Source organism: Gymnodraco acuticeps, unplaced genomic scaffold (genome assembly GCF_902827175.1).
Source record: "Gymnodraco acuticeps unplaced genomic scaffold, fGymAcu1.1, whole genome shotgun sequence".
NCBI classification, from domain to species: Eukaryota; Metazoa; Chordata; class Actinopteri; order Perciformes; family Bathydraconidae; genus Gymnodraco; species Gymnodraco acuticeps.
The window spans coordinates 20,854-92,942 of record NW_022992030.1 but is presented as its reverse complement, the minus strand read 5'-3'; the positions used below and the strand labels follow the sequence as shown (position 1 = coordinate 92,942).

The following is a 72,089-nucleotide window of genomic DNA, read 5'->3' as shown; positions in this document are numbered from 1 at the left end:
CTCTCACCCCTCAAAGCGCTTTACATACAAGTCACCCATTCACCCCCAGTTCATACAGAGCAATGTGCCCCTTGCTCAATGAAGGGATTAGAGCAGTGTTTCTCAAACTTTTTCATACCAAGGACCACTTAACCAATAAAAAAACACTCGCGGACCACCTAACTCCACAAATATCCCAAAACACATCGTTTTTTGCAAATCGCCTTAAAATGGTACAAACAAGTGGCCACATGTGTGATGAAGGTGTTTATCTGGGCTATATCATGCAATTGAAAGTGAAACTTAAGCTCGCTCCATTGCGGAGATATTCCCGCGAGAGTGCGGAAAACTTGAATTAATTAATTAATTTCAAATGTGAAATTTTACCAATATACTCACGGACCACTAGGGGGCGCTCACGGACCACCAGTGGTCCGCGGACCACACTTTGAGAAGCACTGGGTTAGAGCCATTTCCCTTTCATCGTTATGCTTTGAATGTTTGTCTTATTACTAAAAGGCTTTAGAGGAAACTCTTAACTATCTATTTTAGTGAGTCACACTACGCTTTGAAAGATGTTACTTTAAGCCTCACTTATTTTCGGTCAGATGTGACGTGCATGTCTGCATGTCTGCATGTCTGTATCTCTATATATGGCATGACGTTGGTTCACAGCTGAGGGTGTGATTAGACAGGAAGCGGTAGAGTATTTTGACCGTGTTCTTTTTGTTCTTTTTTGATACGGAGAACTTTGAGTTACTTTGAAGCGAGGAAGTTTGTCTTCATGTTTGAATGTCGCCTGGATCAAAGAATAAACCTGATGTGATTCAACGCTACAACGATCTCTGCAAAGTTAGTTAGGAAGCAAAGAGAGGCGCGTCGTAGCCCACACCCCGATAGAGGAACGTGGATATTAAATGTAGAAACGGATCAAAACGCCACGACAGAAGGTATCTTTCACACACCGTTCCCCATTGGGAGCGACTTGGGGTTCAGCATCTCGCCCAAGGATACATCGATTTCATTGAGAGACGCCCTCACTAGCTTTCATTAACAGTCGTGAACAGTGTGTGTTCTCTGCGTCCTCACCTGGAAAGTGGAGCAGCAGCATCAGGAATGAAGACATCATGATCCTTCTGAATTCAGACATCGTGCTTCTCTCTCGGTCTCTGGCTCTCGACTGTCAGAGTCTCTCCCCGGCTGCTTCTTTAACTAGAACTCAGTACCGATGATAACAGCAGATAAGCCACAGAAGAAGGGAAGTTGAACAGGAAGATGTTTTCTGGTTCCTCATTTCACCTCCAGTGTTTTTCTTCTGAGAACTGAAGGAGAAGTGTTTCGATGAGAAAGAGGTTAACACCAGCAGCTCTGAAGGCATGACACCGTATAGAAAACTACAGGCACGTATTCAGCTGAGCAACAGAGGAATAATTCAGATATGAGACGGATCAGTTTGAGCTGACATCCAGTCACTGTGGAGGACCGAGCCAAACTTACATTGAAACACAATCTGGATGTTTATTTGAACATGACTGCATTCCCAGGCCCTGTGTGGCTCAACACCAACTGTTTCCATCTTTGATGAATCTGTTCATCTTATTGAAAAATACAGCATGCCCTTGTCCCCCTAGAGCAGCGGTGTCAAACTAAAGGCCCGGGGGCCAAATGCGGCCCGTGACTATATTTCATGTGGCCCCGCAAGAGCTTGCAAAGAATATAATATGTTTACTATACAGTTGAATGCCGCTTTACAGAAGCACGTTGCCCATAAACTACATGTCCCACAATGCATCTCATTTTGTGACGTGCGCACTGAAGAGACTTGCTATTATAGACTTCTGCTTTTCAGACGTAGTTAATTATGAAGTTATTACCCTATCCAATAATAATCCAATGAAGAGGCAATAATGTAATATAATACATTATTTTATATATATGATATATTTAAATATGTATTTATATATAGTCTTAACGTTTTGAACTGGCTTTTAATACTAGTTGATCATAACATTTTGATATGTGTATGTGTTTTTTATATGTTTCTAGTTATTGTGCTTTGTTTTATTATTTTACTCCTATTGTGTTATTTTATATTTGTTGCCTGTGCAGCACTTTGGTCAACTGAGGTTGTTTTAAATGTGCAATAAAGATTGAGATTGAAAGTTACGACCGGCCCTTTGAGTGCAACCATAATGATAATGTGGCCCACGATCAGGGACGTGCACAGACATTTGGAGGGGCTATTGCTCTAAACTGGAAGAAGGGCCTCCCCCCCGATAAAAAACACAAGACCTTTTGAAAATTGTAACTTGTTTTTAATGTAAAAGACATCAAACGATTATTACATCAACTCAATTGAACAGTAATTCACATCTCATAACAAAATAAGCGAAGGCAACTACTTGCATTCGGTAACTTGTTTTTAAAAATGAAAACCAGGGACATTTTTGTTTTGCGGTCCATATCTCATCAAAAAGATCTAATGTTAGTAACTATTAAAGACAAAATGGGGACAATTCTGTTCTAATGTAGTTTGACCAGACCATTGTAACTGCTGTGCAGACATACTGATAAAATAGGGCCTCTAACTAATTACCTTAAAAAAACTCACTAATTAATTAAACCAGTTCAATACGCATTATTCTTATTCTTATCATTCTTTATGAGCGCAGTAACGGTAAGGTGTCTAATTACTTATTTATTTAGTATTCCATAACTTAGGCCCCGGCCACACGAGGACGAAAACGGTCGTTTGCGTTACTGTTTAGTGTCATATAGACTGTTCGGCCACACGAGGACGACCGAATACGGCACCAAACGATTGCGGAAACGATAACGGGTCCCAAGGTGGATAGAACGGCATATGCAACGCTCTGGGGGGGGTCAAACAGCTCTGTGTGTGCGCCCTATACGATCATTTTCTGATAATGATGAGCTAATGATATGGACCTAAACGCGAGTGAAGTCTAATCTGACAGGACGGAGACACTACCTAAACTAGTTATAAATATGTTTATTTTTACTGTCGGCCGGGTCACTCATTACTGGATCAGCTGCTGCATGAAACAGACACTGACGCTGTCCGAAGAGAGGGAGGAAAAAGAGAGGCTCCATGTATTTTATTATAATATTATATAGAGTCGTTATTCATTTGTTTTAAAGCTCAATAAATAACAAAGAAGACCTTTGACCGGCACTTTTATAATTTTGTCCGGAAGATTGAAACTTTAATTCACGTTGACTGACGAAAAACTCTGCCCGGTTCCCTCGGCCCCCACCGCGGAGAATAAACAGAAGGGCAACCATGACAACCATGCTTCTTCGCTGCTTTTGTGGAGGAAGTTACAGCGCCACGTACAGGCTTCTGCATATGTACTGCAGCTTCTCCAGCGGTTGGAGCTAAACGGAGCTGTCTAGTGTGGACAGACCATAGACTGTATATATAAATGGACGTAGTGTCCGTGACGTCACCCATAGGATTCTGCAGAGTTGCCGTGAAGCCCTTAGTAGGCGGAGTCAGCCACTAACGGCTCGACTGTGACGTCAGAGTATAATCCCGCCTGCTCCAAATAAAGTCAAAGAGGCGGAGCCGAGGCGGGACCAGCTGCCTCCGAACTGGAAGTAAACAGAGCTAGCTCAGGCTAAGAAGCTGACATGAAATACATGCATACCAAGTTACTGCTAACAGTGTAGTTCCCCTATATAAACGTTACATTCATAATCAAATGAGACAATCTGCAAGAGAATTAGCTATATTTTGTTATTCTTAATGCTTGTCATTCACACGTTGAGAAAAGACGGACTCCATCGCCCGGACCTAACGGAGCCGCAGGGGGCTAGCTCCGGGACGCCGGCTGGAGCTAGCCCCCTGCGGCTCCGTTAGCTCCGGCGGCCACCACTGGGATAATTGGGTCCCCTATTAACATTTGCTCCCGTTTAGCATTATGGGCGTCATAGCCATAGACTATAAAAGTCTTACCCAAGGCTGAATCATAAACTAAAATGTATATGTTGTAGTGCCAGGAAAAGGGAGTCGGAGGCGGTGTATTAAGAACAGAGTTCTAATCTTTATTAGCCATTAATAGCAGAGAGGTTATCACATCAACTGCTCTGCTTGATGAGCTAGCAGGAATGGAAGCTAACGCTACAGGTGTTCCCACTAAAGGGTCCGTGTGGCAACACAATACGAGAGGTGAATTATGTCCAATAACGTGTCACCACACAAGCCCCCCCAGAATTCACGTGTAAACAAAATCCGTATGGCGGGGAGGAACAATCCGCCTGCCCCCACGAGACCTGCGCACCGGAATCGGTACAGCGACCTCCGCCCGTTCGGCCCCTGATAGAAGAGGGACCGGAACAACAGGTCCACACTCCCAGACAGGAATCAAAGTCGGGGGTCGGCCCCGTCTCGGCGGCCGAGCCAGCACCACCGGCCGGTCCACGTCCAAGTGAGCAGCCTTCACCCGGTCAACCGAGACGTGCTCAGCCTTACCGCCCATGTCGACCACCAGGTGTTTTTCACTGTGTTCTAAAACCCGGAAAGGTCCATCGTAAGGGGGCTGCAGGGGGCCTCTGTGTGCGTCGTGACGAATGAAGACGTGCCCAGCCGAGCGTAGCTCCGCGGGAACTCGAGACCCTGGCGCACCGTGCTGAGTAGTCGGGACTGGAGCGAAAGCCTCCGCCGCGTCACGCAGAAAAACTCGCTGGGCCATGGCAGACCAGGGAGCTGATGCATTTGGGAGGAAATCCCCCGGAACTCTCAGCGGCTGACCATAGACCATCTTCGCTGTAGAACACTGCAGATCTTCCTTAGGTGCGGTCCTCAGGCCCAGCATCACCCAGGGCAGCTTGTCGACCCAGTTACCGTCCGTAAGGCCGGCCTTGAGGGCCGCCTTCATGGAGCGATGGAAGCGCTCGCAGAGGCCGTTAGCCTGAGGGTGATAAGCGGTAGTCCTGTGCAGCTTAACCCCCAAACCGCCTGCCACAGCGTTCCAGAGCTCGGACGTGAACTGAGAGCCCCTGTCTGAGGAAATGTCTGACGGGGTGCCAAAACGACACACCCACGTTGCAATGAAGGCCCGGGCAACGTCTGCGGCTGATGTCGAAACGAGCGGAACCGCCTCTGGCCAACGGGTCATTCTGTCCACCATGGTGAGGAGGTAGGAAAACCCCTGAGAGGAAGGCAACGGACCAACCAGGTCAATGTTGAAGTGATCAAACCTCCTCTCAGGCACCAGGAAACGCTCCAACGGGGCCTTCGTGTGGCGGTGCACCTTAGCGCGTTGACAAGCCACGCACTCCCTGGCCCAAGTCCTCACGTCCCTTTTCAGTCCTTGCCAAACGAACTTCGCGGCTACCAAACGTACTGAAGGTTTAACGCCGGGGTGTGACAGGCCGTGCACAGCCTCGAACACAGGACCACTCCAGCTGGCAGGGACGATAGGCCGCACCAGGCCCGTAGAGACATCAGACAGGACAGTAATGCCCGCGTCGCCGAACACCACGTCCTCCAAGCGCAGCCCCGCGCTCTCCACCTTCAGAGCCTGGACGCCGGGATCTGTGACCTGGTCCGCCACCATGCGAGTATAGTCCAGGCCCAACTGGACGGCACCGATGACGACCCTGGAGAGGCAATCAGCAACCAGGTTCGACTTGCCAGCCACGTGCTTAATGTCCGTAGTGAACTCCGATATGTAGGACAGCTGCCGGAAGGCTCCGCCACTTTTGACATGGCGAAGGTGAGCGGCTTGTGGTCGACAAACGCCGTAAATTCACGGCCTTCCAGCATGAAACGGAAGTGCCGCACGGCCAAATAAAGTCCGAGGAGCTCCCGGTCAAAGGCGCTGTATTTGCGTTCTCTAGGCGTCAGCTGGCGGCTGAAAAAGGCGAGCGGCTGCCAAGCGCCCTCCACCCACTGCTCGTGCACTGCGCCGACCGCGTAGTCCGACGCGTCCGTGGTGATGGAGATGGGAGCCGTAGATGATGGGTGTGCCAGCAAAGCTGCCTGAGCCAACGCGGTCTTGACCTCAGCAAAAGCGCCGTCTGCCTCTGCTGTCCAGTCGATCTCCTGGACGGGGTCTTGCCCTTCAATGCTTCATACAGCGGCCGCATGATGTGTGCGGCCCGGGCGATGAAACGGTGGTAGAAAGACACCATCCCCAGAAACTCACGGAGCGACCGGGCTGTGAGCGGGCGAGGAAAAGCCACAACAGCCTCCACCTTCGTTGGCAGAGGTGTCGCACCGCCCTTGGTGACGCGGTGCCCCAGGAAATCGATGTCCGACACCCCGAACTGGCACTTTGCAGGATTGATGATTAATCCGTGGTCGTTGAGCCGCGTGAAAAGGGCTCGGAGGGGGGACAGGTGCTCCTGCACTGAAGCACTGGCGACGAGTATGTGGTCGAGGTAGACAAACACAAACGGCAGGTCCCGCAGCACCGAATCCATCAGGCGCTGGAACGTCTGAGCGGCATTCTTGAGTCCAAAAGGCATCCGCAGGAACTCAAAAAGTCCAAAAGGCGTTATCACTGCTGTCTTGGGAATGTCCAGGGGGTGCATGGGCACCTGGTGGTATCCACGCACCAGGTCCACCTTGGAAAACACCCCCGTACCGGCCAGATGTGCCGAAAAGTCCTGAATGTGCGGCACCGGATAGCGGTCAGGCGTAGTGGCGTCGTTGAGTCGGCGGTAATCCCCGCACGGGCGGAACCCGCCGTTCGGTTTGGGAACGACGTGCAGGGGGGAAGCCCAAGGACTGTCGGAGCGGCGGACAATGCCCAGGCGCTCCATGGTTGCGAACTCCACCCTCGCTACAGCCATCTTAGAAGGGTTCAACCGCCGGGCCCTGGCGTAGACAGGAGGCCCCTCGGTAGTGACGTGGTGTTCCACGCCATGCTTAGTGGTAAGCGCAGAGAAGGTGGGTAGCGACAGGTCTGGAAACTCGGCCAACAGTCTGAGAAACGTGTCTGCCCCTGACAGCGAGCCTGACAGTACGCTGCGCTGCCAAGTGTGCACACGAGGGAAGAAAACGTTAAGGCATCAACCAAACGTCTATTCTTAACGTCCACTAAGAGTCCATGAGCACACAAAAAATCCGCTCCGAGGAGGGGAAAAGAAATGTCCGCTGTCACGAAATCCCAGCTGAAACGCTGTCCTCCGATGCACAGACACATAGGCCTCACGCCGTACGTGCGAATGGGACCGCTGTTAGCGGTCCGTGCCCCCCACGGGCGACGTCTTCACTCGACGCTGGAACTACGCTCCGTTGAGCGCCCGTGTCACACAGAAACAGGCTCCCCGAAACGTTGTCGCTGACGAAGAGGAGCCTCCACGTGCCGCAGACGCTCAGAGCCACTACTGAGCGCCGGACCCTCCGTTTCCCGGGGGTTTGTAGCTGCACGGAGCGATGCATCTCTTCGCCCTTGTCCCGAAACGTGCGTGGTAAACGCACTCTCCGGCGTCTCAACGACGGCTCGCCACAGCCGTGTCCGGCTTCCGCCGCGCTTTCTTGACTGCAGGTGGGCCGCTGAGCGTCGCGGCTAACGTCTCTGCACCGGGCTGTTGTGTAGCCAGGAAAAAACGATCCGCTTCCTCAGCCAAAGCACGGGGCTCCGTGACAGGCGTGTTGGCCAGCGTCGTCTGTACCCGGGGAGGCAAGTGACGCAGGAAAATCTCCGTGAATAAAATCCGGGGATCTTCCCCCCCTAGCAGATTTAGCATTTTCTCCATTAGCTGGGATGGCTTGCTGTCTCCTAGGCCTTGAATGTCAATAATCTGGAGGGCCCTCTCCTTAGCAGAAAGCTAAATGTCTTAAGGAGAAGGGCCTTAATCGCCTCATATTTGCCATGATGTGGGGGGGCTGCGATGAATCCCACCAACCTGGACGACGCAGAGCTGCCCAGCGCTGCTACCACATGGTAGTATTTTAGGTCCCCGTCACGGACCTGTCGGCAGGCGAAGTGGGCCTCCACATGTGGGACGGGTGGCGCAGTGGTCTGTGCATCCGATCATCAGATCAAGGGGGAGTGCTGGGGAACTCCAGTTCGAAACCCGCTCCTGCCGCCACTGCGTCAGGCCGTTGTGTCCTTGGGCAAGACACTTTACCCGGATTTGCTCCTGTGGGTATTGTCCACAGTACATGTATTATACCAATGTGTACTTGTAAAAGCGCCTCGATGACCTCGAGGCGTGAAGATGGACGGTGTGGCGCAGTGCGCTGTGCAATGATCATCAGATCAAGGGGTGAAACCCGCCGCTGCTGCGTCTGTAAAGCCGGTGTGTCCTTGGGCAAGACACTTCACCTGAACTTGCTCCTGTGGGTATTGTCCACAGTATCTGACTATTGCATGTAGGATATATGTGTAATGTGTGTATATGTAAAGCGCTTTGAGTCATTGAAAAAGCGCTATAATAAATGTAAGGAATTATTATTATTATGTGCGAACCATGCCTCCGCGGCGTGCTCCCAGAATTCCGGCAGCTTTACGAACACATCGCGTTCAGCCATGCTCGTTAATTTCCTGGAAACTTTCTCGGAAAAGTCAAGGTCACCAGTGTAGTGCCAGGAAAAGGGAGTCGGAGGCGGTGTATTAAGAACAGAGTTATAATCTTTATTAGCCATTAATAACAGAGAGGTTATCACATCAACTGCTCTGCTTGACGAGCTAGCAGGAATGGAAGCTAACACTACCGGTGTTCCCACTAAAGGGTCCGTGTGGCAACACAATACGAGAGGTGAATTATGTCCAATAACGTGTCACGACAATGTATGCATAAAGGGTTACGTCCTTAGCTGGCTAATAAGTAACAAGCTAAGCTACCAAGCACACAAACACCTGCCAACGGGGTTAACATGTATAATATTATCATTTTAGACTTCTTGGAAGTTCTGTTAGTACATTGAAGCACACAGCACGACATTTTAATTGTCTGGTATTTGTAACAATATTCCCTAAAAGGCACAATCACCACGAACACGGCTAAAGCTAAAGGGTCAAGTACAGTACTATGACTAACTAACTTTGTAGCCTCTATGGTTGTAGCCTAGCAGATTGGACAAGTTGCTGTTAGCTGACAGTGAGGCATGTATGTGTCCATCAACGTGACCACGCCCTAATTTATGCAAACACTTTCAAACCTAATATAAATAAAAGGGTCGTGTTAGAAAACAATTCACTCACAGATTCATAATCATGAAGGTGGAATCTAACTATATCGATAATAATATTTATTGCATCCAGGGGTAGAAACATGTTTTTTCTGCTGTAAAGTTGGGCATTTAAACATGGGGGTCTATGGAAATTGCTCCTTTCTGCAGCCAGTCCCTAGCGGCCCATGTATGCACTGCAGTGTGTGGCACTTCCGTATTGGCGTCCCAGCTGTTCCCCAGAGTTTGCCGCTTGGGACAGACATTAGGCTTGTTTGAGACAAGCGAGACCTGCGCAGTTGCGATCAACGTCTTGCAAGTGCGTTGCATGATGGTTAGTCATTTTGTCCGACTTGCTCTGGAGGCTCGCCTACATGAGACGTTGAAATCTCGCGGGACAAAGACGCCCGCAGCCTTGAGAGCGAGGCGCGGCGAGGCGGCGCAGTTCCTCTCCACGGGCTGCGGAAGCGAAATGCTTGATGGGAAACGACTCGCTGGTATCTCGAGCTGAGCGCTCATTGGTGGGTTTTACCCCGTGCTGCTGATGAAGCTCTCCCATTGGCTCGGCAAAAGTTTGTTGTTGTTTTGTGTCAGTTTTACGTCGCCACATCCATTCCCATTTTTCATCATTGTTCCACAATGTTTATCATCATGAAATTAATATCTATATATTTTATACTATACTGCTTACCGTTTTCATACTTTATATATCTTAGCATATTCATACACACTGTTCATACTGCTCACAGGCTGATATCTAGTGTATTCATACCCCTCACTGTTTATTCATCATTCAATTCATTCTATATTTGATTCTGTAGATTGTGTACATTACTTTTCACTTTACTGCTTGTTGCACCTGGTTAGAAGCTAAACTGTATTTCGTTGTCTCAGTACCTGTAATATGTGCAATAACAATAAAGTTGAATCTAATCTTGAGCAGGAACAAATGTATTCACTTAGTACATATCTGACAAAAACGATTAAACACATGTGTGCATTCTTTATAAATGCAAACCGAGTCAAGCCGACTCACTTAAAGTTGTTTGCAATCCGCCAAAAAACCGAGAGAAGAAGAAGATGAAGAAGAAGCCGACTCGGAGCTGTCCGACTTCAGATGAGCTTTTTGAGACCTCCCCCGGCTGGGATCGGCTATTCTCGTCTATTTCGAGGTGAGCCGCAGCTCGTCTCAAACAAGCCTACTATCCGGTGAATATTGCGTGTGGACGGAAGCTTTTTTGCGATTGCGTTTGCGTTAATCCTATGCGTTTAGCCGTTTTCGTCCTCGTGTGGCCGGGGCCTTAGTAACAGAGATGGTCAAACTAAAGTAGAGACATGGCAGAAATCCTACAATGAAGCGGGACAGTGAGAGAGGGCGATCAAGAGAAGAGAGCGAGCGGTGAGGCAGTTTACAGATGAAAAGACACAGAAAGACAGAAGCCCAACAACAAGTATATTTAGGTGTTTGTTTGTAAATAACCGACGGTATCAAGAGGAAGTAAAGTCCCCTGGTTTGTCCCTTATACCCTAACTGCCATGAGACAACTCAAAGTCAAGTTTCCAAAATCCGACACTGAGGTGGTCTTAACGCACCGGCAGATGACAGCGCTGATAAAGTGTGTTTCCCGCAGCGAGACGCTACCATACTAATTGTGGGCTCATCATGGTGATTCGGCCACAACAGAAAAAAGAAAAACAAACTCTCGCTCTCTCCAGAGGAGAAGGTCAGCCAAGAAGGCCAAACGGGCCGTTGCCCGGGCAACATTAGCCCGTACCTGTGCACGTCCCTGCCCACGATGAGACTGAGTTTGACACCCCCGCCCTAGAGGACTCGATGCAAAGGAAAAACTGGCACAAATCCACGGCTCCACGTCTTCTGCCTTCTTCTGGCCATCGCATTTTTGGCGAGACGTTGGAAGTAAAACGAGGTGAATGTAAAAGGGGCCATTCAATATATATATATATGAATGCTGTGTTGTTTACATTCTTATTGGCTAGTTTCTCTGTGTTATAGCTCAACATGATTTAAGGGGCGAGCAGATAAGAAGCACACACATTTGAGTATAAAGTTTAGACACATTAAAGAGATCCTATTGTGCCTTTTGGGGGTTTCCCTCTCCTGTAGTTTGTTTTATAGGTTTGTTTCCGAGAGTTCACTAAAGTCACCACGTTACAAACACAACTCATCATTCTCAGTTAAAGGAACAGTACGTAGTAAAGCACCGTTAGTGATATTAGAGCTGTTTTATTTAAAGTGTTCTCCTCACCTGGAAAGTGGAGCAGCAGCATCAGGAATGAAGACATCATGATCCCTCTGAATTCAGACATCGTGCTTCTCTCTCGGTCTCGGTCTCTCGACTGTCAGAGTCTCTAACCGGCTGCTTCTTTAACTAGAACTCAGCACCTGCTTCCTGTGTAGGAGCCATGAAACGTGTACAGTAATGCGTTTTGTTTTAATATAAGATATCAGTTTGATCACTATTGATTGGCTGGCTTGGTCACATGGATATGCACGGTGTGTGGAAGAGAGGGTGACACAGGGCCGTTGTACTTTTTGTTGACCGCAAGATTTATGATTGCTTTGATTATTATTATTACAATGTCTACGTCTGATCACGGAGCTTTTTCCATTAAACTACATCACAATTCAACAGAGTTTTGATCTCAGCAAGTACTCTTTCTTAGCGTGTCATAGAATATCAAACAGGCCCGGCCTCAGCCTCTCAGCGACTTTGTTTCCTGCTGTCGCTATATCCTGTGAGAAATGAGAAGTCACTTCCTCATCCACCTCTCCTCTGATGGCTGTGGAGTTCATGTGAGATTAGCTTTTAAATCTCTTTTGTCTTTGGTTGTTATAAAAAAGAGGGGAAAAAGTGTAACGTCTAACTTTTATGTTTGATGCATTTCCTGTGTCTGGTTATTCAGAGTGACGGTAACTGCAGGCCTTCTTCATCAGCAACACAACAGAGGAAGCTGAGCATGTTGTAATGCATGTTAACAACATGCTGGTTCCTCTTTGTATCTCTGCAGATTTATTTTTACTTTTTCTTTAAAATAGAGACACTACATACTGATACACACCTGCACATCAGCAGGAGAGGACTCTTTAAAGTAGAGACACTACATACTGATAGACACCTGAACATCAGCAGGAGAGGACTCTTTAAAGTAGAGACACTACATACTGATATACACCTGAACATCAGCAGGAGAGGACTCTTTAAAGTAGAGACACTACATACTGATAGACACCTGAACATCAGCAGGAGAGGACTCTTTAAAGTAGAGACACTACATACTGATATACACCTGAACATCAGCAGGAGAGGACTCTTTAAAGTAGAGACACTACATACTGATAGACACCTGAACATCAGCAGGAGAGGACTCTTTAAAGTAGAGACACTACATACTGATATACACCTGAACATCAGCAGGAGAGGACTCTTTAAAGTAGAGACACTACATACTGATAGACACCTGAACATCAGCAGGAGAGGACTCTTTAAAGTAGAGACACTACATACTGATAGACACCTGCACATCAGCAGGAGAGGACTCTTTAAAGTAGAGACACTACATACTGATAGACACCTGAACATCAGCAGGAGAGGACTCTTTAAAGTAGAGACACTACATACTGATATACACCTGCACATCAGCAGGAGAGGACTCTTTAAAGTAGAGACACTACATACTGATAGACACCTGCACATCAGCAGGAGAGGACTCTTTAAAGTAGAGACACTACATACTGATAGACACCTGAACATCAGCAGGAGAGGACTCTTTAAAGTAGAGACACTACATACTGATACACACCTGAACATCAGCAGGAGAGGACTCTTAAAGTAGAGACACTACATACTGATAGACACCTGAACATCAGCAGGAGAGGACTCTTTAAAGTAGAGACACTACATACTGATATACACCTGAACATCAGCAGGAGAGGACTCTTTAAAGTAGAGACACTACATACTGATACACACCTGAACATCAGCAGGAGAGGACTCTTTAAAGTAGAGACACTACATACTGATATACACCTGCACATCAGCAGGAGAGGACTCTTTAAAGTAGAGACACTAATACTGATACACACCTGCACATCAGCAGGAGAGGACTCTTTAAAGTAGAGACACTACATACTGATACACACCTGAACATCAGCAGGAGAGGACTGTTTAAAGTAGAGACACTACATACTGATACACACCTGAACATCAGCAGGAGAGGACTCTTTAAAGTAGAGACACTACATACTGATATACACATGAACATCAGCAGGAGAGGACTCTTTAAAGTAGAGACACTACATACTGATACACACCTGAACATCAGCAGGAGAGGACTCTTTAAAGTAGAGACACTACATACTGATATACACCTGAACATCAGCAGGAGAGGACTCTTTAAAGTAGAGACACTACATACTGATATACACCTGAACATCAGCAGGAGATAACTCTTTAAAGTAGAGACACTACATACTGATACACACCTGAACATCAGCAGGAGAGGACTCTTTAAAGTAGAGACACTACATACTGATACACACCTGAACATCAGCAGGAGAGGACTCTTTAAAGTAGAGACACTACATACTGATACACACCTGAACATCAGCAGGAGAGGACTCTTTAAAGTAGAGACACTACATACTGATATAACACCTGCACATCAGCAGGAGAGGACTCTTTAAAGTAGAGACACTAAATACTGATACACACCTGCACATCAGCAGGAGAGGACTCTTTAAAGTAGAGACACTACATACTGATACACACCTGAACATCAGCAGGAGAGGACTCTTTAAAGTAGAGACACTACATACTGATATACACATGAACATCAGCAGGAGAGGACTCTTTAAAGTAGAGACACTACATACTGATACACACCTGAACATCAGCAGGAGAGGACTCTTTAAAGTAGAGACACTACATACTGATATACACCTGAACATCAGCAGGAAGGACTCTTTAAAGTAGAGACACTACATACTGATATACACCTGAACATCAGCAGGAGATAACTCTTTAAAGTAGAGACACTACATACTGATACACACCTGAACATCAGCAGGAGAGGACTCTTTAAAGTAGAGACACTACATACTGATATACACCTGAACATCAGCAGGAGAGGACTCTTTAAAGTAGAGACACTACATACTGATACACACCTGAACATCAGCAGGAGAGGACTCTTTAAAGTAGAGACACTACATACTGATATACACCTGAACATCAGCAGGAGAGGACTCTTTAAAGTAGAGACACTAAATACTGATACACACCTGAACATCAGCAGGAGAGGACTCTTTAAAGTAGAGACACTACATACTGATATACACCTGAACATCAGCAGGAGAGGACTCTTTAAAGTAGAGACACTACATACTGATAGACACCTGAACATCAGCAGGAGAGGACTCTTTAAAGTAGAGACACTACATACTGATAGACACCTGCACATCAGCAGAGAGGACTCTTTAAAGTAGAGACACTACATACTGATAGACACCTGAACATCAGCAGGAGAGGACTCTTTAAAGTAGAGACACTACATACTGATATACACCTGCACATCAGCAGGAGAGGACTCTTTAAAGTAGAGACACTACATACTGATAGACACCTGCACATCAGCAGGAGAGGACTCTTTAAAGTAGAGACACTACATACTGATAGACACCTGAACATCAGCAGGAGAGGACTCTTTAAAGTAGAGACACTACATACTGATATACACCTGAACATCAGCAGGAGAGGACTCTTTAAAGTAGAGACACTACATACTGATAGACACCTGAACATCAGCAGGAGAGGACTCTTTAAAGTAGAGACACTACATACTGATATACACCTGAACATCAGCAGGAGAGGACTCTTTAAAGTAGAGACACTACATACTGATACACACCTGAACATCAGCAGGAGAGGACTCTTTAAAGTAGAGACACTACATACTGATATACACCTGCACATCAGCAGGAGAGGACTCTTTAAAGTAGAGACACTAAATACTGATACACACCTGCACATCAGCAGGAGAGGACTCTTTAAAGTAGAGACACTACATACTGATACACACCTGAACATCAGCAGGAGAGGACTGTTTAAAGTAGAGACACTACATACTGATACACACCTGAACATCAGCAGGAGAGGACTCTTTAAAGTAGAGACACTACATACTGATATACACATGAACATCAGCAGGAGAGGACTCTTTAAAGTAGAGACACTACATACTGATACACACCTGAACATCAGCAGGAGAGGACTCTTTAAAGTAGAGACACTACATACTGATATACACCTGAACATCAGCAGGAGAGGACTCTTTAAAGTAGAGACACTACATACTGATATACACCTGAACATCAGCAGGAGATAACTCTTTAAAGTAGAGACACTACATACTGATATACACCTGAACATCAGCAGGAGAGGACTCTTTAAAGTAGAGACACTACATACTGATACACACCTGAACATCAGCAGGAGAGGACTCTTTAAAGTAGAGACACTACATACTGATACACACCTGAACATCAGCAGGAGAGGACTCTTTAAAGTAGAGACACTACATACTGATATACACCTGCACATCAGCAGGAGAGGACTCTTTAAAGTAGAGACACTAAATACTGATACACACCTGCACATCAGCAGGAGAGGACTCTTTAAAGTAGAGACACTACATACTGATACACACCTGAACATCAGCAGGAGAGGACTCTTTAAAGTAGAGACACTACATACTGATATACACATGAACATCAGCAGGAGAGGACTCTTTAAAGTAGAGACACTACATACTGATACACACCTGAACATCAGCAGGAGAGGACTCTTTAAAGTAGAGACACTACATACTGATATACACCTGAACATCAGCAGGAAAGGACTCTTTAAAGTAGAGACACTACATACTGATATACACCTGAACATCAGCAGGAGATAACTCTTTAAAGTAGAGACACTACATACTGATACACACCTGAACATCAGCAGGAGAGGACTCTTTAAAGTAGAGACACTACATACTGATATACACCTGAACATCAGCAGGAGAGGACTCTTTAAAGTAGAGACACTACATACTGATACACACCTGAACATCAGCAGGAGAGGACTCTTTAAAGTAGAGACACTACATACTGATATACACCTGAACATCAGCAGGAGAGGACTCTTTAAAGTAGAGACACTACATACTGATACACACCTGAACATCAGCAGGAGAGGACTCTTTAAAGTAGAGACACTACATACTGATATACACCTGAACACCATCAGGAGAGGACTCTTTAAAGTAGAGACACTACATACTGATATACACCTGAACATCAGCAGGAGAGGACTCTTTAAAGTAGAGACACTACATACTGATACACACCTGAACATCAGCAGGAGAGGACTCTTTAAAGTAGAGACAATTCATACTGATATACACCTGAATATCAGCAGGGGGACTCTTTAAAGTGGAGACACTACATACTGATACTGTATAGACCTGAATATCAGCAGGGGGGACTCTTTAAAGTGGAGACACTACATACTGATATACACCTGAACATCAGCAGGAGAGGACTCTTTAAAGTAGAGACACTACATACTGGTATACACCTGAACATCAGCAGGAGAGGACTCTTTAAAGTAGAAACACTACAAACTGATATACACCTGGACATCAGCAGGAGAGGACTCTTTAAAGTAGAGACACTACATACTGATACACACCTGAACATCAGCAGGAGAGGACTCTTTAAAGTAGAGACACTACATACTGATATACACCTGCACATCAGCAGGAGAGGACTCTTTAAAGTAGAGACACTAAATACTGATACACACCTGCACATCAGCAGGAGAGGACTCTTTAAAGTAGAGACACTACATACTGATACACACCTGAACATCAGCAGGAGAGGACTGTTTAAAGTAGAGACACTACATACTGATACACACCTGAACATCAGCAGGAGAGGACTCTTTAAAGTAGAGACACTACATACTGATATACACATGAACATCAGCAGGAGAGGACTCTTTAAAGTAGAGACACTACATACTGATACACACCTGAACATCAGCAGGAGAGGACTCTTTAAAGTAGAGACACTACATACTGATATACACCTGAACATCAGCAGGAGAGGACTCTTTAAAGTAGAGACACTACATACTGATATACACCTGAACATCAGCAGGAGATAACTCTTTAAAGTAGAGACACTACATACTGATATACACCTGAACATCAGCAGGAGAGGACTCTTTAAAGTAGAGACACTACATACTGATACACACCTGAACATCAGCAGGAGAGGACTCTTTAAAGTAGAGACACTACATACTGATACACACCTGAACATCAGCAGGAGAGGACTCTTTAAAGTAGAGACACTACATACTGATATACACCTGCACATCAGCAGGAGAGGACTCTTTAAAAGTAGAGACACTACATACTGATACACACCTGCACATCAGCAGGAGAGGACTCTTTAAAGTAGAGACACTACATACTGATACACACCTGAACATCAGCAGGAGAGGACTCTTTAAAGTAGAGACACTACATACTGATATACACATGAACATCAGCAGGAGAGGACTCTTTAAAGTAGAGACACTACATACTGATACACACCTGAACATCAGCAGGAGAGACTCTTTAAAGTAGAGACACTACATACTGATATACACCTGAACATCAGCAGGAGAGGACTCTTTAAAGTAGAGACACTACATACTGATATACACCTGAACATCAGCAGGAGATAACTCTTTAAAGTAGAGACACTACATACTGATACACACCTGAACATCAGCAGGAGAGGACTCTTTAAAGTAGAGACACTACATACTGATATACACCTGAACATCAGCAGGAGAGGACTCTTTAAAGTAGAGACACTACATACTGATACACACCTGAACATCAGCAGGAGAGGACTCTTTAAAGTAGAGACACTACATACTGATATACACCTGAACATCAGCAGGAGAGGACTCTTTAAAGTAGAGACACTACATACTGATACACACCTGAACATCAGCAGGAGAGGACTCTTTAAAGTAGAGACACTACATACTGATATACACCTGAACACCATCAGGAGAGGACTCTTTAAAGTAGAGACACTACATACTGATATACACCTGAACATCAGCAGGAGAGGACTCTTTAAAGTAGAGACACTACATACTGATACACACCTGAACATCAGCAGGAGAGGACTCTTTAAAGTAGAGACAATTCATACTGATATACACCTGAATATCAGCAGGGGGACTCTTTAAAGTGGAGACACTACATACTGATACTGTATACACCTGAATATCAGCAGGGGGGACTCTTTAAAGTGGAGACACTACATACTGATATACACCTGAACATCAGCAGGAGAGGACTCTTTAAAGTAGAGACACTACATACTGGTATACACCTGAACATCAGCAGGAGAGGACTCTTTAAAGTAGAAACACTACAAACTGATATACACCTGGACATCAGCAGGAGAGGACTCTTTAAAGTAGAGACACTACATACTGATATACACCTGAACATCAGCAGGAGAGGACTCTTTAAAGTAGAGACACTACATACTGGTATACACCTGAACATCAGCAGGAGAGGACTCTTTAAAGTAGAGACACTACATACTGATATACACCTGAACATCAGCAGGAGAGGACTCTTTAAAGTAGAGACACTACATACTGGTATACACCTGAACATCAGCAGGAGAGGACTCTTTAAAGTAGAGACACTAGATACTGGTATACACCTGGACATCAGCAGGAGAGGACTCTTTAAAGTAGAAACACTACAAACTGATATACACCTGGACATCAGCAGGAGAGGACTCTTTAAAGTAGAGACACTACATACTGATATACACCTGAACATCAGCAGGAGAGGACTCTTTAAAGTAGAAATACTACATACTGATTATACACCTGAACATCAGCAGGAGAGAACTCTTTAAAGTACAGACACTACAAACTGATATACACCTGAACATCAGCAGGAGATGACTCTTTAAAGTAGAGACACTACATACTGATATACACCTGAACATCAGCAGGAGAGGACTCTTTAAAGTAGAGATACTACATACTGATATACACCTGAACATCAGCAGGAGAGGACTCTTTAAAGTAGAGACACTACGTACTGATATACACCTGAACATCAGCAGGAGAGGACTCTTTAAAGTAGAGATACTACATACTGATATACACCTGAACATCAGCAGGAGAGGACTCTTTAAAGTAGAGACACTACATACTGATATACACCTGAATATCAGCAGGGGGGACTCTTTAAAGTGGAGACACTACATACTGATACTGTATACACCTGAATATCAGCAGGGGGGGACTCTTTAAAGTGGAGAGACTACATACTGTTATACACCTGAACATCAGCAGGAGAGGACTCTTTAAAGTAGAGACACTACATACTGATACACACCTGAACATCAGCAGGAGAGGACTCTTTAAAGTAGAGATACTACATACTGATATACACCTGAACATCAGCAGGAGAGAACTCTTTAAAGTACAGACACTACAAACTGATATACACCTGAACATCAGCAGGAGATGACTCTTTAAAGTAGAGACACTACATACTGATATACACCTGAACATCAGCAGGAAAGGACTCTTTAAAGTAGAGATACTACATACTGATATACACCTGAACATCAGCAGGAGAGGACTCTTTAAAGTAGAGACACTACGTACTGATATACACCTGAACATCAGCAGGAGAGGACTCTTTAAAGTAGAAACACTACAAACTGATATACACCTGAAAATCAGCAGGAGAGGACTCTTTAAAGTAGAGACACTACATACTGATATACACCTGAACATCAGCAGGAGAGGACTCTTTAAAGTAGAGATACTACATACTGATATACACCTGAACATCAGCAGGAGAGGACTCTTTAAAGTAGAGACACTACATACTGATATACACCTGAATATCAGCAGGGGGGACTCTTTAAAGTGGAGACACTACATACTGATACTGTATACACCTGAATATCAGCAGGGGGGACTCTTTAAAGTGGAGACACTACATACTGATATACACCTGAACATCAGCAGGAGAGGACTCTTTAAAGTAGAGACTCTACATACTGATATACACCTGAACATCAGCAGGAGAGGACTCTTTAAAGTAGAGACACTACATACTGATACACACCTGAACATCAGCAGGAGAGGACTCTTTAAAGTAGAAACACTAAAAACTGATATACACCTGAACATCAGCAGGAGAGGACTCTTTAAAGTAGAGACACTATATACTGATATACACCTGAACATCAGCAGGAGAGGACTCTTTAAAGTAGAGATACTACATACTGATATACACCTGAACATCAGCAGGAGAGGACTCTTTAAAGTAGAGACACTACATACTGATATACACCTGAATATCAGCAGGGGGGACTCTTTAAAGTGGAGACACTACATACTGATACTGTATACACCTGAATATCAGCAGGGGGGACTCTTTAAAGTGGAGACACTACATACTGATATACACCTAAACATCAGCAGTAGAGGACTCTTTAAAGTAGAAACACTAAAAACTGATATACACCTGAACATCAGCAGGAGAGGACTCTTTAAAGTAGAGACACTATATACTGATATACACCTGAACATCAGCAGGAGAGGACTCTTTAAAGTAGAGATACTACATACTGATATACACCTGAACATCAGCAGGAGAGGACTCTTTAAAGTAGAGACACTACATACTGATATACACCTGAATATCAGCAGGGGGGGACTCTTTAAAGTGGAGACACTACATACTGATACTGTATACACCTGAATATCAGCAGGGGGGACTCTTTAAAGTGGAGACACTACATACTGATATACACCTAAACATCAGCAGTAGAGGACTCTTTAAAGTAGAGACTCTACATACTGATATACACCTGAACATCAGCAGGAGAGGACTCTTTAAAGTACAGACACTACAAACTGATATACACCTGAACATCAGCAGGAGAGGACTCTTTAAAGTAGAGACACTACATACTGATATACACCTGAACATCAGCAGGAGAGGACTCTTTAAAGTAGAGACTATCCATACTGATATACACCTGAACATCAGCAGGAGAGGACTCTTTAAAGTAGAGACACTACATAGTGATATACACCTGAACATCAGCAGGAGAAGACTCTTTAAAGTCGAGACACTACATATTGATATACACCTGAATATCAGCAGGAGAGGACTCTTTAAAGTAGAGACACTACATACTGATATACACCTGAACATCAGCAGGAGAGGACTCTTTAAAGTAGAGACACTACATACTGATACACACCTGAACATCAGCAGGAGAGGACTCTTTAAAGTAGAGACACTACATACTGATACACACCTGAACATCAGCAGGAGAGGACTCTTTAAAGTAGAGACACTACATACTGATATACACCTGAACACCATCAGGAGAGGACTCTTTAAAGTAGAGACACTACATACTGATATACACCTGAACATCAGCAGGAGAGGACTCTTTAAAGTAGAGACACTACATACTGATACACACCTGAACATCAGCAGGAGAGGATTCTTTAAAGTAGAGACACTACATACTGATATACACCTGAACATCAGCAGGAGAGGACTCTTTAAAGTAGAGACACTACATACTGATATACACCTGAACATCAGCAGGAGAGGACTCTTTAAAGTGGAGACACTACATACTGGTATACACCTGAACATCAGCAGGAGAGGACTCTTTAAAGTAGAAACACTACAAACTGATATACACCTGAACATCAGCAGGAGAGGACTCTTTAAAGTAGAGACAATTCATACTGATATACACCTGAATATCAGCAGGGGGGACTCTTTAAAGTGGATACACTACATACTGATACTGTATACACCTGAATATCAGCAGGGGGGACTCTTTAAAGTGGAGACACTACATACTGATATACACCTGAACATCAGCAGGAGAGGACTCTTTAAAGTAGAGACACTACATACTGATATACACCTGAACATCAGCAGGAGAGGACTCTTTAAAGTGGAGACACTACATACTGGTATACACCTGAACATCAGCAGGAGAGGACTCTTTAAAGTAGAAACACTACAAACTGATATACACCTGGACATCAGCAGGAGAGGACTCTTTAAAGTAGAGACACTACATACTGATATACACCTGAACATCAGCAGGAGAGGACTCTTTAAAGTAGAGATACTACATACTGATATACACCTGAACATCAGCAGGAGAGAACTCTTTAAAGTACAGACACTACAAACTGATATACACCTGAACATCAGCAGGAGATGACTCTTTAAAGTAGAGACACTACATACTGATATACACCTGAACATCAGCAGGAGAGGACTCTTTAAAGTAGAGATACTACATACTGATATACACCTGAACATCAGCAGGAGAGGACTCTTTAAAGTAGAGACACTACGTACTGATATACACCTGAACATCAGCAGGAGAGGACTCTTTAAAGTAGAAACACTACAAACTGATATACACCTGAAAATCAGCAGGAGAGGACTCTTTAAAGTAGAGACACTACATACTGATATACACCTGAACATCAGCAGGAGAGGACTCTTTAAAGTAGAGATACTACATACTGATATACACCTGAACATCAGCAGGAGAGGACTCTTTAAAGTAGAGACACTACATACTGATATACACCTGAATATCAGCAGGGGGGACTCTTTAAAGTGGAGACACTACATACTGATACTGTATACACCTGAATATCAGCAGGGGGGACTCTTTAAAGTGGAGAGACTACATACTGATATACACCTGAACATCAGCAGGAGAGGACTCTTTAAAGTAGAGACACTACATACTGATACACACCTGAACATCAGCAGGAGAGGACTCTTTAAAGTAGAGATACTACATACTGATATACACCTGAACATCAGCAGGAGAGAACTCTTTAAAGTACAGACACTACAAACTGATATACACCTGAACATCAGCAGGAGATGACTCTTTAAAGTAGAGACACTACGTACTGATATACACCTGAACATCAGCAGGAGAGGACTCTTTAAAGTAGAGATACTACATACTGATATACACCTGAACATCAGCAGGAGAGGACTCTTTAAAGTAGAGACACTACGTACTGATATACACCTGAACATCAGCAGGAGAGGACTCTTTAAAGTAGAAACACTACAAACTGATATACACCTGAAAATCAGCAGGAGAGGACTCTTTAAAGTAGAGACACTACATACTGATATACACCTGAACATCAGCAGGAGAGGACTCTTTAAAGTAGAGATACTACATACTGATATACACCTGAACATCAGCAGGAGAGGACTCTTTAAAGTAGAGACACTACATACTGATATACACCTGAATATCAGCAGGGGGGACTCTTTAAAGTGGAGACACTACATACTGATACTGTATACACCTGAATATTAGCAGGGGGGACTCTTTAAAGTGGAGACACTACATACTGATATACACCTGAACATCAGCAGGAGAGGACTCTTTAAAGTAGAGACTCTACATACTGATATACACCTGAACATCAGCAGGAGAGGACTCTTTAAAGTAGAGACACTACATACTGATACACACCTGAACATCAGCAGGAGAGGACTCTTTAAAGTAGAAACACTACAAACTGATATACACCTGAACATCAGCAGGAGAGGACTCTTTAAAGTAGAGACACTATATACTGATATACACCTGAACATCAGCAGGAGAGGACTCTTTAAAGTAGAGATACTACATACTGATATACACCTGAACATCAGCAGGAGAGGACTCTTTAAAGTAGAGACACTACATACTGATATACACCTGAATATCAGCAGGGGGGACTCTTTAAAGTGGAGACACTACATACTGATACTGTATACACCTGAATATCAGCAGGGGGGACTCTTTAAAGTGGAGACACTACATACTGATATACACCTGAACATCAGCAGGAGAGGACTCTTTAAAGTAGAGACTCTACATACTGATATACACCTGAACATCAGCAGGAGAGGACTCTTTAAAGTAGAGACACTACATACTGATACACACCTGAACATCAGCAGGAGAGGACTCTTTAAAGTACAGACACTACAAACTGATATACACCTGAACATCAGCAGGAGAGGACTCTTTAAAGTAGAGACACTACATACTGATACCTGACATCAGCAGGAGGACTCTTAAAGTAGAGGAGACATCCATACTGATATACACCTGAACATCAGCAGGAGAGGACTCTTGTAAAGTAGCAGACAATCATACTAGGATATACACCTGAACATCAGCAGGAGAGGACTCTTTAAAGTAGGAGGACACTAACATAGTGATATACACCTGAACATCAGCAGGCAGAGGGACTCTTTAGTATAGTAGAGGACACTACATACTGATATACACCTGAAACAGCAGGCAGGAGAGGACTCTTAAAGTAGAGACACTACATACTGATCCACACCTGAACATCAGCAGGAGAGGACTCTTTAAAGTAGAAACACTACAACTGATATACACCTGAATCATCAGCAGCGAGGACTCTTTAAAGTAGAGACACTATATACTGATATACACCTGAACATCAGAGGAGAGGACTCTTTAAAGTAGAGATACTACATACTGATATACACCTGAACTTCAGCAGGAGAGGACTCTTTAAAGTAGAGACACTACATACTGATACTGTATACACCTGAATATCAGCAGGGGGGACTCTTTAAAGTGGAGACACTACATACTGATATACACCTGAACATCAGCAGGAGAGGACTCTTTAAAGTAGAGACTCTACATACTGATATACACCTGAACATCAGCAGGAGAGGACTCTTTAAAGTAGAGACACTACATACTGATACACACCTGAACATCAGCAGGAGAGGACTCTTTAAAGTAGAGACACTACATACTGATATACACCTGAACATCAGCAGGAGAGGACTCTTTAAAGTAGAGACAATCCATACTGATATACACCTGGACATCAGCAGGAGAGGACTCTTTAAAGTAGAGACACTACATAGTGATATACACCTGAACATCAGCAGGAGAGGACTCTTTAAAGTAGAGACACTACATATTGATATACACCTGAACATCAGCAGGAGAGGACTCTTTAAAGTAGAGACACTACATACTGATATACACCTGAACATCAGCAGGAGAGGACTCTTTAAAGTAGTGACACTACATACTGATATACACCTGAACATCAGCAGGAGAGGACTCTTTAAAGTAGAGACACTACATACTGATATACACCTGAACATCAGCAGGAGAGGACTCTTTAAAGTAGAGACACTACATACTGATATACACCTGAACATCAGCAGGAGAGCACTCTTTAAAGTAGAGACACTACATACTGATATACACCTGAACATCAGCAGGAGAGTGTCACGATCTGTCTGTGGTGTGTGTTGTCTTGTCTTATTCTGTCTTTGGTTTCCTGTTTTATTTTGAAAAGTGTTCAACCCCCTGTCTTGCCTGTTGCTTCCTGTCTGATTACCCGATTGTGATCACCTTGTGCCCCTTTGTTTTCTCCTCGCTCCTCACCTGTGTCTTGTTTGTGTGATTAGTCTTGTGTGTATTTAATTTCTGGTTTTTCTGTCTGTCATTGTTTGTTCCTTGTTTGTCGTTGACTGTGTTCACTGGGAAGAGCTTTGTATTTTTCTTGTTGCCTTTTAATAAAGGTGTTTTCTGTGAAATCTGCATTTGGGTCCTGCCTGCTTCGCTCAACCCTGAGATAAGGAACTAACCAGAAATGGACCCAGCAGATGATCCATTTGAGGTGGAATTTTTTGACCTTTTCATTGGCTTGCTGCTATGGTAGATGGAAGGGAGCGTTCAGTGTTCAGCAGAAAGATGCTGCTCTGGCAGAGGCGCACCAGATGGCAACATAGGAGCCATGTTTAGTAAAGTTCTTATCTGACTGGATTTTGGACTTCCTCTCGACATGTGATTACCGGCCTGCTAGCCCCAGGCATGCTAGCCCCCTGCCTCCCAATTCCCTACCTGACACCATATGTCACGGTGTGTTCCGTCTGGAGTCAACCCCTGCTTCTTCCCCATTTCCTGCTCCTGTCCATGATCCGTTCTCGGTGCTCGTCTGGCTTTTGGAGGTTCACGGAGCCTCCAAAAGGCTCCTAAGAGAAGGAGTCACAAGTCCAGGCTAGCAGCCCGAGCCCCTGAAGCCATGCTTTGGGCTCCGGTACAGGCCCCAGCAGCCATGGTTCCGTGTTCCGGTTCCGTGCCCAGCAGCCATGGTTCCGGCTCCAGAACCGGCCCACACAGCCATGGTTCCAGCCTCAGTCCTGGCCCCAGCAGCCATGGTTCCGGCTCCAGTTTCGGACCTCTCCACTGGAGGTCCCCACCCCTCTTAGTCAGCGGAGGCTTGTATAACGCTCTCCACTCAGGCCTCTGAGCCTCAGTCAGGTGGGCTCTCCACCGGGTGTCCACTCGCTCCTGCAGTCTGCTCTGATTCAGCACCTTTGTCACCAAATAATAAAATGTTTTGTTGGACATGGTGCTAAACTTAAAATCAGTAATCCTTTCAGGTCCATTAGGAACAGCGACTCAGCCAGACCCAGCCCACCACAGCCCTCCAATAAGGCCCGAGCTACGGGTCTCCAGACCAGGTCAGCAGGTCCAGTCAGGAACCTCTGGACGAACCGGAGCCTGAAGGCCGCCCCTCTGCTTGCCAGGTGAACCAGGCCATGTCCCCCCTCCTCCTTTGCCAGGAACAGGACGCTCTGAGGGACCCAGTGCATGCGGTCCCAGAAGAAGTCCACCATGAGAGCCTGCACCCTGGAAAGCAGGTTTACGGGTGGGTCGGTGCACGCCAGCCGGTGAGCCAGCATGGAGGAAACAAGGTTGTTTAAAATAAGGATTCTCCCTTTAAAAGAAAGTTTGGGAAGGATCCACTTCCACTTCTTTAACCGGCCTTCCACTTTCTCTATAAGCCCGTCCCAGTTCTTCAAACAAAATGTGTCATCACCAAGATAAATACTCAGGTACTTTAACCCTGCCCTTTTCCAACCAAGGCCCCCAGGCAACAACAAGCTGTCAATACTGCCCTCGCCTCCTGCTAAGGCCTCACTTTTCCCCCAGTTGACTCGAGCAGATGAGATTTTGCAAAAATTGCTCACAGTTTCAGTTAAAACATTGATGTCATCTTGTTTTTTAACAAAGACCATTATGTCATCCGCATACGCAGACAATTTAAAAACATCCCTACAGCCAGGAAAAGAAAAACCCTGTAACTTTGACCCGGTGTAAAAAGGGCTCTATGGCCAGGGAGTAGAGCATCCCGGACAAAGAGCAGCCCTGTCGGACTCCTCTCTGAGCTTCAAAAGGAGCACACAAACTACCGTTTATCTTCAGTACACTCTCAATGTCCCTGTACAAGACCTAGATCTTGGCTATGAGACCAGAGCTGAACCCAAAAGCTTCCAGCGTCTGCCACAAGTACTGGTGTTCAACTCGGTCAAAAGCCTTTTCTTGGTCTAGAGAAATCAGACCAAGCTCACAGCCCAATGAACCGGAGAGGTCCAGAACATCTCGAATTAAAGTCACGTTGTCAGTTATCAACCTGCTGGGTACACAGTATGTCTGGTCTACGTGAATGACATGCTCCATCACTTTCCTCAGCCTAGTTGCTAACACTTTGGAAAGCAGCTTGTAGTCGGTACAGTGTAGAGACACAGGACGCCAGTTCTTAATCTCCTGCAGGTCTCCTTTCTTAGGGAGGAGAGTGAGCACAGCTCTCCTGCAACTCAGAGGCAACCTCCCGTTACTTAGACTGTCTCTGAGCACACTCAGCAGGTTGTCACCTATAACTGGCCAGAGAGCCTTATAGAAGTCTGCAGGAAGGCCGTCTATGCCAGGAGCCTTCCCACTCTGCATGCTCTGCAAGGCCTCCTGCAGCTCCTGGGCAGAGAGCTCCGCCTCCAGCTCAGCATGGTCCTCCTCAGGGACGTTAGGAAGGCCCTCGTAGAACGACTGCGCCACCTCTGGCTCTGCCTGGAACTCTGTTCTGTAGAGCTCTTTGTAGAACTCCACAGCACACTGACGAATGTCGGCGGACTCCTGAAGTGGCTGCCCAGCATTGGATCGAGTGCATCAGCCTCCTCTGACCATTCTTACGCTCCAGACCAAAGAACAAGTGAGAGGGAGCATCCATTTTCACGATGTTCTGAAACCGGGATCTGAGCAGAGCACCCTGAGCAGAAAACCCCAGCAGGTCAGACAGAGCTGAGCTTTTACTTTTGAAAACTTCAACATGTTCTCGCTCTCCTGTGGAGTCTGCCAATCCCTGCAGCTCCACCACTTCTCTCTCCAGAGCTCTCAGAGATCTAGCCATGTCCTTTGTGACATTGAAAGTGTACTGTTGGCAAAGCTGCTTGATCTTCACTTTACCTACATCCCACCACTGCTGAAGAGAATTGTACTCACTCTTAGATAAACGGTAGTTTTCCCAAAATAATTGAAAAACATTTTTAAATGGTTGTCGGCCAACAGAGAAGCATTAAAGTGCCAATACGCACTATTACACTTAACATGATTAATAAAAAGTGAGACTTGTACGAGGGAATGGTCAGAGATCCCCACTGGACTGATGGAGCAGCTTCTGCTCACATTAATGTGATGGTTAAAAACATAGACACGATCCAGCCTAGCCAGAGACAACAGGTTATCCCTAGAGTGCACCCACGTGTGCTGCCGCTGGCCCGGGTGGAAGTGCCTCCAAACATCACACAGCTCAAAGCTTTCTGTTAGTCTCATTAAGGCACTCTTCGAGGCAGCATGCGGTTCCTGGTGGTTCCTATCCAGCACAGGGTTCTCTGTTGAAGTCACCCCCCAGGACCAGATACTCCCCACTATCACAGGTGCTAAGAGTGTGTTTCAGTTCCTCAAAAAACAAAAGCCTCTCCGCGCCCACACTGGGAGCAGAAACATTTATAAAACATATTTTAACTTTTTCAAATTCAGCATTTATTTTGAGCAAGTGTCCTGATGACCTCATCGACCGTACAGGAGAAGGGTGTAAAGCCCCTCGCAAAGAGAATGGCAACCCCTCCACTATTGCTGCGCTTATGGCTGAAGAAGCCCTCCCCCCCCATTCCCTCCTCCAGTCACTCTCGTTCTCAGCAGTGCTGTGAGTTTCCTGGAGAAACGTTGCATTTAAACTCTTGTTTCCTAATAAAGTAAATAAAGACGCTCTCATAGCATCCCCTCGAGCACCGTTAATGTTTAAAAAGCCCAGCTTTATGTCACTCATAATGAAATTATAGTTGCATCCTAACAAAATCAAAAACCTGGCTGAAGAAAAATTATAAATAAAACCAAGATGTACTTATTCATCATTCTTTGCAGTTTCCCCTCTAATCCTCTGAAGTATCTTCTTTAGCCTTCTCTGGGCCGCTGAAGAAAGGTTCCCCTGAGGCTTCTTTGCGCCGCATGAGAACCCTGGCAGTATTGTGAAAGATCTGCACATCAGCAAAAAAGTCATCTAATTTCACCCCCCTCCACCCCTTAGTTTCCGCCAGAAAGGATCTGATCCTCTGGAAAGAATACTCCTCTCCCTTTGCTACCTCAACGATGTCAAAGAATGACTCGCTGTCACTGTCCTCTGAGTCCTCTGAGACTCCCTCTGGCTGAGAGGAGGAACACAGCGACTCCTTCTTTGACACCTTCCCTTTCTGAGCCACACTTCCTTTGCTCACTTGTTCGTTTTTCCTTTTAACAGGTAACCTTAACAAATCCTCATCCATTACCACATCCTCCAGAACAGACTCAGCCACTCTGGCTGCAGTGTGCTCACTATCTGCTTTCTGTGTGACCTGAGTGTCTGTGTGTGTGATACTGTGTGTACCGGCTGCCTGTGTGCTTTCTACGCGTGAAACCGTTGGCTCTGCCACGGACCGACTGACCTGCGGTTCCACCACCGGCGTTTCCGCCACGGGCGCGGGCCCGGCCGTGGACAAAACAACCGGCAGCGGCTCCGCAGCTGGCGCGGACCCCAGCATCTGCGGCCCGGCCGTGGACAAAGGGACCTGCAGTGGCTCCACCGCGGGCACTGTCGGGCCGGCTGCTAGTCACCCGCACTCTCCGGGCACGCGCGGATCAGGTGTCCTGCCGCTCCACAACCATAACATTTCAAAATGTCAGACGTAACATGGACAGTATACAGAAAATCATCAATTTTAAATTTAAGAGCCAGATTAAGTTCCCCTTCATCCTTTTTCAGGACCATAAGCACCTGTCTCCTAAAAGACACAACGTGCTTGAGGTGCGGGGATTTACAGCCCAGGGGGATCAACTTAATGGGAGACGCAAGCTGCCCGTGTCGAGCCAGCTCTCTCTCCAACAACTCGTTTCTCAGAAACGGGGGTACATTAGAGATGATGACTTTTTTAGCTGGAGTGACAAGGAGTAGTACGGGTAACAGCGTCCCTTTATTCACTAGCCCGCTCTCCACCAGCTGGTTAGCTTTCTCTGTGCAGTCTAAAAAAATAACCACTGCACTGTTCATGCGGGAGGCAGATTTAACTCTGCCATATCCCACCACAGCCCCCACAGCCAGACCACACTCCTCCACCGACACACCGACAGGTGGAGAGAGCTTGATGGCGTGTTGGCGAGTCAGCTTCTCTAACACAGATCTGCACCCACGTTATTGATGAAAACTCGACAGCAGGAAGTCTGTTTTGATTTCTTTTTAATGTAGAATATAAAACCAAAAGTAAAACGTTTGATCATAAAAAAATTAACACACAAACCTGAGGGTGGTGCTGTTGAGCTACAGTGTATTAACACACACACACACTTTAAGAAACACACACACTAACACACAAATAATCGCACACGTCATTCAACAGCACACAACTGGCAAAATGGGGTTCTGCTCAACAGATGAAGCGCTGACTGAACCGGAGGACCAGTCTGAAAACTGACAGGATGTTGATCAGGGGATTTGAAAGGTCTATAGCCACCTAGCCAGGTTTTCTAGCCTCTTCTCGATGTACCATTCTTAGAGCTTCCTCTGTGACGCTCTGATGCACTCTCCAAGAACGCTGAAGAGTACGTAAGTCAAATCAAACAGTCTCACTCTCTCTCTTGCCTCATACCTGATCCCAGGATATCACCACAGCTCCACTGAATGTGCAACACCTTCCTTGGCTCTGACACAAACTGTATGTTGTTTACAAAGTGAGAGCCAGGGCAGAGAGAGGGGTTAAACCCAACAAAGCGTTGTGTTGTCAGTGTGTTGGAGATAGAGAGAGAAACACAACTCATTATAACATTCATTAAAAGTACTCTTTTTATTTGGATTATATTTCATTAAAGCCGTAGGAAAACAAGGAGACACATATTCCATTAGGACTTAAGCTAATTAAAACATCCTAAGATACTGGAGGCATTTCAGCTTTAGGAATACACACAGAGTAAAAAGTGAGTATAGTAAATATATGGTATAGACTATTGATCAGATATATAGAGCATGTGCAGCAGTTACAGTAGGCAGTACAGGTATATATACTGTAGGTATAAGTACACGCTAAGCTAACTATAAGACATTATAATAATAATAATAATAATGCATTTTATTTATATAGCGCTTTTCACAACTCAAAGACGCTTTACAGTATGAGGGAGGGTAGACAAACAAGGACAGGCAAACAAGTAAGTAAAAAATAAAAAGGCAGTCAAGAGGAAGTTGATTGAGAGGGGGGGGGCTTATGGGTAGACAGAGTTGAAAAGATGTGTTTTGAGGCGGGAATGAAAGACTGTGAGGGACTCAGAGTCACGGAGATCTTGGGGGAGGGAATTCCAGAGCCTAGGAGCTGCCACTGAGAAGGCTCTGTCCCAAAGCTGCAGAGTGTGGATGTGGGAATGGATAGGAGTCCGGCTGCGGTGGATCTGAGGGACCGTGGGGGTTGATAAGGAGTGAGAAGGTTTGTGAGATAAGGGGGGGCCAGATGGTGGAGTGCTTTGTAGGTGAGGACCAGAATTTTGTAGTTGATGCGATGGGAGACAGGAAGCCAGTGGAGGTCTTTGAGGACTGGGGTGATGTGAGGATTTGGTATGTGTGAGGATTATATGAATCATTAATTGAAAAACGAGATAAAAGCATTTATTAAAGTAATTAAATCGACACTAGGGTGAATGATTTTCTCTAGAGATCACAATTAAGAAAAACATTTTATGGACCATTTTACAATTTAGATATTTTCTGAATTCAACCCAACACTCGTATGTTTGAACATGTGCAGCAGTTACAGTGAGAAGTGAAGGTATAAGGTGTGAGTACAAGTACTGCTAATATAGAGATGTTATCCAGAGACTGTAGACTATAGATCAGATCCAGTATAACTATGTATGGGAATGTGAGAGCACACTTAAAGGACGTTCAGTCAGAAAGGAATGAATACAATAAGCTGTGTCTCCTATCACATGGAGGTGAGTTTCTGAAGGGCCTCTCGTGGGGCTCAGGTGTTCTCAGGCATCAGAAATGTTCCAATGATCTCATGGTTCTCCTGTTTTCTCCTGTAACATATGAGGAGGTGATGTTTGACAGCATGGACTCTGAGGGGAGTTGATGTTGTTGATCAGTCACACAGAGGCAGAAGCCTCTCCATCGTTTTCATAGTTCACCTCATCTTCATCTTCATCATTCTGCTCCTGTCAGCATGGAACAGAGACATGGTAAAAACACAGAGCAGAGCTGGAAAGTAACGAAGTACATTTACTCAGTTTTCTACTTCAGTACATATTTGAAGGACTTGACTTGACTATCATCAGTTAATGCTACTTTACACTTTAACTGCTCCTTGTTTTGGAGCTTCGTGTTGAACTTTTTACTCGTCTTCATCCATTCATCTTTATTACACATTCTTTCTTTAATATCTTTTATATTCCTTTTTTTATTATGTATTTACTTCATTCTTAAATTGAGCAGAAATCTCCATCTATGATGTATTACATGACAAATATAACTAGTTCAGCTACCCAGTAGTATGTAAGTCATTTTAATAAACCATTCATTGCAAATGGAAGTGATACACATTAAAACATCACTTATTATAATCACATATTATATTATTACATTCTGCATAATCAGTTCTTTCAATGTAGGTATATTTGTATTATTAATCATATTTATATATTAGAGTATTTTTACATTGTAGTATTGCTACTTGTAATGAAGTACAATATCTCAGTACTTCCTTTAGTGCAGCGGTGTCAAACTAAAGCCAAATCCGGCCCGCGACTTCATTTGATCCCGCAAGAGCTTGCAAAGAATATAATATATATATAAAATATAATGTTTATTATACGGTTTCATGCCACTTTACAGAAGCAGGTTGCCCATAAACTACATATCCCACAATGCATCTCGTTTTGTGACATGCACACTGAAGAGACTTGCAATTATTTGCCGTAGACTTCTGCTTTTCAGACGTAGTTAATTATGAAGTTATTAAGTTCTAATAATCCAATGCAGCGGCAATAATGTAATATAATACATTATTTTATATATATATTTATATAGTTACAACCGGCCCTTTGAGTGCAACCATAATGCTAATGTGGCCCGCGATGAAATTGACTTTGACACCCCTGCTTTAGTGCCTTGCTCAAGGGACCCACAGAGATACTTCATTTCAACACAACATGCACACTTTACTCCTTTGTTGAATCTTCTGCCTGTCTTATAATCACAGTTCAATGAAAATAATAAATATTACAAGCTATTATTTTATATTTAAACTCACCAGGTTTTTTCTCATCCCTTTTTTGCCCCCTGAAAAAACAAAAAGACAAACATGTTGACTTCAGCTTCCACGGTTTCCTTTGTCTTTTCTCTTGAATCTATGAACCCTCACCTTTAGCTCTGGTCCAGATGTGGACCGTAACCACGGTGACGACGAGAGCTGCTAACCCCACAGACACCAGGATGAGCCACCACACAGCTGGAGAGAGAGAAGTCCCAAGTGTGAAATACAGTCAGAGGTTTTTAGCTGTTAATGTAATTCTTCTCTTCAGTCTCTACCTGGTCCTTCTGGATGTTTGCAGTCTGCTCCTGTTCCGGTGTTGTTTTCAGATGTCCATTCATCAATTGCTGTTCCAGTTGTTGTAGCATCTCCTTCAGGAACAAAACAACATCATCCAAAAAACTGTAGTTAAAAAAAAGGTTTTATGCATAAACCAAATGACAAAATGAAGTGACGTCAAAACCTCAAACCCCAAAAAGCATTATCTGTGATTAAATGTGTGATAAGTGATTTGAAACAACTCATTATATTCTAACCTGGTTTCTCAATTAAGAGCTTCTCCTTTTTATCAGAACCTTCCGTCTCTTCACATTTCAGAAACTCATTACATCGCTGATAAATGTGAGACGTTGTAAATGTGTTGTTTCAGTATATTCTAATAACAAGACTGTTAGAAGTGATTTTAAACATCTCAACGTGTTCTCACCTGAGGACTGAGGGCTGAAGGGAAACAGATGTTCTTCTCCTGTGTCCTCATCAGTTACTGCACAAGTAAACAACTCAGACCTTGTTGTGTTACTAAAGAAAGAAGTCTGAAATGTCACAGAGGCAGAGCAGCGAGACTGTGATGTGTTTATCTCTCTGTGATCTTTGTCCACATCTCGACCCTGAAGCAGCCACTTCACTGGGTGTAAACACCATCCATCTGTCGACACAGAGCAGTCTAACTTCACCTCATCATTGACCTGATGTCCAGTCACTGCAGATGGAGATATTGAGAGAGAAAGACAACCAGAGTAACATTAACTTCATCACTGTAATCATTATTATTGTAATGTTTCAGTATATTGCTCTATAGAGACAGTTTGAAACATCATGATGTAAATACTCACTGGAAACAACAGACAGAATAACATCAGAGTCTGGACCTTGTTGTTCTCCTGATCTGAACTGGCAGACGTAAACACCAGCATCCTCCTCTGTGACCTTCTTTATAACCAGAGAACATTTCTCTGTAACTCTCAGTCTGTCTGATTTAGCTTTGGCTTCTTTGTGAATCTGCCCATCTTCAAACAGCGTCACTGAGCTTCTTGAACCATAGAAGGTCCAGAGAGTATTCTCACACTTATCCTGATCATGTATCACATTGTCACAAGGCAAAGTGACTTCATCTCCAGTTCTGACAGTGCGGTAGTAACGTCTCCCATCTGCAGCTGTGGGGAAAAAGCAGAAGGAAATATAGACGTGATAAATGCTGACAGAATAATGATGTATTATATAAAAAGGTAAAGAGTTAGAGTTCTGGTTGATCTGTTTAATGAATCATTTAACGACACATTAAATTACAGATCCACATCACTAACTGAAGTGTTCATAGTGAGTGTGACGATCACTTTAAAGAATATTGCTATGTGGGTTTTAGTGAGCAAGAGTTCACTAAAGTCACCACGTTACAAACACAACTCTTCACTCTCAGTTCTCTGCATCCTCACCTGGAAAGTGGAGCAGCAGCATCAGGAATGAAGACATCATGATCCTTCTGAATTCAGACATCGTGCTTCTCTCTCAGTCTCTGGCTCTCGACTGTCAGAGTCTCTAACCGGCTGCTTCTTTAACTAGAACTCAGTACCGATGATAACAGCAGATAATCGACAGAAGAAGGGAAGTTGAACGTGGCAAGATGTTTTCTGGTTCCTCATTTCACCTCCAGTGTTTTTCTTCTGAGAACTGAAGGAGAAGTGTTTCGATGACAATGAGGTTAACACCAGCAGCTCTGAAGGCATGACACCGTATAGAAAACTACAGGCACGTATTCAGCTGAGCAACAGAGGAATAATTCAGGCCGATATGAGACAGATCAGTTTGAGCTGACATCCAGTCACTGTGGAGGACCGAGCCAAACTTACATTGAGACACAATCTGGATGTTTATTTGAACATGACTGCATTCCCAGGCCCTGTGTGGCTCAACACCAACTGTTTCCATCTTTGATGAATCTGTTTATCTTATTGAAAAATACAGCATGCCCTTGTCCCCCTAGAGCAGCGGTGTCAAACTAAAGGCCCGGGGGCCAAATCCGGCCCGCGACTATATTTCATGTGGCCCCGCAAGAGCTTACAAAGAATATAATATGTTTATTATACGGTTGAATGCCGCTTTACAGAAGCACGTTGTCCATAAACTACATGTCCCACAATGCATCTAATTTTGTGACGTGCGCACTGAAGAGACTTGCTATTATAGACTTCTGCTTTTCAGACGTAGTTAATTATGAAGTTATTACCCTATCCCATAATAATCCAATGCAGAGGCAATAATTTAATATAATACATTATTTTAAATATATGATATATTTAAATATGTATTTATATGTAGTCTTAACGTTTTGAACTGGCTTTTAATACTAGTTGATCGTAACATTTTGATATGTGTATGTGTTTTTATTAGGGCTGTCAGTCGATTAAAATAGTTAATCGCGATTAATCGCAAATTAATCTGTTCTAAATGTACCTTACAGGAATATTTTTCAAGTTTTTAATACTCTTATCAACATATTAGTGGACAAATATGCTGTATGCGAATGTTTATTATCATTTGAACAATGACAAATATTCTCATGAATATTAAACACAACAACCTCTGAACATTACAAATATTCGCCTCAATTCAACCTGGAACCTCTGTGTGTGTGTGTGTGTGTGTGTGTGTGTGTGTGTGTGTGTGTGTGTGTGTGTGTGTGTGTGTGTGTGTGTGTGTGTGTGTGTGTGTGTGTGTGATGGATCGTTGGAGCTATGTGCAACTCAAGGCATATGCTCGAACGGGAGCTGCCTGAACGCTGCAATCATGTTGCACACTATCCGTGCTGAGTGTGCTGACTTTTCCTACAATGTCCCGCTGTCTGGCTTCCTGCATAAAGTCAAGTGTGGTCTGCCACAAGCGGGCGGCAGGAGCGGGGCTGTACGCATCAGCTTGTAGATGGTATTTTAAACTCGATGCGCTCTGAAACTACGGGGCGGCCGAGGACAAAAAATACACATGCGTTAATCGCATTAAAATAATTAGTGGCGTTAATTTCTTTTTGCGTTAACGCGTTATTAACACGTATTATTGTTTTATTATTTTACTCCTATTGTGTTATTTGATATTTGTTCTCTGTGCAGCACTTTGGTCAATTGAGGTTGTTTTAAATGTGCTCTATAAATAAATAAAGATTGAGATTGAAAGTTACGACCGGCCCTTTGAGTGCAACCATAAAGCTGATGTGGCCCACGATGAAACTGAGTTTGACCCCCCGCCCTAGAGGACTCGATACAAAGGAAAAACTGGCACAAATCCACGGCTCCACATCTTCTGCCTTCTTCTGGACATCTCATTTTTGGCGAGACGTTGGAAGTAAAACGAGGTGAATGTAAAAGGGGCCATTCAATATATATATGAATGCTGTGTTGTTTACATTCTTATTGGCTAGTTTCTTTGTGTTATAGCTCAACATGATTTAAGGGGCGAGCAGATAAGAAGCACACACATTTGAGTATAAAGTTTAGACACAGTTGCTATAGCAACTCCAACAATTGGCCTAGCAACGGCTTAGCAACCCCATTGTTTTGTTATGAAAATGTATCTATATATATTTATACATATTCTCGCGAGATTTATCAGGGGTCGTTGTAAGTTAAAGCGCAAACTGTAACTTGGCTAATGTTGTTATAATTCTCAGTATGTGAACACAGATCGAAAATGGAAAGATTTCTCACAAGTCAGCGTAAACGACCGCGATCTCCAACGGAGCCGGTCCAACCGGACAACCCTGCTATCCGTGTGTGCGTGCGTGCATGTGTGTGTGTGTGTGTGTGTGTGTGTGTGTGTGTATGTGTGTGTGCATCTTTCTGTTTGCGGTGTGGTGATGAGGTTAAATGCCACAGCATGCCAGTTGAAACAGTGAACGATCGCTATTGTGTACTTGTATGCTCAGGGTGTAATGGTATTATACAAAAATATTGTAGGAGCACAGAAACAGTGTTCAAATTCTGCTTTTACAAACTTATTTTGCTTGTGCTTACCTTGCGAAGTAATGTTATAAGTATCAAAGGAATATTTTAATGTAAATATTAATGACAATATTGTAGCGTGACCAAGTTAATAGTTATTTCAGTTATCAGATGTGCACAGTTTTGTACATTTGTAAAGTTATTTAGGCAATGTTGTTGGTGGGAGTTAGGGAGAGACCGCCCCTTCCAGGTGTGTGTGTGTGTGTGTGTGTGTGTGTGTGTGTGTGTGTGTGTGTGTGTGTGTGTGTGTGTGTGTGTGTGTGTGTGTGTGTGTGTGTGTGTGTGTGTGTGTGCGTTTTCGGTGTGTGTGTGGAGGGAGTACGAGACGTTAGGAGTTGTGTTCGAGTGTGGAGAAAAGTCATAATGAGTGTTATACTATTGATTGGTTCTGTAAGGCGTGGCTGTGGCCGTCAATACCAGAAAATAAAGAGAACGTTTTCGACATTGAAGGCTCGAGTGATCTGTGATCTTGAATAGCGGTGAACGCTACAATATGAACAGGCTCGTGTTTGGCCCACTGGTATTGTTTGTTTATTTATTTTGAAAATTAACTAGCAACGCCGTGCTGTCATATAGCAACTGCTAAGCTACTGCAGCAAAAACATCCTGGCGCCGCCCATGATTAGACTCCTTTGTTTACTTACTGACATCATGTTACACTCACGCTTCTATTGGCTAGCGCTCTAGGGCTGTCAAGTTAACGCGTTAATAACGCGTTAACGCAAAAAAAAAAATTAACGCCACTAATTATTGTAACGCGATTAACGCATGTGTATTTTTTTTCCTCGGCCGCCCCGTAGTTTCAGAGCGCATCGAGTTTAAAATACCATCTACAAGCTGATGCTGACAGCCCCGCTCCTGCCGCCCGCTTGCTGCAGACCACACTTCCACGCTCACCGGCAGGCACTGACTGGCCATTGGGAGGACCGGTAGAGACCTTACGTGTATTGCTGTTGTTAGCATCTGGTGCTAGCTAGCTGCGCTAACGGATATAAGGAGCTGTTTCAATGAAAGCAGAGCAGCGACATTTTGCCGACAACTGCGCCGAGCACTTGACTTTATGCAGGAAGCCAGACAGTGGGACATTGTACGAAAAGTCAGCACACGATGATTGCAGCGTCCAGGCAGCTCCCGTTCGAGCTGCCTTGAGTTGCACATAGCTCCAACGATCCATCACACACACACGCACACGCACACGCGCACACACACACACACACACACACACACACACACACACACACACACACACACACACACACACACACTTTGTATTGTATTATTGTATGAGAGAGGTTCCAGGTTGAATTGAGGTGAATATTTGTAATGTTCAGAGGTTGTTGTGTTTAATATTCGTGAGAATATTTCTCATTGTTCAAATGATAATAAACATTTGCATAAAGCATATTTGTCCACTCATATGTTGATAAGAGTATTAAAAACTAGAGGAAAAATATTCCTCTATGGTACATTTAGAACAGATCAAAAATGTGCGATTAATTTGCGATTAATCGCGATTAACTATGGACAATCATGCCATTAATCCAAGCGGCAAACTCTGGGGAACAGCCGGGACGCCAATACGGAAGTGCCACACACTGCAGTTCATACATGGGCCGCTAGGGACTGGCTGCAGAAAGGAGCAATTTCCATAGACCCCCATGTTTAAATGCCCAACTTTACAGCAGAAAAAAACATGTTTCTACCCATGGATGCAATACATATTATTATCAATATAGTTAGATTCCACCTTCATGATTATGAATCTGTGAGTGAATTGTTTTCTAACACGACCCTTTTATTTATATTAGGTCTTAAAGTTTTTGCATAAATTAGGGCGTGGTCACGTTGATGGACACGTACATGCCTCACTGTCAGCTAACAGCAACTTGTCCAATCTGCTAGGCTACAACCATAGAGGCGACAACGTTAGTTAGTCATAGCACTGTACTTGACCCTTTAGCTTTAGCCGTGTTCGTGGTGATTGTGCCTTTTAGGGAATATTGTTACAAATACCAGACAATTAAAATGTCGTGCTGTGCGCTTGAATGTACTAACAGAACTTCCAAGAAGTCTAAAATGATAATATTATACATGTTAACCCCGTTCGCAGGTGTTTGTGTGCTTGGTAGCTTAGCTTGTTACTTATTAGCCAGCTAAGGACGTAACCCTTTATGCATACATATACATTGTAGTTTATGATTCAGCCTTGGGTAAGACTTTTATAGTCTATGGCTATGACGCCCATAATGCTAAATGGGAGCAAATGTTAATAGGGGACCCAATTATCCCAGTGGTGGCCGCCTGAGCTAACGGAGCCGCGGGGGGCTAGCTCCAGCCGGCGTCCCGGAGCTAGCCCACTGCAGCTCCGTTAGCTCCGGGCGGTGGAGTCCATATTTTCTCAACGTGTGAATGACAAGCATTAAGAATAACAAAATATAGCTAATTCTCTTGCAGATTGTCTTGTCTTGATTATGAATGTAACGTTTATATAGGGGAACGATACTGTTAGCAGTAACTTGGTATGCATGTATTTCATGTTAGCTTAGCTTCTTAGCCTGAGCTAGCTCTGTTTACTTCCAGTTCGGAGGCAGCAGGTCCCGCCTCGGCTCCGCCTCTTTGCCCTTATTTGGAGCAGGCGGGATTAGACTCTGACGTCACAGTCGATCCGTTAGTGGCCGACTCCGCCTACTAAGGGCTTCACGGCAACTCTGCAGAATCCTATGGGTGACGTCACGGACACTACGTCCATTTATACAGTCTATGGATTAATCGCGATTAATTATTTTAATCGACTGACAGCCCTAGCTCCAACGCATTGTACGTGATTTACTGGACATTCTCGTAAAAGCTACCTTCACCTGCATCCGAGCACTCAAACGCCACAGGAGAGGGAAACGGGCCGGGACACTGGTGCGCCTCCGGAGCCGCGGAATTCCCACGCCGCTACCCGGAATATTTCTCTCCTCCAACGTTCCGTAAGCAATGAACTGGACGAGCTTCAGCTACTGGTTAGTAGAAACAAAGACTTTTCTTCATCTTGTGTTTTGTGCTTCACTGAGAGCTGGCTGTGTGGATCGATTCCTGACTTGGCGCTGCAGCTGGGAGGCTAGAAAGAGAGAGATAGATAGATAGATGGATGGATGGATAGATAGATAGAGAGATAGATGGATGGATAGATAGATGGATAGATAGATAGATAGATAGATCGATAGATAGATCGATCGATAGATAGATAGATAGATCGATAGATAGATTGATAGATAGATAGATAGATAGATCGATAGATAGATAGATAGATAGATCGATCGATAGATAGATAGATAGATAGATCGATAGGGTATAAACAATTTCTATAAAAATCTGTCTGAAAATGAGCTGATCAGATTTCGGCCACTTTGTGGTGTCATAACGATGTTTTGGCTTGTGTAACCATTAGCCAATCAGCACCCAAGGTAACCCCCCCCCCCCCCCCCCTTATCACCTGAATCTCCTCCTAGAGCACCATTGAGTTCTTTGTAACCAAATGTCTCTCAGAGGGGCGTGGGGAGGGGCTCCTTATTTTCATCTAAAGTAACAGACAGAGAATCAGCACTTTGGAAACAGGGCTGAAACAGAGGGGATTATGGGTAATGCTGCAATGATCTGTTTGGTGATTGGAGCCAATCCCTTCAGAGACATGATTTTTCTGAGTAAAAGAAACAAACCAGACCAACAGAGTCTGAAATAAAACCTGCATGTTCTGCCGGGGTTAGAAAAGAAACTCTCTGACCCCTCAGACTGTCGGACACTGAGCGGAGGAGGTTAACTCGTAGAGGGATGATGGAGAAGAGAGAACACTTCATCAGCTTCTAGACAAATCCTTAGGTCCAAGTCGAGTCCTGCTAAATGTTCTATTCGATTCATGCTCATGTTCGGTGTAAAGTCCAGCATCCTCTTCTGTGACCTTCTTTATAACCAGAGAACAGTCTGTCTGGTTTAGCTTTGGCTTCTTTGTGAATCTGCCCGTCTTCAAACAGCGTCACTGAGCTGCTGAAATCACTGAAGGTCCAGGTAGCACTCTCACACTCATCCTGATCATGGAGCACATTGTCAAAAGGCAAAGTGACTTCATCTCCAGCTGTGACAATGAGGAAGTGACCTTTCACATCTGGAGCTGTTTAAAAACAAAGACGGAAATAAATATGGAAACAACTGTAGTGAATATAATCAGCACGATGATCATCATACAGCAGATACAGAAGTTTGAAAAAGTATCTCTGTGAGAGGTTGGTTTTCACTAAAGTCACCACGTTACAAACACAACTCATCATTCTCAGTTAAAGGAACAGTACGTAGTAAAGCACCGTTAGTGATATTAGAGCTGTTTATTTAAAGTGTTCTCCTCATCTGGAAAGTGGAGCAGCAGCATCAGGAATGAAGACATCATGATCCCTCTGAATTCAGACATCGAGCTTCTCTCTCGGTCTCTGGCTCTATAGATAGATAGATATGAGGCATGGCTAGAATGATCTGTTTGGTATTTTGAGCAAAACACTTCATAGACATGTTTTTTATATATTTCTATATTTCTGAGACCTCTGCTATTGCCTACACACAGCATGATAGGTGACCTTTCAAGTAGGTAGGAAGTTGTGCTTCACCAACGTCAAAAGGTTATAGACAGAAAAGACAAAGTGAATTAAAGGCTGTATTTATTATTGTATTTTGGCAATATCTTTCTTTCAATAATAATACATTTTATTTGTGTAGGCTGACCCTGAAGATGGAGTTTCGGCCGGAGGATTCACATCACAAGTCACAGCAGTCACGGTGAGACTGCACGGGTGGGTTGCCACGTCAATTCTGGAGCGCCTCTCTTTCGTTAGCCCATTTAACTGTTTTCACAGAGAGTAATCAACATATTTTGATAAGATAGCTTAGACAGTTGGGCACACTGAGTCACTTGCATCCGTCACTTATGGCCTCGAAGATTTCATACCTTGGAGTCCACAAACAACAAAGAAGGAAGTGTCCCAGTGCACCCACAACAACAGACCATCTGTGACCTAGTGTTGACCGGTCACAGAATGGGAACAATAACATTATGGCTGAAGCAGCCTATGTCCTTAAAGGAGGTAAACAGACGTCAGGGTTGGTCATGCACGTCATATCTAGGAGTCTAGGATAATTATTTCCCTAACATTTAGTTTATACAGTAGCTGCCGGGTCCCGCATGAGCTCAGACCCCTCCTTTCTTTTTAAAGCTTTATACCCGAATCAGCACTTTAGAAACAGGAAGTGAGATAGAGGGATAAGAGGCATGGCTAGAATGATCTGTTTGGTATTTGGAGCAAAACACTTCATAGACATGTTTTTTATATATTTCTATATTTCTGAGACCTCTGCTATTGCCTACACACAGCATGATAGGTGACCTTTCAAGTAGGTAGGAAGTTGTGCTTCACCAACGTCAAAAGGTTATAGACAGAAAAGACAAAGTGAATTGAAGGCTGTATTTATTATTGTATTTTGGCAATATCTTTCTTTCAATAATAATACATTTTATTTGTGCAGGCTGACCCTGAAGATGGAGTTTCCTACGCCTCCGTCAGCTACACCAGGAAGAGCAGCAGGAAGGCCAGGGTGAGCTGTCTCATTGATTACACTGGTGATGTGACTTTATGGTCTATTCTACTCTAACTGTGACCGTAACACACCGAACATCGTGCTGTATTAAAGAAGACTTGAGAGCAGAGATTGAGAACATCAAATCTGCAGGAAAATGTTTATTGAGGAGATAAATCAAGTGAGACGTCGGGTCATTTTCTCACAGACTTCTGTTCAATCAAGACGTTCAGAACTCCTTTATGCTTAATCACTTTTCTTCCCCTGCAGGCTCACCTTCATGATGATGATGAAGATGATGCAGTGACCTACAGCACTGTGAGAGCTCCCTCCTCTTCCTCCGCTGATCCCAGCCTCCTCTACGCCACCGTCAACAAACCAAGAAAGAAACGGATGTAATGTTGAAATCAATAGCAGGATCGCTTGGATCAAAGATTTGGAGTTTAACCCTCCAAGTGCACATTTATTCACGTATTTAATCATAGATTTTCGCTTGTAAGGAGTAGAAATATGATTCAGATATCTGCGGAATCGCTAGAATCGTAGCTTTTCAAGAGTATCTCCTGTGAGACTGTACCCAGGGCACAGCAACCAATATTGCCGCTCAAAGCAGCTTGATTCGGCTTTACACTGTGTGTGATTGGTGGATTTGTGTGTCAGTCAAGGACATCTCGGCCGGCCGGCATGTCGGTCTGAAATGACCAATGGACACTCTAGAAATCTAAGGACCTATCCACCAATAAAAAAACATATAACAGGTGTCTCCCATCAGTTTCAGTCTTTTAGTCTGTGAAGAAGATAGAGAAAATGGCTCGAAGGAACTTTACCGTTGCGGACGCGCTGGATTTTATTTTCGCGAGCGGCAGTGAAGAAGATGGCTCATCAGAACCTGAAGGCTTCGACTCTTCTTCTTCTGAAGAATACAGGGACAGCAGGAATCCATTTGAGGATGGGTAAGTGTAAATATAACTTGTAGTGCATTCAGTGGCGTTTCTAGGTGTACAAAACTGGGGGGGCAGAAAGAGGTCGGGGGAGAGAGAGAGAGAGAGAGGGGGGGGACAGAGAGAGGGGGGGAGGAGAGAGAGAGGGGGAGTGTCAAATTACATACTGAAGACCACAGGAGCAACACTGTGAGTGCATACATTTACGTACACAGCGTGGGGATGTCATAGTAATGCACCTTCATACATGGAGTAAAGGTCACCATCACAAAGTAATTCTTAACAATAACAACAACCGTAATGCTTTAGCATTAAAACACCATAGACTGTAAATATAAGGAAAACACAGACACTCATCATCGAGGTCACAATATCAATCGATCCAGCAGAGGCAAAACACAGAAGATCAACAAAATATATGACATAAATGAACTTACCAAAGCTGAAGGCTCACTTGAAAAGAAAAGCGGCACGGCGGTCCTTACTCTGACAGAATGTGTCTTTCACTTTGGGGATGAAGTCCTGTAGTTGCTGGATCAACTGGCTTTCAATTGAAAGCATGGCCAATGCGTTAAGTCGCGGCTGTCCCATGGTGTTGCGAGTGAAAGTCTTTATCCTTTTGAGGGTGGAAAAGTTCCTCTCTGACTCGGATGTCGTCATCGGAGTTGTCACTATTATTTTGACCAAAATAACAGTCTCAGCAAACGTTTCCTCCAAGTTGTTCTCGTGAATGGATTTCAACAGAGACAGGGCAGTGTTTCCAGTGTGAAGCTCACTGTGGCGGTAGAGCGTGGTCACGGCCCGTCCACACAGCGGCGTGCGTTGAAGCTTCCAACGCTTCTGCCCATTCACTTTGAATGGGGTGACGTCACTTTTAGCCGAACTGCATCTTGGGAAGCGACGTGGAGCGTTGCTGGCGGCAAAAGTTGAGCAATGTTCAACTTTTGACGCCTCGGCAGAAGCGTCAGCCAATCGAATCATATGCCAGTACACGCTCTATCCAATCAAACCGCTTCTTGTGTGTCAGGGGCGGGAGATTCATGTGATTGGTTGTTGGTCGAGTGTCAGACACGCACGCCGCTGTGTGGACGGGCCGTCAGACTTCAACTTCTCCTTGTTTCCCAACGCAGGCCACAGTTTCACGGCGCAGTCAAGCTCAGGTGTAGGAAACGACAGGACATGCTGTGGGAAGAATGAGCTGTCAACAAGCTTTGCAGCGATCAAATGGTCACTCTGTGAGAACCTCTGTTCCACCTGTGAGATGACTGTGTCACAAGCCTCCTTCATCACCGGCGCTGTGCTGCTGACTCGTCGGCCTGGCTCGTCTGTTCCATCATGAGCAGTGGCGGCCAATGCATCAGTTTTCTGCCTCATTTTCTGAACATTTTCCTTGAAACGGCAGAGCGCGCTGTTGATCCCAGGTGCATCGATGCTTCGTTTTTGCAGAGTGTTGTATAGAACATCCACTTCTGGCATAAGCAACGAAAAAAACTCCAGGAGCTGCATAAATGCTCGGTCCCGCAGTTTCTTTGACAGGCCGTATGCCTCACTTATGGTGACCGCATCCCATCCTGGTTGTGCGCGTATATGCTTCATACACTGAAGTAGTGCATCTCGGGTCTCCCAAACCGCGTTCACAGTTCTGCTTTTAAAGTTCCATCTCACAGCCGGTGGCCGTGGGATGCGTCTCTGTGTTGCCTCTGCAAGAGCTGCAACACGTTTTGGAGCACCGGAGAAAAAAGTGGAAAAAGCAGTTAGATCTGCAAAAAACACCTTCAGGATGCTCATCCTTGCTGAACACAGTTGCTGCAGGGTCAGGTTCAGTTGGTGGGCGTAGCAGTGAACAAACTGAGCGTTTGGGTACGTCTCCTTCATCACCGTCTGTACCCCGCGCACGTTACCGCTCATGACGGCCGCCCCGTCATAGGTCTGAGCGATTAGCTTTTCTTTCAGCTTCAGGGGTTCCAGAACAGCCTTGATGCTGTTAGAGAGACCTACACCAGTTTTGTCCTTTACTTCCACAAACTCCAAAAAACGCTCTGTAACTGTGAGGTCAGGCATAATGTATCGCAGCACAATCACCATTTGCGATTTACAGGAGACATCGGTTGTCTCGTCGGCCTGAACGGCAACAAATGATGTGTTGTCCACTTGCTTGGCTATTTCCTCCCTGTACACATCATACATGCAGTCCAAGAGTTCATTCTGTATGGTGCTTGATGTCCCTTTGAAAACAAGCTGAGCTTCGTAGTGCCGTTGAAGCCTGGAATCGCCCTCACACATTGTCTCGAAAATTGACCTGAATATCCCTGGATTCAGAGAGTCCGCCGACTCGTTGTGGCCCCGCAGTGCTGTCTCACATTTCCCACACAGTTTAATACAGGTGATGATCCGACCAAGCACGTACCTGTTTTCTTCCACCTTCCTATTATGAGAATCAATGCCGCGTCTGTAGGCGCTGTCAATCTGAGCTGCAACATTCACCCTTCCAAGTAATCCCAATTTTACGGCATTTTCCAAATGACTGTTGCTGCTCTCATGCTTCATTGTCCTCTCCGAAAGATGCTTTAAGTCCTTGTAACCTGTCCTCGACCAAGTACCTTGATCTTCACCAAAAAGCAGGCAAGGAAAGCAAAAGAGGGAATTCTTCTGGATGCTCGCCGTTAGCCATTTCTTTTTAGCAAACCACTCAGCGTTAAACCCACGTTTAACTTTGCCCGCAGTCTGGACCATTTGGAAATCCGGTGGATGGTGGGCACCGAGGCGCTTTACCTCCAGTTTCTCTCCGAGACTAAGTGTCTCAAATGTGTGCTCCAGTAAATGGTCAACTTCATTCATTTTCTTTCAGTTTTTTACTTCTTTTAATCGCTGGTGATGTTAGCTATATGCTGCTCTCTCGTCTCCTCTTCAAACTACACGTGACGTTTCGCAGCACTGCACACGTGAGTACTTACAGCCAATCAATTCTGAATTATGTGAGATGACGTATGGTGGGGATGGGAGCACTATGCCCCTACGGTCATTATTTTTTTGCCACACACATTAAATAGAAAAATACTCTGAGCATGCGCAGTGTAGTTTTTACAATCACCGTTCACTTAGACTGTGAGAGGGAGGGGCAGGATCGGGTTTTGTCCCACATGGCTCTAAACAGCTCAAAACGGCACTCTAGACACTAATTAGAAGAACACAGACTAAAACAGAAATGTACAGACGAATCAGATTATTAAACATGACCTTAAAATATATTTTATATGTTTTTTTATTTATTTTTTAGTATTTTTTTGTAATCATTATTTGTAATACTTTCTTCTGACACTAGGTGGGGCTGTGCCCCACCTGCCCCTAATGACCCGCCGCCACTGAGTGCATTTGCCATTTTGTGAGGAGTACCGCGAAAATGAACAATGGATTTATCAACCTTTTTATTTTCCCCTCATGAACTTTTTCTCGGGACAAAATAGACTCTTGATTAGTAAACGTTTACTCTGTGTAAATGTTATTTATGTGTAAACGTTATTTTGGCATGTATAAGTAAGGTTACATGTGTAGATGAATAAAAGAATCCTTTATTCGTCCCACAACGGAGACATTTATAGACATGTATTTTATTTGATCATACTGTTCTGTACAGATGAGACTTTGTCATAGACTTATTTACATGTGTGTCTGTGATAAACTTTATTTATGTATGTGTGTGTGTGTGTGTGTGTGTGTGTGTGTGTGGTGTGTGTGTGTGTGTGTGTGTGTGTGTGTGTGTGTGTGTGTGTGTGTGTGTGTGTGTGTGTGTGTGTGTGTGTGTGTGTGTGATGTGTGTGTGTGTGTGTGTGTGTGTGTGTGTGTGTGTGTGTGTGTGTGTGGTGTGTGTGTGTGTGTGTGTGTGTGTGTGTGTGTGGTGTGTGTGTGTGTGTGTGTGTGTGTGTGTGTGTGTGTGTGTGTGTGTGTGTGTGTGTGTGTGTGTAGTGTGTAGTGTGTGTGTGTGTGTGTTCCCCACAATTTTAATTTGTTTCACAGCTGCCTGGGCTTAGCCCCACAGATGACATTTATCCAGGAGCCTCCAGCTGTGCCTGCCACCATGTTGAGGTCTACCGTGGATCAAGGGCCTTCACCACTGCCATCCCCACCAAGGACTAGCGGACCAGCATCACGACAGCTGCCTCCATCTCTGCCTGCGACGAGGTCAAGATACACCTCAGCTCCACCACAGCCATCACCATCAACCCGGACAGCAAAGAGGTCTCGTAGAGCACACGTACCTCCCACACAGCCACCAGCTGCCCATGCACCATCACCCCCACCTGCACAGCAGCCAGCTCCACTGTCTTGGAAGACAGGCGAAGACCCTGACACTGCTCCCCCTGTCTCCAGGTTTCAACCTGCTCGCACACCCGGGCCACAGCTCAGCTCAACAGTATCAAACAAACCCCTTGACCTGTTCAAGCTGTTCTTCAGTGCACTAACAGTACAGACACTCTGTACCAACACAAACAAGCGGGCTGCACAGGAGATGGGAAAGGGTAAAACCTACAAATGGACTGACTTGACTGTAGAGGATTTCTATAAATACATGGGGCCTGCTGAAACTGGACAATGTATTGGACTACTGGAGGAAGGATCATTTTGTCAGTGTATAATGAATAGTTGGTTGAAGGAAAAAAGTTCTGATGTTCAATATTGTAAATAGTGAGATTTTGCAGTTATATTTATATACATTGTTGGTAATATAATAAATTGTTGGTTGAAAAAAAAAGTTCTAATGCTCAATTCTTTTTTTTTTGTACACATCACATGAACCTTGGTATGTAATATGAAGTCATTATTCAGTCCTGATATATCTCAGTCCCTGCTGTGGTGAAAGTAGAGTGATTGACAGCTGTTTTACTCAGAATTCGAATTTATAAAATTTCATTTTAGACATGAATAACACATTTATATACAGTGTAATTCAAATATTTCACTACTTTTATAATCCTAAGACTTTGGTAACCAAATCTAAAACACCAAAACAATTCGATCACATGAGTACATTTGTGTTTTCACAAGAGTTTTGAAGATTTTCCGAAAATCGGATGTCAAAGCTTTTGAGCTACTTATCTCATCAAACAGTGCTCTAAGGTGAGTAATTTGCATATATAGCAATACTAGAGATTGTCCTGAACATTTTGATATGTAACACATGGGTGCCATTTTAGAAGAAATACATTTAAAAGGTGATTTAAGAAAACATCTAAACATCGAGAAAATACCCTTAGACTCCAGAGGGTTTTATGGGCTTTTCTAGCAGTCTTATTTTAAATCTTTAACGTTTGAACATAGTGAGGGGATCACAAACTACTTCAATAACATATAAATTGAGAGAGAGAGAGAGAGAGGGAGAGAGAGAGAGACAGAGAGGGAGAGAGAGAGAGAGGGAGAGACAGAGAGAGAGGAGAATGACCCCCCTCGGTGTGTGTGTGTGTGGTTTCTGTTCAGTGAGAAAAAAGGGGACATATATGGCCTCACTTCCCCAGCTGATCACGGACATAAAGACCTTTTTATTTATATATGACTCGTTTTCTAAAATGATAAGTTTAAAGATGCAAATGAGGCTTATCTTACTAAATATCTGCTTATTTGCATATATTTCCAGAACAGAAATGTGAACAGAGAAGAAAGCCATGTTGAAATTCTTGTGACATTTTCTGGACATATATTGCCAGCAGGGGGCAGCAGAAGCTTGGTCAACACTTGCTTTAGAATGTACACACACACACACACACACACACACACACACACACACACACATACACGTACACGCACACGCATACACTTACACAAACGCGCAGAGACACGCACACACACAACACAGACACATCATATAATACTCACTGTAGCTTTTATCAAACAAGCAGGAATATTCAGGGGACTATTTATATCCGCGGATTAATCCATATGTGGTGCTCCAGTGAGTATGTGTGGCTGCGGGAAGGTGTGTGTGTGTGTGTGTGTGTGTGTCCTAGCATTACTATACTTGTGGGGACCAACATCTGTTGACACAGTCACGTGTGGGGACTCGCCTGCCTTATGGGGACACAATGGATCTTTCATTTTAGGGTGAAGACTTGGTTAGGTTTAGGGTTTGGTTTAGGATAAGTCTCCAGGAAATGCATGTAAGTCAATGTAATGTCCCCTGAAGTGATGTATACATGGTATGTGTGTGTGAGAGTGTGTGTGTGTGTTTACAGTGCACTTATTTATTAAAGTAAACAGTATTTCTGCTGTATATAATTTCCTGCTTTTTACCTTATGATTTCACTTTAATGAACTACTTCATTCACTTATTTCAATTCTTTATCACTTATTATGTCTTACGTTAGTTATGATGTGCATCTACAGTAAAGCCTTTGAATCTTTAGCATTTAGATAATCACTCACCTGAAGAAGAAGAGGAGGTCACGTGGTGTGATGAAGAGGAATTGCAGCATCAGGTGTTTTTAATATGCAGTCTTTTATCTTGTATCCCTGCATCAGTAAACTCAGGAGCATTACAGGTACAGTCAGGTTCTTGAAGAGTGTATCGCCCCCTAGAGGCCTGGACTGGAAATACAGCAGGAAAAACAGGTCTAAATAAATAAGATGAGTAATTACAGAACAGATTTTATAATAAAAGAAAATACTATTAAAAGTCCTGAAAATAAACCATACTGAAGTGAAAATATAAAATGTAAGCAACATTTATTTAAAAATAAAAGTGTTGATTGTGCAGTAAAGTTGATCTGCACCCACGTTACTGATGAAAACTCGACAGCAGGAAGTCTGTTTTGATTTATTTTTAATGTAGAATATAAAATCTTCCTCCAGTGACAAACCAAAAGTAAAACGTTTGATCGTAAAAAAATAAACACACAAACCTGAGGGTGGTGCTGTCGAGCTGCAGTGTATTAACACACACACATACACACACTTTAAGAAATACACACACTAACACACAAATAATCGCACACGTCATTCAACAGCACACAACTGGTAAAATGGGCTCCTGCTCAACAGATGAAGCGCTGACTGAACCGGAGGACCAGTCTGAAAGCTGACAGGATGTTGATCAGGGGATTTGAAAGGTCTATAGCCACCTAGCCAGGTTTTCTAGCCTCTTCTCGATGTACCGTTCTTAGAGCTTCCTCTGTGACGCTCTGATGCACTCTCCAAGAACGCTGAAGAGTACGTAAGTCAAATCAAACAGTCTCACTCTCTCTCTTGCCTCATACCTGATCCCAGGATATCACCACAGCTCCACTGAATGTGCAACACCTTCCTTGGCTCTGACACAAACTGTATGTTGTTTACAAAGTGAGAGCCAGGGCAAAGAGAGGGGTTAAACCCAACAAAGCGTTGTGTTGTCAGTGTGTTGGAGATAGAGAGAGAAACATAACTCATTATAACATTCATTAAAAGTACTCTTTTTATTTGGATTATATTTCATTAAAGCCGTAGTAAAAAAAAGGAGAAACATATTCCATTAGGACTTAAGCTAATTAAAACATCCTAAGATACTGGAGGCATTTCAGCTTTAGGAATACACATAGAGTAAAAAGTGAGTATAGTAAATATATGGTATAGACTATTGATCAGATATATAGAGCATGTGCAGCAGTTACAGTAGGCAGTACAGGTATATATACTGTAGGTATAACTACACGCTAAGCTAATTATAAAAAATTATATGAATCATTCATTGAAAAACGAGATAAAAGCATTATTAAAGTTATTAAATCGACACTAGGGTGAATGATTTTCCCAGAGATCACAATTAACAAAAATATTTTATGGATCATTTTACAGTTTAAATATTTTCTGAATTCAACCCAACACTCGTATGTTTGAACATGTGCAGCAGTTACAGTGAGAAGTGAAGGTATAAGGTGTGATTACAAGTACTGCTAATATTGAGATGTTATACAGAGACTGCAGACTATAGATCAGATCCAGTATAACTATGTATGGGAATGTGAGAGCACACTTAAAGGACGTTCAGTCAGAAAGGAATGAATACAATAAGCTGTGTCTCCTATCACATGGAGGTGAGTTTCTGAAGGGCCTCTCGTGGGGCTCAGGTGTTCTCAGGCATCAGAAATGTTCCAATGATCTCATGGTTCTCCTGTTTTCTCCTGTAACATATGAGGAGGTGATGTTTGACAGCATGGACTCTGAGGGGAGTTGATGTTGTTGATCAGTCACACAGAGGCAGAAGCCCCTCCATCGTTTTCATAGTTCACCTCATCTTCATCTTCATCATTCTGCTCCTGTCAGCATGGAACAGAGACATGGTAAAAACACAGAGCAGAGCTGGAAAGTAACGAAGTACATTTACTCAGTTTTCTACTTCAGTACATATTTGAAGGACTTGACTTGACTATCATCAGTTAATGCTACTTTACACTTTAACTGCTCCTTGTTTTGGAGCTTCATGTTGAACTTTTTACTCGTCTTCATCCATTCATCTTTATTACACATTCTTGCTTTAACATCTTTTATATTCCTTTTTTATTTTGTATTTATTTCATTCTTAAATTGAGCAGAAATCTCCATCTATGATGTATTACATGACAAATATAACTAGTTCAGCTACCCAGTAGTATGTAAGTCATTTTAATAAACCATTCATTGCAAATGGAAGTGATACACATTAAAACATCACTTATTATAATCACATATTATATTATTACATTCTGCATAATCAGTTCTTTCAATGTAGGTATATTTGTATTATTAATCATATTTATATATTAGAGTATTTGTACATTGTAGTATTGCTACTTTTACAAGTACAATATCTCAGTACTTCCTTTAGTGCAGCGGTGTCAAACTAAAGCCAAATCCGGCCCGCGACTTCATTTGATCCCGCAAGAGCTTGCAAAGAATATAATATATATATAAAATATAATGTTTATTATTCGGTTTCATGCCACTTTACAGAAGCAGGTTGCCCATAAACTACATGTCCCACAATGCATCTCGTTTTGTGACATGCGCACTGAAGAGACTTGCAATTATTTGCCGTAGACTTCTGCTTTTCAGACGTAGTTAATTATGAAGTTATTAAGTTCTAATAATCCAATGCAGCGGCAATAATGTAATATAATACATTATTTTATATATATATTTATATAGTTACAACCGGCCCTTTGAGTGCAACCATAATGCTAATGTGGCCCGCGATGAAATTGACTTTGACACCCCTGCTTTAGTGCCTTGCTCAAGGGACCCACAGAGATACTTCATTTCAACACAACATGCACACTTTACTCCTTTGTTGAATCTTCTGCCTGTCTTATAATCACAGTTCAATGAAAATAATAAATATTACAAGCTATTATTTTATATTTAAACTCACCAGGTTTTTTCTCATCCCTTTTTTGCCCCCTGAAAAAACAAAAAGACAAACATGTTGACTTCAGCTTCCACGGTTTCCTTTGTCTTTTCTCTTGAATCTATGAACCCTCACCTTTAGCTCTGGTCCAGATGTGGACCGTAACCACGGTGACGACGAGAGCTGCTAACCCCACAGACACCAGGATGACCCACCACACAGCTGGAGAGAGAGAAGTCCCAAGTGTGAAATACAGTCAGAGGTTTTTAGCTGTTAATGTATTTCTTCTCTTCAGTCTCTACCTGGTCCTTCTGGATGTTTGCAGTCTGCTCCTGTTCCGGTGTTGCTTTCAGATGTCCATTCATCAATTGCTGTTCCAGTTGTTGTAGCATCACCTTCAGGAACAAAACAACATCATGCCAAAAACTGTAGTTTAAAAAAAAAAGGTTTTATGCATAAACCAAATGACAAAATGAAGTGACGTCAAAACCTCAAACCCCAAAAAGCATTATCTGTGATTAAATGTGGGATAAGTGATTTTAAACAGCTTAACGTGTTCTCACCTGAGGACTGAGCGCTGAAGGGAAACAGATGCACTTCTCTTGTGAACATATCAGTTACTTCACAAGAAAACAACTCAGACCTTGTTGTGTAACTAAAGAGAGAAGTCAAAAATGTCACAGAGGCAGAGCAGTAAGACTGTGATGTCTTTATCTCTCTGTGATCTTTGTCCACATCTTGACCCTGAAGCAGCCACTTCACTGGGTGTGTACATACTCCTCTATATGTCGACACAGAGCAGTTTAACGTCACCTCATCATTGTCCTGATGTTCAGTCACTGCAGACGGAGATATTGAGAGAGAAAGACAACAAGAGTAACATTAACTTCATCACTGTAATCATTATTATTGTAATGTTTCAGTATATTGCTCTATAGAGACAGTTTGAAACATCATGATGTAAATACTCACTGGAAACAACAGACAGAATAACATCAGAGTCTGGACCTTGTTGTTCTCCTGATCTGTTGAACTGGCTGCAGGAGTAATAACCAGCATCCTCCTCTGTGACCTTCTTTATAACCAGAGAACATTTCTCTGTAACTCTCAGTCTGTCTGATTTAGCTTTGGAATCGTTGTGAATCTGTCCGTCTTCAAACAGCCTCACTCCTGGTGGGTATGGTGAATCATAGAAGCGCCAGAGAGTTCTCTCACACTTATCCTGATCATGCATCACATAGTCACAAGGCAAAGTGACTTCATCTCCAGGTCTGACAATGTAACGTTTCAGATCTGCAGCTGTTGGGGAAAAATCAGAAAGAAATATAGATGTGATAAATGCTGACAGAACAATGATGTATTATATAAAAAGGTAAAGAGTTAGAGTTCTGGTTGATCTGTTTAATGAATCATTTAACGACACATTAAAACCAGAGTTAATTACAGATCCACATCACTAACTGAAGCGTTCATAGTGAGTGTGACGATCACTTTAAAGAATATTGCTATGTGGGTTTTAGTGAGCAAGAGTTCACTAAAGTCACCACGTTACAAACACAACTCATCACTCTCAGTTAAAGGAATAGTACGTAGTAAAGTACCGTTAGTGATATTAGAGCTGTTTTATTTCATGTACTTGGTAAATGGTAAATGGACTGTATTCATAAAGCTCTTCATCCAGTCTCTCACCCCTCAAAGCGCTTTACATACAAGTCACCCATTCACCCCCAGTTCATACAGAGCAATGTGCCCCTTGCTCAATGAAGGGGTTAGAGCCATTTCCCTTTCATCGTTATGCTTTGAATGTTTGTCTTATTACTAAAAGGCTTTAGAGGAAACTCTTAACTATCTATTTTAGTGAGTCACACTACGCTTTAAAAGATGTTAGTTTAAGCCTCACTTATTTGCGGTCAGATGTGACGTGCATGTCTGCATGTCTGTATCTCTATATATGGCATGACGTTGGTTCACAGCTGAGGGTGTGATTAGACAGGAAGCGGTAGAGTCTTTTGACCGTGTTCTTTTTGTTCTTTTTTGATACGGAGAACTTTGAGTTACTTTGAAGCGAGGAAGTTTGTCTTCATGTTTGAATGTCGCCTGGATCAAAGAATAAACCTGATTCAACGCTACAACGACCTCTGCAAAGTTAGTTAGGAAGCAGAGAGAGGCGCGTCGTAGCCCACACCCCGATAGAGGAACGTGGATATTAAATGTAGAAACGGATCAAAACGCCACGACAGAAGGTATCATTCACACACCGTTCCCCATTGGGAGCGACTTGGGGTTCAGCATCTCGCCCAAGGATACATCGATTTCAATTGAAAGACGCCCTCACTAGCTTTCATTAACAGTCGTCAACAGTGTGTGTTCTCTGCATCCTCACCTGGAAAGGGGAGCAGCAGCATCAGGAATGAAGACATCATGATCCTTCTGAATTCAGACATCAAGCTTCTCTCTCGGTCTCTGGCTCTCGACTGTCAGAGTCTCTAACCGGCTGCTTCTGTGTTTCTCTTCTGAGAACTGAAGGGGAAGTGTTTCTGTGAGGATGTGGTTAACCTGGTTAACCCGTGGTTTTACCCTCTGATGCTGAGCAGATAAGGTAAGTGCTTAACTCAACGAGCGTCTAATGAAAGTCACTTGAATGGCCTACTTTTAAACACGTGTATTAGCTGGTGTAATGTTCATGTTGTTTTGAAATAGCTTCATGCTCTACACACTGCTGACTCTTCTGGATGTGCCATTCTTAGAGCGTCTCTCTGACCTGACTATAGGACGCTACACTCAACTCTCCAAGATGTTTTATCTGACTGAGCTTCTTGTTCTGCAGAGATGAGTATTTTGGTCTTTGGTGGGACCACCGAGGCACACAGGACCATGTGGTTGGAAGTTAGGACCGTCTCAGATATTGCAGAACGAAGCCAAGACCTCCTGGACTGAGCAGGGGAACACGGGGCTTCCACACCTCGGCAGGAGAAACAGGCGTTGTTAGCATCTTGACAGAAGGATAAAGAGTCTGTTGGAGGTCAACAGGAGTCTGACGCAGATTTACATTTCATTACATTGCATTTAGCTGACGCTTTTATCCAAAGCGACTTACAATAAGTACATTCGACCAGGAAGACACAACCTTGAAGAAAACAGAATCATATAAGTACATCAGGTTTCATAGAGCCAAACATTTCAAGTGCTACTCAACTGGCTTTAGATAAGCCAGTCCTTTATTAGTATAAAAGTGCTTCGTTAATAGTTCTATCGCTCGAAGTGGAGTCGAAAGAGATGAGTTTTCAGTTTGCGCCAGAAGATGTGCAAGCTATCTGCCGTCCTGATGTCAATGGGGAGCTCATTCCACCATCTTGGAGCCAGGACAGCAAACCCACGTGTTTTCGCCGATGGGAACTTGGGTCCCCCTCGCAGCGAGGGCGCAACGAGTCGTTTGGCTGATGCAGAGCATAGTGCACGCGTTGGGGTGTACGGTTTAACCATGTCCTGGATGTAGGAAGGGCCAGATCCATTCGCAGCATGGTACGCAAGTACCAGTGTCTTGAAGTGGATTCTAGCAGTTACCGGAAGCCAGTGAAGGGAGCGGAGGAGCGGAGTGGTGTGGGAGAATTTAGGAAGGTTGAAGACCAGACGAGCCGCTGCATTCTGGATGAGCTGCAGAGGTCGGATGGCACATGCAGGTAGACCAGCCAGGAGGGAGTTGCAGTAGTCTAGGCGTGAGATGACGAGAGCCTGGACCAGAACCTGAGTCGCTTTCTGGGTCAGCTGGGGACGTATCTTCCTGATGTTGTAAAGCGTGTATCTGCAGCAACGGGTTGTAGCAGCGATGTTTGCAGTGAAGGACAGGTTGTTATCTAGGGTCACACCCAGATTCCTTGCAGTCTGAGTCGGGGAAACAACTGAGGTGCCGATGTTGATTGTTAGGTCAAGAGTGGGACAATCTTTTCCCGGGAGGAAGAGCAGCTCAGTCTTGTCAAGGTTGAGCTTGAGGTGGTGAGCAGACATCCACTGAGAGATGTCAGCTAGACAAGCAGAGATGCGTGCAACGACCTGGGTCTCTGAGCGGGGAAAGGACAGAATTAATTGGGTGTCGTCAGCGTAGCAGTGGTAAGAAAAACCATGCGGGCTAATGACTGATCCGAGCGAGTTTGTGTACAGGAAGAAGAGGAACAGAGCCCTGAGGGACCCCCGTAGTTAATTGACAAGGGTCGGACTCAGACCCTCTCCAAGTCACCCTGTAGGTACGGTCTTTCAGGTATGAGGTGAGGAGGGAAAGTGCAGAGCCTGAAACTCCAAGTTTTTGGAGAGTGCGAAGGAGGATCTGATGATTCACCGTGTCGAATGCAGCAGACAGGTCCAACAGGATGATGACAGAGGAGAGGGATGCAGTTTTGGCAGTGTGCAGTTCCTCCGTGACAGCAATGAGAGCAGTTTCTGTGGAGTGACCTGCCTTGAAACCATCAGGCAGATCTGCAGGCAAACCTAAGGTGACAGGGAAGTCAGAAAGTCTGAGTCACTTTGGTCATGCCAGAGTTGATTTCCATTGTGAATGTCAGATTCCAGGGTCACTTTCAAGTCACTGAGTTTCCAGCGCTGTTTTTGCTGGGGCTGATTCTGTGAGCTGCAGCTGACCACAACCCCCAGCAGGAGAGAGGAGCGTGCTTTGAGATCAGCTGCTGGGCTGCAGCGAGGAGAGGAGGGGGAGAAAAAGAGATCTCCGTCCTCCGTATTTTATTCTTATATTATTATATAGAGTCATTATTCATCTGTTTTAAAGTTCAATAAATAACAAAGAAGACCTTTGACCGTCACTTTTCTAATTTTGTCCGGAAGATTTAAACTTTAACGGACATGTTGACTGGCGAAAGAAAACCTCACTGAAACTCTGCCGCACGAAAATGCACTTGTTATCGCCACATTGCACTGTAATCCTATCGTAAGTAGGTCCCTGCGGCTGTACATAGGATTCGCACTGCTAACCGTAACATTGGCTAGTAGACATACGGACGAAAACACACATAGAAAGCACAGCAAGGAAGAGCTACGAGCCGCTGCGACTGTGCGCGCCGCCATCATCCAGTCAGCCTGTCATGACCTGCGATTAGCAAAGAAAGGAAGCGTTTCTGTGAAGAAGTGGTTAACAGCAGCAGCAGAGCTCTGCAGGTTTGACCCTCTGATGCCGACCAGATAACCATCAGAAACATTAATAAACTCGTTAGCATCTTGACAGAAGGATACAGAGTCTGACGCAGATCTGCTAAAAGGGGTTCCTTATTCCTGATCTGGGTGTGACTTTCGGATAAACAGTTCAAAATGGTTTGAATCCGACTTAAAGGACAGGCAACACTTTGTTTCTATAGGTAACGACCAGAGATGGGGTCGTTACTCGTAAAAAGGAATATATTACACATTACCTATTACTTTAAAAACAAGTTATATTTCTTCACTTCGTTACTCTCTACATAAAGTAACTTGTTACTTTACTCGTTACTTTACATTACTTTTGCACACTAACTTGTGTATAAAGTTTAGACACATTAAAGAGACCCTATTGTGCTTTTTGGGGGTTTCCCTCTCCTGTAGTTATATAGGTTTGTATTCATGTAACTGGTCTGCAAAGACTAACATCTCTGTGCTTTTTGCCCAAACTCGCCCAGACTCCTTTGTTTACTTACTGAACAGTGACATCACTATGTTACACTCAAACTTCTATTGGCTAGCGCCAGGGGCATCGCCTGGACCTGGAAACATTCTGGGCTGAGCCCACAGTGGTGGCGCTACAGTCAAATGTTCTACTGCAAGACTCCCCACACGCACATACACAATTGCGCCATCTGGTGTCACAAACGTGTGCCTGCATTAGCTGTGGTACGGCAATGGATTGTGGGAGACTCTCAAAGCACGTGAGGATCTCTTGAGGGTAAGGTGCCTGTATTATCTCAGTGGACAAAATGTATGTTTTTATTTTATAAGGACAATAACGTACTGTTGTGTTTGTTTAGTTTAATGTTAATTGTTTAATGCTCACAGTCACAGCAACATGTTTTTAGTGTGATTGGCTATTTGTTTTATATGATTTATCAACGTGATCATCAATAGCTAATCAGAGCACCAGAACCCAGCTTACGAGTCCTTTTATGCTGTCCATTGAAATGCAGGTATGTGAGTTTTGTACACCAGTTTATTTATGTTTAATGTTTCACATTGCTCCACATGATGCCTTGACTACAAAGTCTTCCATGTTTCTACGCTTCTTCCTCTGTGTCACAGTTTTGGGAATATCAAGATCATTGCACAGGGCCTTGGTCTTGTCATAGACCTCATGTGCTTTCTCGTTACTTCGGTAACTTTTCAGTGTGCTCTCAACTGCTGTTTTGTAATCTACTGCCTACACCAAGTCAATTGTTTCTTTCTGCAGGTATTTGTGCAGGCCCTGAGTGGTTGAGAGCAGTGTCTGGAACATGACAGCATGTAGATGGTACTGCATGTTCAAAGCTTGCTTTCCAGTCCCTTTGCTAGAGGGGCTGAAAGGCTCCCTAAAGTCTTGATCAAAGCAGGAGGTTTTTGACATGCCCAGCGAACAAGTTGTTTGTCCCCTACCTCTAGCTGTTTCTGAAATGTTTGCAATCTCTGATGGTGGAAAGAGATGTGGAGAAGAAAGAGTCGAGACACTCCAGGAGATCAACGCAGGTATGTGAGTTTTCTACACCAGTTTGTATAAGTTTAATGTTTCACATTGCTTATGAAAAAGATACTACGACTATATGATCACTGATGTTTTGTTGTTGACTGGACACTTATTTTGTAAAAGAGATAGCATGAGAGGATCTCTTAAGCAATGCAGCTCACGTGTCTTTTTTATAATCTGTCCATTGAAATGCAGGAAAGTAATCACCAGCTCTGAGTGATCTGTTGCCGAGGGGACACTACACCGGAGTTACATAAGCAGAGATAAAGTGCTATTTTGGGGGGAACTCACCTCCTCTGGGGGGGCCGGGCCATGCTCCCCCAGGAAGACTTTTTTTAAATACTGAAGTTAAAAGCATCAATCTTGTGCACTTTGAGAGCAACATTAAGAGATATGGATACATCTCTCAACACCCATATGTCAAAAAGAAATCAAAGAATCTGAATCAGAAACGGGTTTATTATTTAAAAACACTTCATTTTCCAATTAAATCATAAACTATGTCAAATTATTAGAAGTTGTTAGTAATCAGATTAAACAGAAAAAAGGGATGGAAGGAGGAAATAATATTCCCTCATCTCTTGCTGTTTGCGGTTGAAATGATCTTGCTGGCCAAACATGCTGGATGGAAAGCAGTGGTGTCTCACTTGCCTTGGCCCTGTATCTGCAGTCCCTAAATCAGTCATGTTACCCATTGACTCTTGTCTGTTCTGGTGTTCCTGTTCATTGTTGTCTCCATTGTCGTTCTTGTCTGTTGTATCTCCTTCTTGTGTGTCCCTTTCTCCTGTTCTCCTTTCTTCATCCTCTACTGTGTTTGGCTCATCTGTGATGACTGTGTAGGTAAACACAAACAAGTATGTAAGTCAATCAGTTTCCAGCTCTGTCAAATAAATGAATTTCAAGATACACACATTTGTCTTCATTAAAATGAGTGTCACCACACTGTCACAAAATGTAATACTAACCAATTGAAAATAGTTAAATTTACATTGGAAACCTCTTGTAGATATCACTGTTAGAGTAGTTATCTGCCAATAGGACAGAATCATTCCTATACAAATGCAGTTTGAGTAATTCACTTAATATATTTACTTAAAACTTTAATATAGTCATTTTCACTTAATACTCTAATATAGTCCTCTTTCTGCATTCAACACTAAGGAAAGTTGTACAATTTGACATGATAATGAGGAAAAAAGGCCTCCGACAATGCAGATCATTTTTTGATCATATCAATTTTAAGATGCGGGTCAAGACTTAATATTTGGGAGCATAGTGTCCCTTCCCCCTTTCAGGAGCCCCACTGGATTGGCTTTGATCTGAAATATTTGTATAAAAAGCTTGTTAGCTGGCTGTCCATCTCATAATGTTCACATAGAAACTAGCTGTCAACAGTGTTGCCAACTTGGCGATTTTCTCGTTAAATTTGGCGGATTTCCAAACCCTCCGGCGACTTATCTGTGTCAAAAGTGACTAACGTCTAATCTAGCGATTTATAATGGTGTTATTAGCGACTTTTCTGGTGTTTGGAGACTCACATTGTTCTGCAGTTAACGAGCCGCGGGTGCTGCCGTGAGCCCCGCCTCCCTCCCATAGTACTCACAGGCGCTCAGACTGACAGTTGCCTGGCCGCAGCAGAGCTGCTGCTGCAGTCAGAGCAGAGAGGAGACAACCACACTCCCCCGCGTCGAGACTGCAAATGAATTGCGCATGCGCCAACTGCCAAGCCGTCCTGGTTTTGAGCGGGATTTAAATGTTGAATGTAAATGTTTCTTCACTCACTTTCACACTATAATAAATAACTGCCTTTGCTTTGCTTTGCCTCACACAGCCTCAGTCACTCAACCACCTCGTCCACTGTGTGTGTGCCTCTCTGTGACAAGCTAAACATCATGGCACAGTCTAAATTGTATTCTCAAAAATACAGAAAGGAGTGGGAATCAAACCCTGAGTATAAAGGATGGTTGAAGCCATTTATTGGAGATGACACACGGACATACTGCCTTTATTGTAAGGGGGATTTCTATGCCAAACTGTCATGTTAAAACCCCAAAACATACTCAAAAGGCAAAGACATTTCTGATCTACTGTCGTCTGGATTTAACTCCGGTGGTTTCAAGTTTTGATCCTTGAAGGGTTGGGAACGTTTTTTGCCTACAGCCGCCATTACATGATATGCAAATTAGGCGATGACGTCATTTAGCGACTTCTGGCGACTTTTCGGACAGCCAATAGCTACTTTCCTTACTATGGAGTTGGCAACACTGGCTGTCAATAGGAAATATCAATCAGAAGAATTATATTTTCATGCAAAATCTGTCACAAAAAGAAGTTGCACATTTAAATGCAGGTGTTGTTATGGCAACGTCAGTGGCCAGATAGCCACATTTACTGCTGCAAATACGTTCAAACATGCTGTCGACACGTAAAGCAGTGGCAACTATGCCACCATTTCAGCTGACTTTTTCTCAGTAATACTGTCACATAACATCCATATGTCAGTGCTAGGTTGATGCTTAGCTAAGCTAACTATGAAACACTTTAACTGACAGGACTCAGGAATCAGGATCAACTGTGTACTGTAAGGTAGCTTCTAGCTTCATGTCGAACACAGACAGTAAGTCAACATTTCCCAGAGAGCTTTCTTTGAAATCACCAGGTAACGCTAAAAAACACAACATTTAGATTGTATGACAAAGTGTTTATTTAATATATCTGGCTAGCTATAGCTACTTGCTAACGGTTTAGCTTACCCGCGCGATTCAAAGTAACGTCAACGTAGCTATAATTTATGCTTTGCTTACATGTTCGCATAACTTGTAAGTTTACTGACATGTACATACCTTGTTCACCTGGCTCAGCTGGTGGCTCTGGGGTTGTTGTGTGAGCCACCACTTGAGAATTGCCGTCTGTTTTATTAAAGAAATGTCTAATGTCCGCCAATAAAACACGTTTATTTCCATGCAACTCTCTGATTGGTCTGGTGGCGTCGTCTTGCCTCTATGTTGCATTCACTGAACATGGGAAATTACAATTCTGCCGTCCGTCCTATAGGTAAAGTAGGTTAATGTATTATATTATTGAGGGAGAATTTGTCCGGGGCTAAAGAAAAAACCTACCCTAGGCGACGCCCCTGGCTAGCGCTCCAACACATTGTACGCGATAGGCTAATGGGCGGGACTTCTCTAAGCGGTTGACCAATCACAACAGAGTCGGCCAGCTAACCAATCAGACTGGGCTCTGGTTTCAGACAGAGGGTGAAAATAGGTGCTGCAGCACCGGCAGACAAGATGTTACCTTTTTCTGATGATCCAAAGTACACCCATATGTCCCGAAGCCTTTCCTATGGCCTGCTTGTTCTGACTGGTATGAAACCGATGCCTCCTGGTGCTCTGCTCCCGCCACCACCTGTCTCCAATATCAACCTTTTTCTTTTTAACAAGAAAAACCGTCTGGTGCTTTTCCTCCAAAAAAGAAATCGAACCCGGGATTGATGCCTCTGAGAACGGGTTTGTAATGTCTGTCTTCCTCCCGGTGTCCCTACCAAGTCGTCCCGAGCAGTAAACCGGACCCCAACGTGGTGTTTGTGTACTCAAAGCGCAGAGGAAACAGACTTCTACGCACGGAAATGATGAGGAGGAAAACTAGTCTTTTTGTAACGAACATTACACACACATGAAACGGTCAGTCTGTGGCAGATACAGTGCACTATCAAATGAATAGGCATGTAAGTAAACACAGGGCAGTATACAGATGATACATGGAGAACAAAGTACAGACATCTGGAAGAAATCAATATAAACAATTACACCAGGTGCCAAAAGACTAAATGACCTCCAGACTCAGATTATAGGAGAGTTCAGATAACATATACTTTATTAATGCCGAAAGGTTTTAGTTACAGCAGCATGTAAAACTAAGTTTGTACATAATTAGACATAACAAAAACTGTAGAAAATACACAAATATACAATACAAACATCTCAAAATAGAAAATAAAACAGAAGTCAAAATAGAAAAGTTGGCCGTGAGAAAAGATCTGTAAATATCTGACAATGAAAACACTATAGACGGAATGAATCACAGCTAACACGATACAACAAAGCGGCATTTAGTGAGCAAGAATGGAGCATTTTAAACACACATGTGTCAAACTCAAAGCCCGGGGGCCAAATCAGGCCCGTGGTGGATTTAATTTCGGCCCGCAGGATCATTTCTAATTACTATTAGATCTGGCCCGCCGGTATATTGCACACCAACACTGTCTCCTAAAAATTACGTTCCCACAGAACTAAACTGCATTCTCAATTACGTTTAGCGAGAAACGTATTTTCTCCCACGTTACGTTCGTTATGAACGTATCTCAAATACGTTTTTTTCTACATATCTTTGCCATTTATTGTCTTGCTTATAATAATGAGAATAGTCATTTATAAATATAATTTTAGAGCACACGTTTGAAATCGAGAATCGGGCTCGATATATGGTTAAATTAAAATCAGTAGGCGAGGCTGTAATTTCTCCAGCTGTTACTCTCATGAGCGAGGCAGAAAATAATAGTTTCAACAGCCTAAAACAGGGGTGCCCAACCAGTCGATCGCGATCGACCGGTCGCGGGGAGATTCCCAGTCGATCGCGAGATGTGTCTAAAAATAGAACAACAATATTCGCTTTTATCGTTAATGTCCTATAAAATAATCTTCCTGTGCCAGAAAAATGCACTTGAACGCATCACAGCTTTGTGATTGGCCGGCGTGACCCCATGTGTCGGGGCGTGGCTGGTGGGCAGTGCACACTGCACTAGTTCGCTGATGTTGTCCGTGTCAACAGGAGTGACAGTCCGCACACACACAAGACCGCAATTATAGCAGAAGCAAAAAAGCCAAAAATATATCATTTTCACTCCGAGTGGGAGGATGATTATTTTTGTATCTATTCCAATTCAAAGTCCATCTGTCTCATCTGCAATGCGAGCATGGCTTTATCGAAGAAGGGTAATTTAGGAGCGGCATTTCAAAACAGTGCACAAACGCTACGAGACGGAATTCCCTCCTAAATCTGCCCTACGCTCCAAAAGGGGAGGGGCCTGAAAGGACAGCTAAATGCACAGCAGTCCATTTTCACCAGGCCCAACAACAAGAGCAAGGCTGCTACCAGAGCATCTTATCGTGTCAGTCACGTTCTTGCGAAACACATGAAGTCTTTCAAAGACGGCGAAGTTGTGAAAGAAGCTTTCCTGGAGGCTGCCGATGCGCTTTTTGGGGACAGTAAAAATAACAGTAGCATTTCAACAGGTTTTTGACATAATAAAAACTCAAGTTGGATACCGTTATTAATCAGCTGTAAGTTTTAGTTTGTTTGAACTTATTCATTATAATTATTGTACAAAATGGTATAAGAATGCAAACATTAAGATCTGTTCTGTTTAAATTGATTATAGTCTATTATCAATTCAGGTTAAGAAACTAGTGTTGTTTGCATCCTATTTTTTTAAAGGCATTTATTTTTATACTCTAATAAAATGCAACAAAAAAGAGTTTGATTCTATTAATTTTGTCTTTTTTATTGCACGTTGGCAGCAGATTCCTGTGTAGCTTCAGATCTGAGTTGTCTTATTAGTAAGTGTAATTTATACTTTTGTAGCAACACTATTTTGATATAATGGCAAAGAAAGGGTTCAGAGTCTTTTCTTTTTCCCGAGTCATATGTGGCAGCACTGTTCAATGCTTCTTGAAAACATTACCCACTGTAGTGTGACGTGTGAATAAACTCCAACTCTGTATCAACAACACTGTTGTGTAACTTCAGTTAAATACTTGTATGTGTGTAGATTAGAAAGAGGTAAGATAAAGGATCTGCAGTATTTTATGAAGTATTAATCGTAGAAAGGTCAGTTTTATACAAGTAGAAGTGTGTATTCACCTGTAGGCTGTCAGTAATGGCTACGCCTCTCTATTTGGACTGGTAGATCTCGGCAGACTGGCAACTTTAAAAGTAGCTCTCGGTTCAAAAAAGGTTGGGCACCCCTGGCCTAAAAGCTGCTGTGTCGTTTATTGCACCTCAAACATTAAAACAAATCCAGAGTTACGTGTTTCTGTACTTCCTCTAAGAAGAAAGGACAGTAACAGAAGATCTCTGTGGCTTCAGGCTTGATCGCCGTTCAAATGACCGCGTTGGTTTCACCTAAAGTGGGCGGGGCTGTAAAGTGACGTAGATTTTACTCTCATCTTTTATTCAAAACCATTCTATTTATTCTAACGTAAATTACATGCCAGTGTTTTATCTTTTTATTTATTTGTTTTTATTTTAAATCGTATAATGTCGGACTTTTTTTGCCGTCTGTGAGGAAAATAAATACTGAAATCTGTATTTTTTAAATCTTTTTTTCCTTCTAATTTGTTATTCTTTTCTAAATAACACACTGTTATTTACTCAACAATAACACACAATTATCCTTGTTTTTATTTATTCGTTTAATTCTATAATCTTGAGCTTTTTAGCCGTAAATAAAGTCACCGGAAACAGATGTAGGCCTATAAGGGACATTTCGAGCGATACACACCACAAACCACCCAAATGAACAGATTACCCAAGATCCTCAGCTTGAAGCTAGTTGACTTGATGTTTTAGCCGCAATGCATGTTGGGATATGATGTTAATGCGATATGATATCCGAAAACATTCCAAAAAAATAAATAATACTTTATTCCGAGTGTGCTTGCTTTTCTCTTTGAAAGTCATCACATAACGGCATTGTAATACACGGTTCGGCTGCATTAAATATTACAGATCTGCCGTAGTTCTCTATTTATAGAGCCCTGATGAGAAGACTTCTGGACAAACAGGAGAACTGCCGCCAAAACTGAATATGTGACGTGGATCATAAATATATCAACAATTAAACAACATCTTGCATTTCTTTTCACAAAATACGTCTCCTTGCAGTATCAACAGTAATTCGGCTGACTTTCATATTTGATCCAATTGGTAGATAGGTTATATTTACACCATAACGGTGCACAGCTGATAGAAAAGGACTTGTAGCTTTTAAAGATATTACTGATTTTCTTTGAATATAAGAATGTAAATACTGAGTTTATAGTCAGGGGATTTGGGGGATGGGAGATACAACTATGGAATCACAATTTCAATAGCTTACCATTAAATGACGGATATACCTTTCTGTCTGTGATGTTTTACAAATCAGATATTAATGTGTAGAAGTAAAACATGAGAAATAGTATAGCAATATCCTGTAAAATTATGTAAACACATGAATAAAACTACACATCTTCAGATGTTATACATACATAAGTGTCCTACACTAATAATACAAAGTTATTATTAGTATGCTGTGTGTACCTTGTGTGCACCGCCTAGTGGTTAAAGCACATTATTGAATTATTTTTGTTGAATAATGTTATTTTTGTTGAATAATGTTATTTGATGAAAAAAATATTAAGAGTACATATCTTTCATAGGGGGAAAGTAGAAGGTCAATGATATACATATAGAATATAAAAAATCAAGAAGATACTGTAAGTGATCTACAATAAAACAGTTTAGTGCACGATGTACAAAGATATTAATATGAGGATGTGCAAAACAGACAAACTAATGAACCTTTATTTACACATTAAAGAATACTTTAGGTTAAGGTCTTCTTTCAAATAAGAAAAAAGCTTTGGGGGTATCTATCTACAGATACATATTAAGTCTGACAAAGTACTTAACGTCTAATATATTGCTTTCCTGCAATGTTAACTATGTTGAAGCACTTCTTTTAACTGATATTATACACATTAATTATACTCTTATGTAGATAGAATAAGAAATGTGCAGAATGACAGTTTAATGGTGGAGGTACACACGTATTGATAGATGTCTTGTAATGCACTGTTGCATAACTACACCATAGTTGCGTATATGATATGTCAATAAACCTTAGAAAATCTTGAAATCTTGAAAGGGATGTGCAAAATAGCAATTATATACAGTTTTTAATGAACTATTAGTAGAGAATAACGAGTAATGAATATACTTTATAGAGATCTGCAGATAAATGTTTAGTCTTCTCAAGCACCAACTATCAAATATCTCTCCTGATTGTTGGCACTTGACAATCACCTTCCCTGAGTTTGACTCAGGTGTAACTAAAGTCTGATTTAAGGGTTGTTTATATTTCACATCATTAATCAGAATCTGCAAAGTAACTCAAATAAATGTAGTGGAGTAAAAATACCAGGTTAACCTCTGAATTGTAGTGGAGAATTACAAAGTAAGCTGTCGTGTGGGTATATATTAATGCTGCCATTATGGACACAAGCGATTTTCACCCATTTATTAATTACATGTTTTAAATGTGTACACACCAATGTGTTTCCTATCGCCTAAACCTCCAGGGCTGGACACAGTTTAATACTGTCAACTTCTAATTTTGGGAAAAACGAAAACGTCTTTTAAAACTACAATTCCCAGTAGAGACGTGCCATAGAGAACATGTTGCGAAACACAATAGCCAGCATGTGTAGTTCTCGGGGTGCGTTCAAGTCCTGTTTTGAATAGTCTGCCATGGTTTCGTTCCATTTCAAAGAGCTTGACGCTCGGCGTAACCTTGGCGCACTGCCACTCCAACATCCAATCCCAGAGCTTGAAGATTAATCACTGGGTTTGTCAACGGGACTGTAGTTCCAAACGATAGCTGGGGATTATGGGTAGTGTAGTGTCTTCGGCTATCCTAAACTCTGAATTTTTTTTCAGATATCATATCGCATTAACAACACCACATCTGGCGTCACAGAGATCTTCTGTTACTTTCCTTTCTTCTTAGAGGAAGTACAGAAACACGTAACTCTGGATTTGTTTTAATGTTTGAGGTGCAATAAACGACACAGCAGCTTTTTGGCTGTTGAAACTATTATTTTCTGCCTCGCTCATGAGAGTAACAGCTGGAGAAATTACAGCCTCGCCTACTGATTCTCGATTTCAAATGTGTGCTCTAAAATGATATTTATAAATGACTATTATCATTATTATAAGCAAGACAATAAATGGCAAAGATATGTAGAAAATAAACGTATTTAACGTATTATGTATTTAATTAACGTATGTTTTACCCTAACAAACGTAACGTGGGAGAAAATACGTTTCTAGCTAAACGTAATTGAGAATGCAGTTTAGTTAGAAATAGTTTTGTTGAAGCTGGCCTGTCGAGAAATGTAATCATAAGAAATGACTCTGGAAAAGCTGCAGATAGAGCCATAAGAAATGAATGCAACTGATTATTTAATGTTTAATATTGTTTTTATAGGCAATCATTTAAGCTTTGTTAGTTCCAGGTTTAATATGTGCAATAAGTTCATTTCAATACGTTTGGCAATAAACATTGAACCAGTCCGGCCCTCGACTAGTACCCATTTTTTTATTTTGGCCCACTGTGTATTTGAATTTGACCCCCCTGATTTTAAAGGAAATTAAAAATCTGAATTTATATTTTTTCTGTATATTTTTTACATGTTTTAACAGGAAAATATTTTTCATTGAAAGAAAAGTCATTATTAACTACATTAAACTCTTTAGGAATACTGGATGAAAAGCCTTAGTTTGTAATAAAGGCCTTAAACAGTAAAGGGGACTAAAATATAAAGAGTTAAATCATAAAGTACCTTAATTAAGGGATATTATAAGAGTTAAAATCGCCTTTGAGTTAAATTAATTCAACTTAAATATGAAACACCTGTAAAAATCAGCTGTTTTTCTCCCGGTGCTCCTGGTCCTCTCCGGCGGGGTTTCATCTCTTCTCTGCCCGCAGAAGCAGCTCTGATCCCGGCTGCAGATCCGTGGAGGACCCGGTCCTCTGGAGCTCCGGAGAGAGAAACAGAGACCCGTTTATAATCAGTACCGAGAGAGCATGTGGGGTGACGTTAGGTGACGTTAGGTGACGTGACGCACAGGTCAGCAGGTGATTGGCTGCTCGGCCTGCTCGCCTAAAGGTGCATTATATTCATTATAATGTGTTTATTGATTTATTAATTAAAGAGGAACATACGGGGAAATATGTTTGGATGCTCAGAATATACAGCTAGAAGAGAGGAATTTTGTATCATTACAATTCTGGAGAATAACATATTGTAAAGTAATTACATTCAGAGTTAAAGTTAAAAGGTTTGAGGGAAAAGTTTACATTAACGAAAAACGAGGTCGGTTGCTTTTACTTTAATTAATGTCTTTGTTTGATTTTAGGCTTAAAAATACCCCAGATGTATTTATTTGTCCATGATTTGTTTCATCCCATTAATTGGTTCTTAATCAATTACAAATAATGAAAGAAAATCATTTTGAGGTTAAAATCTTTCAAAAGTCAAGAAATTCTCGCAGTTTTGACTTTTTCTGAATCGAAAAGTGAGTTAATTTCCACTGTTGTCAGAAAAAGAGACATGCATATTAAAAATACATAGGAAACCTTTATAATTTGGTGTAAATCATCATAAATAAAGTGTCAGATGGTAAATAACAGCGTAAGATTGAGTAAATACAGGATACCAGAAGTGAGTGAATAGGGGCAAAAAGTTGTTTGCATGGTGCAGACACGTAAATGTAGCAGAGTTCGTGCCTCCACCACGCACTGAGGTGTTAAGGAGTTGTGGTGGAGTCACGCATTCTGGTGAGACCAGGTTGTTTAGGAACTGATACGCAGACGGATGAGAACGTGGTGAGATAAAACATATATAAATACAAAAATTAAAAACTGAAAAATGTCATATTTATAAAGTAATGATTTCAATAATTTAGCAGAGTTTAAGATTTTTGTTATTTACTATTCATGTAGTTAAACTCAAACTTCAGTGTCAGGGAATTCACGCAGCGTCAGGAAATAAAACCCTCTCTCTTTTCCTCCGTACTCAAATCTCTAAAAACGGGGAACAACGGAGCTGATCCAGATTTGCGTCCGATATGACGTAATATCTGAAATGTGGACCCACGGCCCAATCAGAAACGTTGCTATCAGAAACAATCCCCGACTGTTTTGGACGTAATATGGTCGGTAGGGGTGTAACGGTATCCGTATTCGTCCCGTACCGTCACGGTTCGGACGTCACGGTTCGGCACATGCAGTCACACGGCGAATACGGCTTTTTTCATGAGTGGGAAAAAAGTCTGTCACTCAGGGCAGTATTACACTATATATAATCCAGGGGGCGGTATTGCGCCTGAAAGCCAGCCGCCCGTAAATAACAAAATGAAGAACAAGAACAAA

The 72,089-nt window shown here is 43.0% G+C and overlaps 3 protein-coding genes across 9 annotated transcripts in view; all 3 read right to left on the bottom strand.

Moving 5' to 3' along the window:
* LOC117536625 overlaps window positions 1–11,491 on the bottom strand; it is a 17,630-nt gene extending 6,139 nt beyond the window's left edge. For 2 of the 5 annotated variants that reach the window (XM_034201564.1, XM_034201563.1), the window contains exons 1-2: window positions 11,395–11,484; window positions 1,069–1,301 (exon numbers count right to left, since the gene is read on the bottom strand). In XM_034201564.1, coding sequence (XP_034057455.1) covers window positions 1,069–1,129 — 61 coding nt within the window. In that variant the 5' untranslated portion in view covers window positions 1,130–1,301; window positions 11,395–11,484. Of the gene's footprint in view, window positions 1–1,068; window positions 1,302–11,394 lie in introns of those variants that run through there. The other 3 variants (XM_034201561.1, XM_034201562.1, XM_034201565.1) reach the window with 2 other exon arrangements.
* A 20,836-nt stretch (window positions 11,492–32,327) lies between these two features.
* On the bottom strand, window positions 32,328–35,758 carry LOC117536623. The gene is made up of 7 exons (XM_034201558.1): window positions 35,698–35,758; window positions 35,098–35,418; window positions 34,692–34,964; window positions 34,264–34,356; window positions 34,097–34,183; window positions 33,986–34,014; window positions 32,328–32,891 (listed from the first exon to the last, which is right to left on the bottom strand). Exons 1-7 carry the CDS (start codon window positions 35,756–35,758, stop codon window positions 32,823–32,825), a joined length of 933 nt encoding a protein of 310 aa, XP_034057449.1. The 3' UTR covers window positions 32,328–32,822.
* On the bottom strand, window positions 32,328–56,815 carry LOC117536624. Of its 3 annotated transcripts, XR_004567591.1 has the most exons (8): window positions 56,528–56,811; window positions 55,117–55,443; window positions 54,708–54,983; window positions 54,447–54,539; window positions 54,280–54,366; window positions 54,169–54,197; window positions 52,817–53,077; window positions 32,328–32,722 (listed from the first exon to the last, which is right to left on the bottom strand). XR_004567591.1 is itself a non-coding variant. In XM_034201560.1 (7 exons), exons 1-7 carry the CDS (start codon window positions 56,586–56,588, stop codon window positions 53,067–53,069), a joined length of 888 nt encoding a protein of 295 aa, XP_034057451.1. In that variant the 5' UTR covers window positions 56,589–56,815; the 3' UTR covers window positions 52,214–53,066. The 3 variants fall into 3 exon arrangements, 2 of the variants coding, with proteins under 2 accessions (XP_034057451.1, XP_034057450.1); XM_034201560.1 differs by lacking the exon at window positions 32,328–32,722 and having other exon boundaries at window positions 52,214–53,081; window positions 56,528–56,815; XM_034201559.1 differs by lacking the exon at window positions 32,328–32,722 and having other exon boundaries at window positions 52,214–53,077.
* Between the last annotated feature and the right edge of the window lie 15,274 nt (window positions 56,816–72,089).

Bases quoted from the DNA above. Each gene is read 5' to 3' on its own strand.
- LOC117536623 (XM_034201558.1), bottom strand. From the start codon at position 35,758: ATGTCTGAATTCAGAAGGATCATGATGTCTTCATTCCTGATGCTGCTG. The intron at 34,965-35,097 runs GTGAGTATTTAC...CTCCATCTGCAG, and splicing joins TATTCTGTCTGTTGTTTCCA to TGACTGGACATCAGGTCAAT. The intron at 34,184-34,263 runs GTAGAGACTGAA...CTCTCTCTCCAG, and splicing joins CAAACATCCAGAAGGACCAG to CTGTGTGGTGGCTCATCCTG.
- LOC117536624 (XM_034201559.1), bottom strand. From the start codon at position 56,588: ATGTCTGAATTCAGAAGGATCATGATGTCTTCATTCCTGATGCTGCTG. The intron at 54,984-55,116 runs GTGAGTATTTAC...CTCCGTCTGCAG, and splicing joins TATTCTGTCTGTTGTTTCCA to TGACTGAACATCAGGACAAT. The intron at 53,078-54,168 runs GTGAGTTTAAAT...CCATGCTGACAG, and splicing joins AAGGGATGAGAAAAAACCTG to GAGCAGAATGATGAAGATGA.